This window comes from Juglans microcarpa x Juglans regia, chromosome 6S (assembly GCF_004785595.1).
Source record: "Juglans microcarpa x Juglans regia isolate MS1-56 chromosome 6S, Jm3101_v1.0, whole genome shotgun sequence".
Lineage (NCBI taxonomy): Eukaryota > Viridiplantae > Streptophyta > Magnoliopsida > Fagales > Juglandaceae > Juglans > Juglans microcarpa x Juglans regia.
This window is the reverse complement of record NC_054605.1, coordinates 19,853,838-19,925,734: the sequence shown is the minus strand read 5'-3', so window position 1 is coordinate 19,925,734 and position 71,897 is coordinate 19,853,838. Positions and strand designations below refer to the sequence as shown.

General features: G+C 34.9%; 5 protein-coding genes, 1 long non-coding RNA gene and 3 pseudogenes across 6 annotated transcripts in view; 5 read left to right on the top strand and 4 right to left on the bottom strand.

Moving 5' to 3' along the window:
- LOC121236779 (EP1-like glycoprotein 2) overlaps positions 1-565 on the top strand; it is a 1,645-nt gene extending 1,080 nt beyond the window's left edge. The window contains exon 1 of the mRNA XM_041133227.1: positions 1-565. This exon is cut by the window's left edge and continues 1,080 nt beyond it. Coding sequence (XP_040989161.1) covers positions 1-405 — 405 coding nt within the window. The 3' untranslated portion in view covers positions 406-565.
- Positions 566-13,464: 12,899 nt separating this feature from the next.
- On the top strand, positions 13,465-15,814 carry LOC121236778 (protein LIGHT-DEPENDENT SHORT HYPOCOTYLS 10-like). Its single transcript, XM_041133226.1, has 2 exons — positions 13,465-14,240; positions 15,540-15,814. Exon 1 carries the CDS (start codon positions 13,626-13,628, stop codon positions 14,208-14,210), a length of 585 nt encoding a protein of 194 aa, XP_040989160.1. The 5' UTR covers positions 13,465-13,625; the 3' UTR covers positions 14,211-14,240; positions 15,540-15,814.
- A 5,488-nt stretch (positions 15,815-21,302) lies between these two features.
- LOC121236776 lies at positions 21,303-29,675 on the bottom strand (annotated as a pseudogene).
- Positions 29,676-33,116: 3,441 nt separating this feature from the next.
- Positions 33,117-35,015, bottom strand: LOC121236775 (annotated as a pseudogene).
- A 1,148-nt stretch (positions 35,016-36,163) lies between these two features.
- LOC121236773 (tubby-like F-box protein 7) lies at positions 36,164-40,304 on the bottom strand. Its single transcript, XM_041133224.1, has 4 exons — positions 39,857-40,304; positions 38,816-38,903; positions 37,719-37,848; positions 36,164-36,995 (listed from the first exon to the last, which is right to left on the bottom strand). The coding sequence occupies exons 1-4, from the start codon at positions 40,178-40,180 to the stop codon at positions 36,413-36,415; spliced, it is 1,125 nt and encodes a 374-aa protein (XP_040989158.1). The 5' UTR covers positions 40,181-40,304; the 3' UTR covers positions 36,164-36,412.
- A 2,860-nt stretch (positions 40,305-43,164) lies between these two features.
- Positions 43,165-49,328, top strand: LOC121236774 (annotated as a pseudogene).
- On the top strand, positions 46,556-48,132 carry LOC121236777. Its single transcript, XR_005934804.1, has 2 exons — positions 46,556-46,933; positions 47,108-48,132. It is a non-coding gene; the product is annotated as an uncharacterized LOC121236777 (long non-coding RNA).
- A 6,702-nt stretch (positions 49,329-56,030) lies between the features above and the next one.
- On the top strand, positions 56,031-59,882 carry LOC121236772 (pathogen-related protein). Its single transcript, XM_041133223.1, has 4 exons — positions 56,031-56,448; positions 56,552-56,684; positions 59,047-59,345; positions 59,529-59,882. The coding sequence occupies exons 1-4, from the start codon at positions 56,296-56,298 to the stop codon at positions 59,673-59,675; spliced, it is 732 nt and encodes a 243-aa protein (XP_040989157.1). The 5' UTR covers positions 56,031-56,295; the 3' UTR covers positions 59,676-59,882.
- A 1,608-nt stretch (positions 59,883-61,490) lies between these two features.
- LOC121236771 (ras-related protein RABA1b-like) lies at positions 61,491-63,958 on the bottom strand. The gene is made up of 2 exons (XM_041133222.1): positions 63,550-63,958; positions 61,491-62,124 (listed from the first exon to the last, which is right to left on the bottom strand). The coding sequence occupies exons 1-2, from the start codon at positions 63,768-63,770 to the stop codon at positions 61,689-61,691; spliced, it is 657 nt and encodes a 218-aa protein (XP_040989156.1). The 5' UTR covers positions 63,771-63,958; the 3' UTR covers positions 61,491-61,688.
- Positions 63,959-71,897: the final 7,939 nt, after the last annotated feature.

Here is a 71,897-nt window from a genome sequence, read left to right as displayed (position 1 = left end):
GCATTCTTTTCGTCCTATTTTGTCAGAGAATGCGCGTTGCCGTCCAAGTGCGGCGCGTATGGATTATGTGACAAGAAGATGTGCGTAGCGTGCCCAAGCCCGAAAGGGCTTCTAGGTTGGAGTGAGAGTTGCGCACCGCCGAAGTTGGGGCCGTGTAAGAGCAGATCAGCAAAGGTAGATTACTATAAGATTTTGGGGGTGGAGCATTTCATGAACCCGTATTTGGACGATGGCGATGGCCCAATGAAGGTTGGGGAATGCAAGGAGAAGTGCGATAAGGACTGTAAGTGTCTAGGTTTCATTTACAAGGAAGATACTTCCAAGTGCTTGCTTGCACCATTACTTGGGACTCTTATCAAAGATGTAAATATTTCTTCTGTGGGATACATCAAATATTCAAAGTAGATCAGATGGCGTTAGTACTTATATGTTGTATTGAGTGCGCTTTGTTGCTGCTTTACTAAAATGGGCAAGGATTAGTTGTTCTCGTTGCCAATGAATGTCAAGTTTGATTAATTTCTATTGAGAATAAAATAATAAATGCAGAGCAAGTGTTTGTGAAAAATTTTCGTATTCTCAGAGTTTGCATATATTTCTGTACACCTTTACAATGACTCATAAGTCTTATTTACACATTATATCGCATGAAAAGCAGAAATGACATTTATAGAGAATTTCATTTGAAATTTACAAGCAACCTTGGGACCACTTGCACCCATTTTGTTAGTGTAGAGTACGCCCAGATTCTTCTAGACTATTCTCCTGCTGAGCTGTGAGCTGGTAGCACATCTGCCTTAACAATCTCGTACACTATTATGATTGTCTCTTCAAACTATAACATATATGCGATGTATCAACGTCTGAACTAATATTTCGCACTTAAAAAGACGTTTCTCATCATGGCTAATAATAAGGGTTTGAAAAACTTGTTAACTTCAAGTAAAAGAGAGAGAACATGAATTAATGGTTCATAGGCTCAAACACGATTATCCGAATAGTATCATAAGTGTTGATCAGTAAATGTTTTAAGACCCCCTCATACATATATATATTATATTATATATATATGGATGAGAAATCCCAGAAAATACCCCTAATTTTACAAGAAATAAACAGTAGTTAAGCTAACTGATACGCACACATTCGTATCACTAATATATCTGATTAGAGCACTCTCAATAGATTCTTTATCTTGTCCTTTAAAATACATCACCAAAACTCATTTTTTTTATTTATTTTACATACTTACTTTTACAATATGTCATCCATCAGCTTATCTATTTTTTCTCTATATAATTTAAATATTCTTTTTAAATATTTCATTTCTACCAATAAATTTACAATATCCATATATTTTTTTATATTTACAATTTATTTTTATACAATGTAAAATAATTCAGTCCTATACACGTAAAACAAAAATATATAAGTCAAATAAAAATTTAAAATAAAATCAAATATGAAAAAATTGGTTTAAAAATAATTCCAATATATTTTTTAGAAAAAAATGAAATATGTGTTTTAAATGATGAACAATAAAAAGAATTTACTTATATGATAAAAATCAAAGTAAATAAAAATGAGGGAATAAATGAAATATCAACAATAAAATTTTTTTTATAGGATGAATAGTACCCGCTACATGTAACGGGATACTATAGCTGAATGTATTTTATGGTTCATTTTACATAATCGGATTGAGCTTCTTTTTAGAACAATTCTCCAAATTATTTACATTTTTTATATAATACAAAAGCTATTAGGAGTGCTCTTAGTAATACTAATTAATACAATTTCTCATAAATCTTTTTGTATAAAAAGTGAGTCCCACTAAAAGGTAAATATTTTTTTATAGTGGAATCTACATTTTTACAAAAAAAAAAAAAAAAAAAGAACTTGCATAAAATTTATTTACTTGAGACTTTTGCATAAATCATTTATCGACATTTGTCAAGAGTTCAACACCTAATATGAAAATGAACAGAGCCCCAATCCGAAGTAGTTGTCGCAGCCCAGCATGGATTCCTGAAAGTGGAATTATTAATACAAACGGTCCTGGCCAGTTGTTTCTTAGCTTTGGGCTCGATCCAATCCATGCAGTTCCTCATCGGTCCGTCTGTATTCCTTTTGATAGATTAAGGATGTTATTATCGTCGTCATAACATTTTGTACAAGACCATCGATCAATGTACACTGACAGACCGTCTGTATTTCTCCTATTTTGGCTTTTTTCTTTTTCCATTTCAGAAAAAAATATTAATAAAAAAGAAAAGAAACACTGATTGTACCATGAGAATAATATACTAATCATATAAGATTAAAATAATATACATTGTATATGGCCTTTTGTGGATACTTTCAATAAACCAATTGAGATTACTCGGTTAGTCAGTTTGGTGCTCAGTGCCCTAAAATCAACACTTTCTATTAGGTGATCATGCTGACTCTAAACGAATTAATAAAGTGAATATTTTTTTTTTAAAAAAAAAGTGATTATGACCCGTGAACATAATTGTAGAAGTAATATTATATACAAATTTAAAGTGCGTAATTGTTGCGTAGGCTCTTTGTCAAAAAGCAAATCTTACTAAAAATAAATATATATATTTTTTAATAGTGTGATCTACTTTTTTTTACAGAAGAATTGTACCAAATTTATCTATTTAAAACTAGTAAATAGTTTCATTACCATGAATAGGAAAAAGTACATGAAGTATGAAAAAAACCCAACATTTGGAATTTTTTTTTTAAATAATGGAATACAAACAGATAATTAATTACAAATAACTCTAAGCGAATAATCCTACTGTAGCATGATATTTATGTGAAGATAAATTAAAAAAAACGTTTTGAAAGTTGGAAACCATGTTAGCTAGATTGTTCCTCATTAGCAATGACAATTGTCTCGACATGCGAATCCCAATACATCATTTGTTGCATAAGTGGCCTCTTCGATCCATCAATATATAATACATATCTATCCAATCTCAAATCTCTCCTGGATATATGGACGATAGATCAGTACTTGGATTACTACCTTTCTTCCCCTAGCTAGCTAGCTAGATCTACTGAATAAATATTAAAAAATTTCACTACTCAAAAAAGAGATTAATGTGATTTGAAACTTGAACTGAATTCAATCTAATTTTAAGCATTCAAGTACCTAACTTTCAAATCATTAAATTTATCTTAACTTAAAACTTCTTTACAGGTATGATTCATAACTTTTTTCAATTCAACATTTTTTTATACATGAGATTCACAATTTTTTCAACTTTTAATAAATAAATCTAAACTCGTCTTAATATCCAAACACATCTAAATTTATTTGAGGTGAGCCCTAAAAAATTCACTTCACAATCTCAACTCACTATTATTTATAAAAAAGTTAACCTATATCAATTCAACTCAACATTTAAACAATGCCTAAATTAACGTGTGGATCATGATGTTGATACTGTTTTAATTTCTCGAATAATAATAATAATAAAAAGAACTAGGGCATAGAACTTTGGAGAGTAGTTCTAGGCTGCCGCCGAGCATTGACCGCTGGGCGTGTTGCCTAGTATAATTTCATCTGCTTATTTTTTCTAGTTTTTTTATTTATATTTTTTTATTTTTAAATATTTTTAAAAAATATAAAAATATATCAATACACTAATAGTTACTTCCTTAATCATTAAGTAAAAAATAAAATAAAATATAGGAGGTATCAAAATGAGGTGTCAAATTTAGGTGTCAAAGTAGTATTTTTCATGTTCATAATATATATATATATATATATATATGTATATATATTAAAGGAAAATGCTTTCCCCATAGAAAGTTGTCACCGATGGTGGCTACTGATTTTTTTTTTAATTTAGTAATTAAGTAAGTATTTTTAAATGAATATGTGATTTTTTTTATATTTAAAAAATATCTAAATAGTTTGAAAAAATGGTGAAAGTAAAAGTTAAAAAAAAAATAAAAAAATTTGAAGTGTTCGGTAAATAATTTCGGTAGAAATTCTGTGTGACGTAGCACTATATTAAAATAGAATAGGGGGCTAATACCTCGTTAAATGTCATGATTTGCTCTCAATTATTGCAATAGGAAGTCGTCTCCTGATCATCACAAATTTCAAGAACCAAACAAGAAGGATATTGAGGAGATCAGATATAGCAGTACCGTGTCGAATTGATGGCCAAGTAGACTCGAATAAATAATTAACGTATTGATCAAACATAAAGGTAATGCGTCTGTCACACCCGGTGCATCCATTGCATGCGTATTCTTGTGGCCGCAGCTACTCCACTTCACGAAGATTTTGCGTGGCCCATTAATTAAGTAGGTGAAATAAGAAGTTTCCTACAATCCAATTACCTTTTCTCAAATAAGGGTAATAAGTTTAAGATTGCAAAAATCACTTTTTACTCTTGGGATGTTTTACAACATTTTTTTTTTTTTAAAATTAGGTGCAAGTTTGTGGCCATATGGATTTAAGAAGTAGAGATTAATTAACATTTGCTAAGTCCCATATTGGGAAGGTGAAGACTGAGGTTACGTTTGGATGTTAAACTGAGTTGAGTTGAGTTGAGATAATAAAATATTGTTAAAATATTATTTTTTAATAATATTATTATTTTAGAATTTGAAAAAGTTGAATTGTTTATTATATTTTATATTAAGATTTGAAAAATTTGTAATGATGAGTTGAGATGAGTTTGCTTTCCAAACGAAACCTGATAGTACTGTTGATGAATAAATAGAAATGGTTTAACTATAAAGAGATTTCATAAAAACAAACTAATAAACTAATGTATAACTTCACGATACAGTACGTTAAATTGTAAAACTACTTTTATTATAAAATATATCTAACGTATCATATTAAATTACGTTAGTTTGTGAGTTTAGAATGCCAGCATATGATTAAGATGCAAATTTGAGTGCCAAGTCACACATCAATTAATTCTTTAATAAAAATGGAAATGGAATTTTATAGTGAATTAATGAGAATGATAAATGTAATGTCGTTTGGATTCGAAGATGAGTTGAGATGAGTTGAGATGAGTTGTGAATAGTAATGAGATTTGTGAGTTAAAGTTGCTTAATAGTAGTGAATAGTAGTGAGATGAGTTTAGATTAATTGAGATGGGTTGTGAATACAAACGAAGCCTTTTTCTGGTTTGTTTGTTTTTTCTACAATACTAATATACTATTTACTTTTTTTTTTTTTTAGTCATATTAATTTGATACACCGATGGCGGGGAAGTACAGGAATCAAACATTATCCTATTATGATTATCACTGCAGAGAAGACAAATAGTTCGATGGAACTGTTAAGTATGCTGACAAATCTGATCATAGACTATAAAACACATGATATTCTAAGTGATCATGTCTATGTCTTAATTAATTAGATTCTTTTACTCCGTGTTGATCAAGATCTTGTATGCACCGCACTCGTGAAGCTCATAATTACTTGTAACGAATTCATCTTGTGACTGACCAACATGATCAGGAACATAACTACGTACGTACGTACTAAGCTTAGGAATTAACTAACATAGTAATGATATACGTAACAATTCTTTTAATAATCATTTATATAATTATATTTTAAATTTAGGCCGATATTTTTATGAAACGATGCTACTTACTTTTACAAGTTATTTTATAAAAATATCCCTTATCATTTAAAATAGATCAATTGTATAAAATGTTGTGAAAAATATTATACGCATATCATGAGTATCCTCGGCTTAGAGCTAGCTTTAAGTACTGATTAGCCTTCCTATACCTAGTTTTGAATTTTTGTTTCCACAGAATTAGACAGATCATTTTTTGAGGAAAATAAGTACTTATTGATGCTTGTTCTTCTAACGGCTTATATCCGGCCTGTGAGTACTGGTGGACTCATCAACATGAAAGTCAATTAAATGGGTTCTTAAGTACATAAGATTCTACATGTAATTTGTATATATGATCCATTCCTTTAGCTTTGGGAGCATAGCACAAAGACATATCATACAATATGCCTATACATATGTGCTTTTGGGCACCAACAAGCTGAATGCTGGCTATATATGTTATATAGTGTGAAAAAAATGCATATACATGGACCAAAATTATGTGACATCCACGTCAGTTAATGCTTCTTGGTTTCAACCAAACGGCTAAAAGATTAAAAAAGAAGAAGAAGAAGTTAATGGAGTTGTCTGAGAAGAGCTGTGGCTGGCATGATGAGCAAGCAGCACTAGGGTTAGGGCGGGCCGGATTTCTATTATATCCCTAGAAGGCTTAAAGAAGTAATTATCTATTCTCCAGAATTACATCGATCGCAGCTAGCTAGCTCTATTCGACCTAGTAATTTATACTATTCATTTTACCCTCTTGATATATCAAATGTATGTCAGATAATTATCAATTTCGTTTGTTTAGAGAGTCATATATGCGCCCTACTATGCTCTTAATTTTTAATGCAGACGTGTCATGTGTGTATATATTATATATATAATTACAAAAAAAAAAAAAAAATTGACTTTTTTCCTGCCAGCTGATCTTACTAACCTACTCAGCTGGCTAGGCTACATTTCAAATTTGGAGGGGGTAAAGAGAGCATTACAGTTCATGAATATTCTCTTATACATGGTCCTCCCACGTCATCGTATAAAATCAAGAATTTCGGTTGCCCAAAAGCTAAGGCAGCTGATTATATATATTATATATATGTTATTACCTATCATGATCATGATGATAAATATATATATATATATATATATATATATATATATATATATATTGCCTGCGCGCGGTCACCGCCAATTATTGGAACAAATCGGTGTTAATTAGCACATATTAATTTAATTAATTTAAACAATGGGCTTGGTAAACTCCTGGCTTCCCCATCCCAAGGGGTTCTCCTTGATAGGTAAATGCAAATATTATATGCTCCCTCACGCTTTTTTGTTGAGATCCTAATCCCCTAGCTGTTGAGTCGATTCCTAGATATGCATGCACATGAGTATCTACAATAACATTCATTATCAATTGATTGGGTACTCCATTTAAATAGTTATTCTATTGTCAAGTCGATCATGTGTAGAAGATATCATTCACATTATTTAAATAATAATATTTGAACATTTATAAAATTCAAATTTTAAACTATATTTTCAAATCAAATTATACTATGTAAACATTTTATTTATTTCATGTGCTCTACATACCAACTTGAAAATATAATTTTTTTGTATTTAAAAGATTGACATGGTTATTAAATCATGTATTTTTTTAAAAGGTAAAATATATTGAGAAGTTCCACACGGTTTAGGAACAAATTCATTCTGGTCTTTATAAGGAGTTACGTTACTTCTCCTATTAGGCATTTTATGGGGAGAAAAGAGTATTTCTATATGGTATCGGAGCAGGTTAACTTATGACCGATGATGGGCTCCTGCGACTTACCCACGATGATGGTACCGGAAATACCGGCCCACACGTGAGGGGGCGTGTTGAAAAGTTCCACACTGCTTAGGAACAAATTCATCCGGTCTTTATAAGGAGTTACCTCAATCCTCTTATTAGGCCTTTTATGGAAAGAAATTAGTGTCTCTATAAAATGCTCATCAAATTTCATCTATATTAGATAAATAAAATTTTAGAGATGATATATAAATGAAAAAAAAAAATATTTACTAGCCCGTTTATCATATAAAGCAGAAGTGTTGGATCTAAAAATAAAAATAAAGAAAAATTGAAAGCGACCAACTAAAAAAGAAAAGAAAAGAGTACTAGGTGTAACGTCCACGCAACTTAATTTCTCATTTCCTTTTCATCTTAATTCATTTGTTCATATTTTCTTGTAGTTCATCTAATTAGTAATTAAAACTAAGGTTCTTACAAAGCAATTTCGTTATTAATATAGTAAAGATATTCATGATATGGGTTTCCATGAATTGTTGGTGGTCTAATCAAAACCATTTAGATGATTGAAGCTTTTCAACAACAAAAATTGATGCTCATACGTACGTACCCACAACCATATAAAAGAATTAATAATATATAAGCGAGAACTACTTTCCACATGAAATTAATACGAAAGATCTAACAAGATCTATTTAAAGGCAGCTTTGAGCGTGCTTCAATCACAATCCAACAGCTGTGTATAATATAATATTGGAGGACAGTTTTTTCCTCCTTTTTTTTTCCCACCCCCACATTTTTTATTTTTATTTTTTGTATCTAGTGAGCATCCAGTACTAATATTTATAATATATATATATATGTGAGTAATTTTACATGTAACTATAAAGTGAGTAAATGTCTCATAATCACTTTGAAAAAAAATGTGGTTTACTATTAAAAAAATATATTTTTTTATGTGAGTTTCATATTTTATTCATTTTTTTCAAAATGATTACGTGACGGTCGCATAATTTACGGTTGTAAATATTTTTCTATATATATCAATTAACAGATAACTTGTAAATTTGTTGCTATTAATTAAAGAATAATTAATTGGCATGCACGAACAAGAATTGAACAGCTAGATCTATGATGATCAGTATTTAAATGCGTCCAATTTTGAAACACAAGGTGGCCACTTAATTTGTATCGTGTTTTTTTCCCATGATAAAAACAAAGCACGAGTCTTGCTGATCTGAAAGAACACGTACGTTTGAGATTAGCTAGCTAGCCCCGTGTAAAGCAACGATTTTGAAGTGCTTAAAGAGGATTGCTCATATCGAATATATATAACTGTACAAGATTATTGGCTTGATTATAAGTGCTGTACGTGGCCGTCGTGATCAAGAAGATGTCTTGGTTCTAAATTCTACAGTTTCATGAGGTAAATCAACAGATAAAAATGGTTAATTTTCACAACGTACGTAGTCATGTTTTCTTCACCCCATTTGAACTCTATCCCTCCAATCAGTTAGGTTTGGATACACAAAATCATTTCATCTTATCTCATTTCATTATTATAATTTTCTCAAACTTCTACACAAAATATAATAAATAATTCAACTTTTTCAAATCTCAAAATAAAAATAATATTAAAAAATTATATTCTAACAATATTTTATTTAACTTTCAACAAAATATCTCATCTCATCTCATCTAAACTACGTAATCAAATAATACAGTAAAATAAAGAAGGGTTTCTTCCCTGGACTCCAAGGACTCTGTAGTTTGGGTTTCCCTTATATATGAATGAAGCTTGTTGGAAAAAAAAAATAAAAAAATAAAAAAAAGATGAGACTTTGAAACTTCATATGGTATCATAGTAGAGATTTTGAATTTAAAGTTTTGAACTATGACTATACACTTCACCTATTTGATTAAATATTTCACTTATTAGATCAACTTATTAAAAAGATATTACAAATGTTACAATTTTTATTTTTTCATCATCTTAGACTTTTGAGATAATTGCCGATTTCCACAATTTCTTAACCCAAAAGAAGAAAAGACTTTTCCCGTAGGAAATTCGGTTAATTTCTTTTCCAGCAGAGAAATCCGTACGTAAAATTGATGTTATGACCCATTTTTTCTTATTTTTCTGGCCAGATGAAGACTTTTCCTACCAATGATCTTTACCTAACTAAGGAGACGGCCGGAATAGCTATGTGCATGGGAAAAATTGACACATATGTTTAATATGGGCAACTTAATTATGCATTAAAATAAACAGTCTGGCTGCTTTGCCGCTTAAAATAGTCTGCTTAACTTGATCGTAGGTAAAATATATATTTATATATTTTTTTTCATTTTTTTTTAATCTTTTTAATATATTTAAATATTTTTAAAAAATAAAAAAATACATCAATATATTTAAAATCACTTCTTTAATTATTAAATTAAAAAAAAAATACCAAAAATCAACTAGAGCGGTCAAACTTAAAGGGTAAAGAAGCTTTTCTTTAAAATAAAATACGAGGTACTAGAAGATCGATGACGATCGAGCTGCTCAAATAAAATTCCATTAAAGTGAAAGACGTGGTGAGATGGAGACATTTTCGGCCTCACGTCAAAGATTAACCATGCATACTAAACATATGTGGTGCAGTGAGTATGAGTACTTGTAAGTTGTAGGTAGCCGAAAATAATAAAATCAGAACTTTACCGACCTGAAGAAAAAAAAAATACATATTAAAAGATAACAAATAAATCTTATTATATCTTATTAAATACATATTATATTAAAAGATAATAAAAAATACATATTATATCTTACTAAAAAATATATATTAAATTTTTTAATAAATCTTATTAAAAATATTATTGGGTAATTAATACGTGCAACTTTGATCTATATATATATATATATATGTGGATGATGGCGCAAATGGAAATATCATATATATATATATATATATATATGAATAAGATCGATCACAAGGTCCTAGCCTAGCTGCAGAAAGCTGAACATATAATTACCTCGAAAAAAAGCAAAGAAATTAGGAATATTAAATTAAATATTATAATTTATGTAATAGATTAGCGGACGGGATAATTGGAAAAATTTTAATTTAATTAGTGATACCAAGAGTTAAGGAAAAAGGTCGTAGTACTAGTACTGTTGATCATGTGATTGTACGTAACATCGTAGAGCTGGTAAAGTACTTAATTTGTATATAATAAATATGCCTTAGATCACATACTAATATATATTCTTCAAAAAAAAAAAGATCACATACTAATAATCATGATCGCAACAGTACTAATTACGACGGTGGAAGAAGTGACAAGAACAGGTAAAGCAATTCACCACCCCCCCCCCCCCCCCCCCCCCCCCCCCCCCCCCCCCCCCCCCCCCCCCCCCCCCCCCCCCCCCCGGCCCATATATACAATCATCATTTACCACTCTACCAGGTTAATTAACCCAAATCTGTTCATTATCTGTCGTTTGATCGATGCACTTTATATATATGTTAATTATGGTTGAGCAATATCTTTGTTTGCTTCTCTAAAAACACGCCAACCGTACGTACCTTCACTTCTTCAATGCGCTTCAAAGTCTTCCTTAAAATTGCAAGCTAATTACTAGCTCATGAGGTCGCATCGTATAATTGAAATATAGACGTCGACATGAGTACTGATCATAAGGTACATATAGCTAGTTTTTGAATGATACGTTCGAAAGATAGTCCAAAACTACTAGTCCAAGTACTTTGGGAACAGATTCGAAGAATACGTATCTGAATTCATATGGAATGTATGCAATGTTTTGATAAAAACTCCAAAAGCTATAGGAAGGGTATAGGAAACTAGCAACAACAAAACGTTATACATCGATATAGTACCTGTGGTACTTTTCCATAGGAGGATTTAGTATTATCACTTAGCACTATTAGCAGTGAGATGGTGCTAGTCATGATGGTGCAATGTGGCTTTCATACATGCATTGAGAAAATTTTGTTATAGATAAGGGACAAGACGGACTATGACAGCCAGGGCCAATGGTAGTAATGTGCGCACACGACGGCAAGGAGTACTGCATAAGGGTGCTGGCCGGTTACCTGTACCCAGCCTACTAGGGTCTCGGTTCTCGATCACCGTCTCTTCTCTCTGACTCTATATTGTTCTCTCTTCTTCGTCCCCATCTCTTCATCTGTTAGTCGTTGTATTTTTCACTCTCTCCTTTGTGACTCTCTGTCTCACTCTCTTTTCTCTATCTCTATCTCAATTTCTCTTGTTCTCACCATCGCTGTCACTAATGGCCCATTAAGCCCCACGATTAGCCGGACAGCCATGGGCCAATCCGTCTGCTCGTCCGGCCAATCGAAGCCATGCACTCGGTTGCATATAGCAAGACTGGGTGGTGATCGAAGACCAAAGTAAGACCCCTGCTCAGGAGTCGATTGCCCGCCCGCATAGGACATGTAGCAGCCCTAGTGTTGCTGTGTATATGTGTCTAGCATTTGATCTAGCTAACTACCCACAGGAACTAAAAAATTGTTTGAAGTTTCTCAAGTACTATTATGGTATTGCTGTTATATATAATACAGCTAGGGAATTAGATCTCTAGAGTCAGAAATCAAATTGCTCAACATATATAATTAGAGTTTATGATTGAGTTTTGAATGATTGCAGTTTTGTATTATTATATTTATGAAAAAATTTTCTCAACGGTCACTAATTATTACCCTATACCTTACATCTTATGAAAAACATTCCATATCTTAAAAAAAAAATATAAATATGAGATGTAAAAATAAATATTAATGTTGCATAAAATTTCACAGTTTTGTATTGCAATAAGACTTTTTCATTTATATGTTACTACTTTCATTGGAGCTTATAATTAGTTGGGGCAAGCTATCCGCTTGAAATCAGGCGTTGCCTAAAACTAGTCCTAGTAATTAATTATAGAAGCATACTGCTCATCATCTGGATCTAGACGTTTTTAGAAATTAAATTCAATGCTTTGAAGTGATGGCTACTGAGGTAAAGGAAGATGTAGGTATATAGGGTCTTCTTTTTTAATTTGTTGGAGTTAATTAATTAATACTGAACTTTACACGATAATATTATTAATTAATGGACTTGTGTCTTGTGCCTATGCACACCGGCCGGACATAGATAAGCTATAGAGTAGTGATCGATATTGTAGGAAATTAATGACTAAAACAGCAATACTACTAATTATTAAACAAGAAAAAGTACTGTTTGATCACGTCTGTGCTTCTATTCATATGGAGCCTTCAATATTAGATGCATGTGACGATCGATCGATGACTGTGTGCATGAACCGTCTTATTTTTGCTATATTCATCATCATCAGATCATAGTATAATAGCAGACTCATGTTCATGTGAGTACATGATAATTAGCTGGATCGAAGAAGAAGATGAATAAACTCGATCCATCACACAGCTAGCTAGCTAGCTAGCTTGTGACTATTTCAAGTCATTCTTCATGATTTTCAAATATTTTCCCAACAAATGTAATTAAGGATCATATATATTTGCTAATTTTAAATTAAAGTGAAAACAGATTTCTTAAGCTAATTATTAGAACCTTTCAGGCCGCCCACCTACCTGCATATATCTTCCTCTCTGCAGTATATATAAGTTACAGTAGGTACGATGATTAGTAAGACTTTTATATAATATGTTATTGGAGGCTAATTATTGTTATTCTTTTTCCTAATTTCTGATCTATATATATAATTGTAGGTAGGAAAGGAATCTATACCGTCCATTTTTCTCTTCCCAAATTGGTAAATCCCTGATGATCAACAGCCAGGCCAGTACCCTAAACTCAGGTAAATTAATTAGACAGCTGGTTAGCAAGTCAGAACTCGCCAATATATGCTTTAAACCACAGTATTAATTACGCTAATGTACTCGATGATGATTGGTTGAAAATGGAAGCGTAATAATAAATATAAGAAAATAAAGAAGTATATACTTGAAACAAATTGTACGATTAATAAAGCAAGAAAATAATTTGAGGAGGAAGAAAAGAGGAGCCAAAGCACTTTAGGACCCATACCGTGTCTCCTCAGTAGCCCCATGATGTGATCTACAATTTTTTTCACCCACTAGTATTTGTTCTCTTCTTCCTTATATTTCTTCTCTTTCTTGCTATCAATTAGAGACTGTTTAGAAACTATTTTGCAGGCTAGCTTGATGTCAAGCAGCAAAGGAAAAGATGTAGCAGAAGGATCAAGATCTTCTGCTGGTGGTGGTAGTACTGGTACTGGTGGTGGTAGTGGTGGTGGTGGTGGTGGTGGTGGTGGTGGTGATCAACAGCATCAGCCTCCTCAACTGAGCCGCTATGAATCACAAAAGAGGCGGGACTGGAACACCTTTGGTCAGTACTTGAGGAACCAAAGGCCCCCAGTGGCACTTTCACAGTGCAACTCCAATCATGTGCTTGAGTTCCTGCAGTATCTGGATCAGTTTGGAAAGACTAAGGTTCATTTACAAGGTTGTGTCTTCTTTGGACAACCTGAGCCCCCTGGTCCTTGCATTTGCCCACTTAGACAAGCATGGGGCAGCCTAGATGCCCTCATCGGCCGGCTTAGAGCTGCTTATGAAGAAAACGGTGGCTTGCCTGAGACAAACCCTTTTGCAAGCGGTGCTATCCGGGTTTATTTGCGCGATGTGAGGGATTCTCAAGCCAAGGCTCGAGGTATCCCCTATAAGAAGAAAAAGAAGAAGAGAAATCCAATGAAGGCCAACGACGATAACTCCAACTTTCCTATGCAGTAATTTTGGTTTCCTTGCCTATCCTAAGAAGTGGTAATTAAATTTTTCCTCTTGCTTAAAATTATATATATGAAACTTTGATTCGAATCTAGATCTAAACATAGTACTACAAAACTCAACATGGAGATGCAGGACATAATCGAACAACAAAAGAGTTTACAGATAATAAGTCTTGAATTACTTGATTTAAGTTGTTCAATTTATTAAATTCTCCAGTTCGAGATCGCACGTAAAGAAGAATTGATCAAGAAACACGAAGGAGACAGCTCCTAATTGGCTAGAGTATATCACAGTATTGATCTTAAGATTTAGACCATCTCTTTCCTTTGTAATAAACCCTAGGCCAAGGGCTTTAAAACCTAATTTTCCGCGGTTCTTACTTTGGTCCAAATAGCAATATCATTTTACCAGCATCGTAACTTTACCTTAACATCGGTGACAATATGGGAAGCCGATCTCTCTCTCCCTCCCCGGCCCCCCCTCTCTCTCATGCCGAACTACAGTTTTCTTATCTTGGGTTTTCCAAATTTAATAATCGTCATTAACATGCTTTCTTTTACTGTCCTAGCTAGCTCCTTTAGGACTCTGCTTAGGATCTTATGCCTGCCATGAATGGACACATATAACATATATCTGATTGCCATATATATGTTAACGCATCAAAGCTGGCATAATCTCAACAAATTCTCATCTTTGAAGATCTCAGGATGGTATAGGATGAACCAAATACCTGTTCACTTTGTTGTCGGGCTCTTATGTATAGAATTCTCTTTTGTTTATTTTTATCTTTTCTAATTCTATGAATTTCCGTCTTTGGAACGCTATATATATGCAACTGACCTCTGTACATCAAGTTGCTTTGTCTCCATTGGATTTGTACTGATATTGACATCATAATATACATACATAGATATACATATATACATATATATGTCTGTGTGTGTAAAATACCTGATATTGTGTACGGTCTGCAGTTGACAGCTAGCGTTTTAAGGATAAGTATCTAGATCTATTCCTTAGCGAAAATAGTCATATGTAAGATCATGTCATGATCATCTTCATAGGAGTACCGTGTAGATGGGTGACCAGCTGATTTGTGGAATAACTTCTAGTATCAGTACCATAACTATAACATGCAGTACATGCAGTTCAGCACGTCCAAATTATTGATAAATATGATGCTTCTTCGGAATAGCTAGGTAGCTAGCAGTACTACATTTATATCAAATTTTCAGTGCATGGCATTGTATACTGATCTTATCTATAAAATATTTGTCCTTTTTAGTCATAAGTGTATAACCCATTCAATTTCTAAATTCTGACACATTTCAGGTTCCTAAAATAATTAACTTCGATTCCGGATGTTTTGAAGCTCTACTGTGCTGGATTGCGACATTCAACTCTTCCTTGGATCGAATCCTTTGATGTTTTTTTATAGCTCAAGCACTGTATTTAATGTTTGAATCATGAGTTAGCTTGAAGTTTATTGGAGTAAAACGTAATTATCTGCAGGTAAGTTCCTCTATTTCCACCATGTTTTTTTTTCCGTCGTTAAATCAGTACTACAATATAATATCTTCAAATGTTAGTATAATATGTACCGCAAATTATCTCCCACCCTTATTTTTAGTGATTGATGCATTGATAGCATTTTGCAAATCATTCAGAGTTTTGCAAGCTGATTGGTCGCATATAAAGCACTGCACTATTATATATATATATGTGTGTGTGTGTGTGTGTGTGTGTGTGTGTATGTACATACATACATACATACATATATGTATGTATGTATGCATTTGAAGCACTGCCTGTTTTTTTAGAATGGAAAGGATCGACCACTGACGAACATATATATGCAAGGATATGTCTCGAAAATTAAGGAGACATGTCACATATGATTTTATGTCCAAGGAATATTAATGATAATGGAAACCAGACTGGTCGAGACATTTTTATTTCTCCCCTGCAGATTCCAGCTGTTGGAATTGCCCACTAATAATTGTAATGTGGGACAATGTAGTAGTTTTGTTTACCTTGATATCATTGGATTCTTCTTTGACCTTCTCAATAATTCCACTATATCTCTTTGACTCAATTAGAGATTGTCCTCGATTTCCTAAAAAAAAACTGCCATTCTTTTCAAACGGGTGTAATTCCCACAAGCGAGATTAGTAATTCCCTCTCTGATTTAGTGAAATTGCATCATGTGAGCTGAGATCATGATATATAGTACATGAAAAGCAGCTATCATTCTCGAGTATAGAAACATCATATTCCTTTCAAATATTAGATTTTTGTATTGTCATGATGATCATGATCTGTGGGATATTTCAAGATGCAGCATGCTGAAGAATTCTCTTAAGATTTGAGGATGTTTTGTGCCAGGATAGTCGACTGGCCAATATTATAATGCATGCCCTCTAAAAAATTAGAGATATGCTCATTTGTCCATTATTGATCTAGAACCAATACCTCGATTATAGTTCTAGATAAGCTACTTATAAGGAATGGGTATGCCTGATCTCTTAATTCCCACCCTCTCCGCTCCATAATTTCCCCATAATTACCATGCACGCACCCCAAAAAAATACTTAGAAGACATAAACTAAACAAGAGCCCATAAAAGGGAGCTAGCTAGTACTATAGCTAGTTAACTATCGAATCACTGGCAAAACTAGATCGACCTAAGTCATGCATATATTCTACTTAGATACGTATGCATGATGATGTGACTAATTAAGGAGTACTAGTACTCAAATTATAGCTAGGATTTTGTAGAAACTTGTAGAACTTTAACCATGGTCGATCTATGGCTGAATACGAAGAGAGAAATGTGGAGTAATCATCATTGGCAAGGAAATGGAAGTCATGAGACTGGAGATCGTAGGAAACGAGGAACAGATTAAAGAGCTAAATAAGGGTGTGCAACTAAGGCTAGTGAGAACATAATTATATATATAATTAACAAATTAAAAAGGGCTACATCCTGTAAAATTTCGAGAACAATTTCCACATATATATATATATATATATATATATATATATTTACCCAGGAGATCGTAGTCATGATGGGCCATGGAACATCATGGCCATAACGCAACTTGCATAAAACTTATAATTAAAAATTGCAAGTACTTTCTATCAATAATGAGTAGTTCAGCTAGTTGTATTTGGTCAAAAGATAGTTAACAATCTCTTCAGTTACAAGACAATATATAACACTGGCCTCCTTCTGTTGATCTTTGAGTTCTCAATTATTCTTGATCTTCATTATATTGTTCAAGAGCCCCCACTTTATAACAATGGTGACTGATTGGTTTTTATATGCACTTGAGCTGTTGCATATAATTCTTTCCCCTAGTTGATCTCCTTGGTGACCTAATAAGTAATCCTACTTTAGGCTTTCTTCCCATCGAAATCGATTGAAACTATTCATATCTATATTCTAAAGTACTACTCTTGTTTGTTTTTACAACCCTCTCAACTCATCTCATCTCATTTAATTATTACAATTTTTTCAAATTCTAATACAATTTAAAATAAAAAATTCAATTTTTTCAAATTTCAAAACAAAAATAATATTAAAAATATATATTCTAATAATATTTTATTCAACTTTTAACTTTAATCTCATCTACGAAAACAAACGAGGCTAATATTGTTATTAATTATTGGCCAATTGACCGAACCCAAGTAATAAGCTGGAAAATAATTTAGCCACATGGGGATTATACAAAAATAAATCTACAAACTGATTTGGTTTGATGTGATACATTATATTGTAAATGTATTTTTGATGTAAAATAAATCTAACGGATCTAATGAAGTTACATCAGTTTGTGAGTTTATTTTTGTGTATTTATTTTTGTTTGTAGCAGTTCTTAAGTAATAAATAATCGGACTTAATCTGATTAGCTTCTAGTACTGCAGCTAGAACATGACTAGAGAAAATAGATGTGTTTAACTGGCGGAGCCTTAGGTCATATGCGTGAAGAGTTTGAAATTATGAGTAAATATCCAGGTTAGTCACAGAGGTTTTGAAGACAAATTATATGTAGTCTCAACCTGAATATAATATTTATGTACACATTTGGATTTATAGATTCATGATCCACATCTCATGATCGCATTTGGATTTATAGACCCATGATCCACATCTCTGACCTAATATTTATAATTAAGGATGTTGCGATCGAAGCTAGCTAGTAGGCTGAAAGGCTACTGAGAGATGAAACCCTGGCCTGGTCTTATTTTGAATTATGATCTTTTTATTAACGTGAGCTCAGTACTGCATTCTGTGTATTAATTGATCATCGTTATCTGGCTGGAATTAATATGCGATGGCTTGAATATTGTTTGGTCTTATGTGTATATATATATATATTGGTGATCAAGGCCCATTCCATTCTCTATCTGGAAATGATCACCAGGTAATTTGGGGAAAGGCTTAGCCGTTGAAAACAGGTGGAAATTAAATGGTCCTTAATTATGCTGTGCGGATGGTTGGAAATTAATTAATGGCGATCGACATGCTTCATGATTAATCCCTTATAAACCCTATTAATTTATTGCATTTACTTCAGAGTCTGTGTGTGTGTGTGTGTGTAGTTTGGGTGAAGAGATCAGATCAGTGTAAGAAAATATGGGTTTTCCATAGCCAGATCAGTCTGAGTACTTGGAAAGCTCAGTGTGCAAACACATGATCATCAGGACGACATGAGTATTTCAATACGCATATATGCATGTCTGTGTGCGAGCAAAATGATCTTGAGTATGGCTGCAACCAAATGAGTGATGAATATATTACAACAACCAAATGGAGTACTACCGAGCGCTCCATCGGGAATTAATTAAGTACGTACCCGTAAGTGTTAGGGCTCAAATATATAATATGGAAATTTTATGGTTAATTTTATCTTTAGAAAAAGATCAGTAGCTATATATATATACAAGAAGCAAGTTTAGACGGCCTGATCAATTTTTATTCGAACTCATTTGCTAACCGGAATGAAGACACGCACCCACCCACATCACACACAATAATATTACAGATTACTGCAAGCAGACGTTTGCATAATTGATTAATCAATTAATTTAAAAAATTAAGAGCCATTAATATTGTTAATTAATTTGAATGATCTGCAAATAGTACTGGAAGCTGTGGGAATTAAGCTGCCTGCCAAAGTAACTAGCTGCTAGCTTTGAACGGACTGAATCCATCGTACGTATAATTATCGGCTCCTACCTACCTATATATAGAGCTAGGTAGCTAGCTAGCTGGATGCAATTAATTCTTGACTGAGATCCAGGCCTCGTTTATTTTTAAGGATGAAATAAATTTAAAGTTAAAAAGTTGAATAAAATATTGTTAGAATATATTTTTTAATATTATTTTTATTTTGGTATTTGAAAAAGTTGAATTGTTTATTTTATTTTATATGAGAATTTGAGAAAGTTGTAATGATGAAGTAAGATAAGATGAGATGTTTCCTGAAAACAAACTAGACCTTGATCACGTAAGTACTCCAAATTCTTTGACATATGAAAAATATTAATTAATTAGGTAGCTAGCTAGCTTGGTCGTTTTGCAAATTAAAGATAGAGCAGGTTCCAAAGTGAGACAGTACTACTCAACATTAAAAATAGAAATTCCCGCCAGGCCATATCATATGCATCATCACCTTGATGTTAATTTCGACTCTTTTCTGAAATATTTGCATTGTTCAAAGACCATATATATAATATATATATATACACACACAATAGTCCCTCAATTAAGTTCAGATATCCGTAACCAAATATTAGCAGCAGGCCGATTAATTAATAAATTAAGCAAAGCCTCGATCAAATTAAAGTACGTACTATAAACTAAATTGTTTCACCCCGCGCGATCATGAACACGAGCACTACTGCAAGTACTACTTGATGATGAGACATTTTCCCATTGATCAAATTAGTGATGGTTAATTTGGTTAGTCAAGTATTTTCAGAATATTTCACTATTATTGATTATTTATTTATTAATTTTCACATATTTTTTACTACTATTTAATATTTTATCATTATTTTTTAATTATTTTTTCACTACCATTTATAGAATATTTGAGAATATCCCAAACATAAATCAAGTTGCTTCTTAATTATATATAATAGTACTGTACGTACGTACGTCGTTATAATTAATTTGGACTAACTTACTGCATGCAGGATGGTCGACCCTGAAACTGGTGACCAACTTATAATTAAAGTCGATCGAATTAAGGAAAAATACCCGTAATTTCATGAGGTAGTTATATTAATTAATTTTAGGTTTTCAAAAGCGTACGCACGCATATATATATGCAGTAGTACCCCGTGGTCTAGCCTATTGATTATCCAATTCCACGAATTACGTACTCGGATGCAACTACGTACGTACCGGCCTTTCTTTTCCTATTTATTTATTTATTTTTCTGTTTTTTAAAAGTGAAACATATATGATTCTAGTTAAAAGGTGCTGCTGCTTGGAGATCGAACATATTTGTTTGGAATCGATATCTTCCACACCATCAACGAGTTCACTTTTTGTCTTTTGGCTTAAAGAGATCTAAGAGCTAGCGGTGGCATTTAGGTCACCGATCAGACAAACTCGTGATGATCTACTTCGATTCTCAGACAGACAGGCTAAGTAGACACAAACTTTCAGCCGGATTCATAATCTTTATTTTCGCAGCACACTGTTCAAATCCAGTACTAGAATCATTGTTCAGACTTTCTAACCGCCACGATGGTTAAAAAATAGATGTTATACCTTAATATTGACGGCTGAATTTAATAAAAGATGGATACACAGTGCAACTTTTTAGTAGTTTGAGTGTGTAATATTATATTGCTTTTGGGTGGCATTAATTAGAGTTGAGTCATTCACTAGCTTTGCATGTATCAGATCATTTAGATTCAGATAAAAACTCAAAATTGAGATGTAAAATATAATTAACTCTTGAGATCCTTTATTGCATATATAGAAGAAACACGTACGTACGAAGTGAAGTGGGCTTTAACTATATATATATATATATTGGTTGCAGACTGCAGTAGCACAACAAAATATTGTGAATGACATGATCATAGATTTGGGTTAATCAAGCTAATGTCAATTAAACAGTACAAACTCGGGTGGGTTGTGCTTGCTTTACCCATCCACCCAACTCGGTCTTCGCCCGATGCCGGGCAAAAACCTTAAGCCTGATCTTCAGAGAGTTGGGCCACAAGCCCGCCCATCAATTGGTTGTGTTGTAGAACTAATTTATTGCATTATCATTTCAAAATGTTGTGACAAGGATGAAGATTTAGCCGATTTAAGTAACTGCATCTTCAATGTTTATCTTCAAACCTGGCTTGCGCTTGATGATTATTATCCTCGAACTGCCAATTTAGATACCTCCACCTCTTGATCGTGAGAAGGTGCATATCATAGTTCAAGCTTCTTGCAACTTCAAAAAAATGTGCAACAGCAGCTTCTTCAGGCGTTCTAGCAAGAACACCATCTCCTAAATTAAGAATGTGTCCCCTTTGAACCCCGCACACCTCACGACCCTGAGAAGAAACAATTCTATCAGTGCAGGATTAATCGGCAAACACAGGATTAGCATGCTGCATTAATGGATGCATACACTATACATGAACACTCATTTTTGTGATGTTACAAAGTTGGGCACGTCGTAACTATGTCTACAGATGAGATTCTTCATGTTGTCCTTGTTACACTAGTCATCTTATCTAAAAACAATCCATGCTTGGGCTCGGGTGTCATTCAAAAATTTTCGCTTAGGAATTTTTGTCAAGAAATTATTAAATCTTTATCTACCCTGAGAAATAAACAACTCTATTCCTCACGGGTTCCTGTGACAATGTATACATATCCGACTCCTATTTCTTGAATGAATAGAGGTAAACTCTGTATAATCCTAGTCTACACCACAACAGGAAAGCCAGTGGCAACCACATACTAAAGATCAAAGAAGGGTCAAGACCAAAAACAGTCAACAATGAGTAACAGGTGAAAGAAATTTGTTAATAAAACCATCTCCAAACCTTTTAATTTCTTCCGTCAGAGTAGGAAGAGGAGAAAATAAGCAAGTGGGGTCAACGTTGCCCCGTACGCTGATCTCCCAACCCAATTGTTTCCTTGCATCTTCCATGTCCACCGTACAATCAAGCCCAATCACATCGATGCCAGTCCCTTTCAAACGCTCAAGAAGGCGACCATTTCCATTAACGTAGAGAACAAGTGGTGTCCGAGGACGCTTATTCTTTACTGCACTGACAATCTGCAATTTAGATGACCAATGAATAGAAAGGACAAATCAATTATAAAAAGTATAAAGCATTATAAATCCTGCAATTTTGTCAACTATTGAACAGAACAAGGCATGGAGTATAACATGTATAGCACTATTTCCTTAAAATGAAAAGTACGCAGAGGAAAATGATGTTTCCAGTCAATGAATCACTTTTTACCTGCTACAAATTTGCTCTAAAATTTTCTTATACTGCAAACAACAATAATAATATAGATATGATGCACAATGTATGCAGAAAAATTGAGACTTGAAAACTCCACAAGTATGCATGTATCATGGCAAAATTAAGTGAAACAACAAAGTAAAAAAGAAGGGGGAATTGGGATAAAGCTTTGCTTCCAGTTAATTTGTGCATTGAATTTATTGCTTTCTCAACAAATCAAACATGATATGAAGTACAAAGTGTAAGAAAATCTTGCAGCTCTCAGATTATTATAATTAATTCTATCCATGACTACAGCACAAAAACCATAATCATTCCAACTCCCATCTTCAATATATGGCTATGACCAGCGTTCCCACAGATAAGGTGGTAGTTGTGCACCCCATGAGTCAAAAGGTTTGTATGCAATGAGCCCCAGAATCCACTTGGAAAATAATCTAGGCTGATATTGCCCGTGTCAAATTAGAAAGAAGAGTCCTCAATACATGTGGTGCTCTATGCCACATGGTCTTTATGGTTGTATATGTGCTCGTTGTACTCCTTCCACTATATACGTAGCTATCGTCCAAGGTGCTCCTACAAAACCTAAAACAGCAGCGTGTCCACCAACCTACCAAAAATGACAAATAAATAATTCAATAGCTTAGAAACAGTTACGATTTTAATAACCAATAAATCCAATACTGAACAGAAAAGTTGGAATTCTTTCTAGATGCTTTATGAACCTTTAGTTACCTCCCGCCACAATAACCTGAGGGATTCACCAACAAAATGAAGTTTCTCTAAATCTATGGGATGCAGAGTCTTCAGTCCCGCTTCAGAATGAATTGGTGTTTGGATTATACTTATAAAAAAAAATGAATTGGTGTTTGGATTATAGGACTCCTTATTTTTTCTATGTCAAATGGGAAACCAAATGCAGGCAGAGGGGTCAGGATGTCGGAGAAAATAATAACTCCATCAGGATGGAAAGCTTCCCAAGGCTGCAAAGAGATTTCAACAATGAGATCAGTTGTCTCTGACCTCTCCCTGAAGGAAGGATATCTCTCTGCAAGCTTTCTATAAACGGCCATATACCTTCCTGCCTGACGCATCATCCACACTGGAGGCCGACTTACAGGATCTCCTGTTGCAGCCTTAATTAAAAGCAGATCTGGAAATATAAGTAAGATGAGATAGTTTTCAAGAAACGAATATTCGAGTATAACAGAATTCTCAAGATTGAATGAAATGGTGTCACGTGTAGGGAAATTCTTCTAGACTATTCTGCATTGCTGTCATGTACTGGAGTGGCCTTTGGTAGAGCAGGAGCAGCTACATCTTTTGGTGGAGCAGAGGCTATGTCTGATGGTGCAGGTTCGTTACTTCTAATATGCCCTGCGAGCCAAGCAGAGCTGGAAGAACTGTGAGGCTCGAACGTAATGTGCAGAATCTGGAGGTTGACAAAGGCTTTGTAAAAATGTCAACTAGTTGGTCCTTACTTGAGAGAAAAGAGACTTGAAGGGCTTTAGCATGAATCCGATCTCGTACAAAATGATAATCAATGTCAACATGTTTGGTACGAGAGTGCATCACAGGATTAACGGACAGATATGTTGCACCCAAATATCACAATAAAGAATAGGAGGTTTGAACAAAAAAATTCCTAACTCAGATAAAAGACCCTGCAGCCACAATAATTCACAGGTAGCATGTGCCAAGGCTTTATATTCAGCTTCGGTGCTCGATCTTGCAATTGTAAACTGTTTCTTGGAGCTCCAACAAACCAGATTTTTGTCATAAAAGACACAATATCCTCCAGTAGATTTTCGATCATCCGAGCAGCCGGCCCAATCGGCATCAGAAAAAGCAGCCAAAACAGGAGTGGGAGATGATGTAATAGCCAAACCATAATCCATAGTATGCTTGAGATAGCGTAAAATATGCTTAACAGCTTGCCAGTGAAACAAGCAGGGTGCATGCATAAACTGGCACACCCGATTCACAGAGAAAGCCAAATCTGGTCTTGTAAACAGTAGGTATTGCAAACTTCCAACTATGCTTCTATAGAGAGACAGATCTTCCATAGAAATAGAATCAAAGGCTGACAGTTTTGTGGAGGGAGACATAGGGCTACTCATAGACTTACAATTGCTCATGTTAGTTTTCTTGAGCAAGTCAAGAATACATTTCCTCTATGATAAAACAAGTCCAGTGGGATTTCGATGACATTCAAGACCCAAAAAATAGTGCAGATCTCCCAAGTTCTTGAGAGGAAAATCAGATTGTAAAATCTCCACAAGTTGAGCCAACACACTCGGATCAGAGCCAGTGAGAATCACATCATCCACATAGACTAAGAAATAAATCGTCACTGATTGATGCCGATATATGAACAAAGAGGCATCTGATTTCGAGACACTAAATCCCAATTCCAAGAGCTGTGAACTAAGACGCGCATACCAAGCGCGGGGGGCCTGTTTTAGGCCGTATAGTGCTCTGTTAAGTTTGTAAACATAGTTCGGGAATTGTGGGTGAACAAATCCCGGTGGCTGTGACATGAATACTTGTTCATCTAAGGTACCGTGCAAAAAAGCATTTTGCACATCCAGTTGTTGAATCCGCCAACCAGAGGACACAGCAATTGGGAGCACTAACCTGATTGAAGTTGGCTTAATGACAGGGCTAAAAGTCTCCAAGTAGTCGAGCCCTTCAAGCTGACTGTAGCCCTTGGCTACAAGTCGGGCTTTCCGAGTTTCAATCGAGCCATTCGAGTGATGCTTGGTCTTGAAAATCCAACGACAACCTTCAAGATTTTGGTTAGATGTAGGTGGAACCAGAGACCAAGCATTGTTAGATAAAAGAGCATAAAACTCGGATTGCATAGCATTTCGCCATTCCTGATGCTTTGAAGCCTCTGTTACGGAAGTGGGCTCTTCGGGTATCTCAGCAGAGATGGTATGAGCTTGTGGTCGGGGCCATGCGATGGTGCCATCTTTGCGAATTTTTGGGAAGTGGAGTTTTGATTTGGCTCGAGTCTGCATATGGTGTAGAGAAGAAGAGGGCATCGGGGTAGAAGCTGAATGAATTGGGGAAGACGCAGGTGCCCTAGATACAGGTGTGAGCGGGCTAGGTGGATTCATGGGCTCTGATGGTGATGATAAGGGTTGGGAGGAAATGGGATTCTGGTTAGGTGAAATGAGAGAAAGGTTTGGGCTAGAGGCTACAGGTTGGGTTGTGGGGAGTGTGGATCGAGAAGAGTTAATGGGCCCATGTGAGTGGTTTGAGTTGCTGAAGGTGGGAGGTGTGTTTAAGATTGGAAGAGAATATGGATTGGGTTGAGGTCTCGGGGACGAACTAGTAGTGTGTGTAGAAAAATAAAAATGCATTTCATCAAATAACACATCTCGTGAAATATACATACGGGCAGTAGGTACATGGAAACATAAATACCCATGATGATCCGAACTATATCCAAGAAAAATGCATGGAAGTGACCGATATTCCAATTTGTGATGATTATATGGCCTAAGATTAGGCCAACAAATACATTCAAATGATTTCAAGAATGTGCGATCTGGCACTTTGTGAAATAAAATTTCAAATGGAGATTTATTATTTAAGACAGGAGAGGGAAGACGATTGATGAGAAACACTGCAATTGTAAAGGCATCAGACCAATACAAATGTGGAGTGGATGAGTGTGCAAGAAGAGCTAATCCAATTTCAGCAATGGTCGGTGTTTTCGTTCTACCGACCCATTTTGAGAATGAGCATAAGGACACGAGAGACGATGTGAAATACCAAAAGATTGTAACATTGTATTTAAAGATCTGTATTCACCACCCCAATCTGATTGAAATGCTCGTATTTTTGTATTGAAAAGAAGTTCTACATGACGCTTAAAAGATAAAAAAGTAGACGTTACATCAGATTTGCATTTCAAAGGGAATATCCACGTAAATCTGCTATAATCATCTACAAAGGACAGATAATAACGAAAACCACCACGGGATAGAATTGGTGCAGGACCCCAAACATTCGAAAATAGAGGTTGAAGAGGAGCAGTGGAACGAGAGGTGGACTGATTGTATGGAAGTTGATGAAGCTTTGCTTGACAGCAGGAGGAACATAACCCGGACGTGGATGATGAGTGCATTGGAAGAGAAACTTTAGAGATAATTTTATTGACTAGTTGCATAGAAGGATGTCCGAGCCTGACATGCCGTTGAAAAGGAGATGCTTGAGTGCCCATGTACGCTTGAGGAGATGGAAGATCAGACGGAAACACATACATTCCATCCTTAGTATTGCCTTGGAGTAGAATTTTGTTGGAGTGAGAGTCCTTCACACGGAAAAAAGTAGAATAAAATTCAAAGAAAACGTCATTATCTTCACAAAATTTTCTAACAGAAATTAAATTTTTAGAAATAGAAGGAACATGATAAAGTTTTGAGAGAAGAAGTTTGCCAAAAGTGGAGGGAATGGTGGAGCTGCCAACATGTTGTATTGGAAGAGATGTGCCATCACCTATACACACTTGCTCGTCACCCTTGTATTCTGTGGAACTAAGAGACAAATTAGAAAAGTCATGTGTAAAGTGATGTGTAGCAACTGAGTCGGGATAACAAAGATTATCAACTGAAGAGGCTGGAGTAGAGGGTGAAGTAGGAATGGTGGTGAAATGAGCTGAAATGGAAGAGGGTGGAGGTGATTGAAAGCTTTGGTTGAACCTGTTATAGCACGTGAGAGCGGTATGGCCTTGTTTAAGACAAACTTGGCATGTGGGACGGGATGGTGAGAAGTGGGAAGGTGAGAATCGACCAGCATGACGACCACGACCACGTCCTCAGTAACCTCCTCTGCCTCGATAGAACCCACGGCCCCTATTTTGATTCTCAGTGAGCGGTTTGTAAGTGACATTTGCAGAGAGTTCCGTGGTAGCTGTGAGGCTAGTGAGTTGATGAGAGAGCCTGGATTCATGAGTGAGCAAATGATTGTACACCTGCGGTGGACTTAGAGGATCCACACGGGTTGTTATAGAGGTGACTACAGAATCGAAATCGGAACCCAAACCAGCCAAGAGATATGTGATAAATTCAGAAGATGATAAGGGTTTACCAGCTGCTGCAAGTGTATCTCGGAGGAGTTTTGTCTTTTGGTAATAATCTGCTATAGAGTCCGAGCCTTTCTTCAATGTGGCAAGTTGATACTGCACCTGCATGAGACGTGCTTGAGATTTTGCAGCAAAGAGATTGGCTAGTGTGACCAAAATCTCACGAGAGGAAACAGAGTCTAAGACATGAGCAATTATATTTTCTGATAAGGAGGAGATGAGGACACTCATGATGGCTTGATCTTGTTGTTGCCAAGCCAAGTATTCAGGGTTGGGTTTTTCAGAACTTTTATCAAATGGGTGGGGAGATTTAGTGGTTCCATCGACAAAGCCAAATAGATTTTGACCCTTGAGATAAGGCATGAGCTGAGCCTTCCACAAGAGGTAATTATCATGACTGAGTTTGACAGTAACTAAATGGGACGAAGATGGAAGAGGAAGAGGTGGAGGTTGGGGTGGAGGGGTTTTGAGTTTTTCTGCCATGGCAGTGCCTTAGACGTGAGTCTTAGATGGCTCTTGATACCATGCTTGAATCAAGATAAAGACGCAAGGAATGAAAATATTCTGAGTGTTTTTCATTGATGTTTACTGTACATTGTGGTGGTATTTATACACCAAGAAACGAATATTCGAGTATAACAGAATTCTCAAGATTGAATGAAATCGTGACATGTGTAGGGAAATTCTTCTAGACAATTCTGCATTGCTGTCATGTGCTGGAGTGGCCTTTGGTAGAGCAGGAGCAGCTACATCTTTTGGTGGAGCAGAGGCTATGCCTGATGGTGCAGTTCGTTACTTCTAATACAACATGTAGGATAATCAACCCTCAACCAATGCATTATAAGAACTATATCCTTAAAACAATGACATTAGGGTGTTTACGGACGGGGTAAGTTGAATCATGGACATGGCAAGGCATTTGCTAAGGGCTCATTGATAGCATGACAGATATTGGCATCTGGATGTGGAGAGAAACCAAGGTTCCAAGTATAAACTAATTTCCAAGTACCATTCCTGCCATATGCTACGAAAATAAAACTTGAGAAAGTCACGGCTTCAATGCAAACAATATGTATTAACTACTCGCTAAGTTTCAGAGATTCAAAAACCAAAAACAGTTTGTCCCATTGTTAAATACCCAGATTGAACTTCAGGTACAAACTGGTCACTTGGTATTATTAGATAGGATTTCGGATAGAAGAAGCCCTTTCTAAAACGCGCTCACCTAGTTTTAATTTCTTATTAATTTTCAAAGATACAAAATGAATTCTGGTAACTCTTGCCTGCACTACTTAAGCAGTGCCATATGTCGAAGTGATATCAGAACTTAATCATACTTTTTCCTTTCCTTTTGGGGTTTTTTAATGTCTAAGCACAAGAGTCCTCGCATAATAAAAATCATAAATCGCGATTGTTTTTGGGCATTGCATTTCCAATTGAATTTCTATGCGTGGTAGAAAATCCATTTCAAACTATAAAACATGCACCAATTCAAGGAAAAAAAAAAATCAGAAAACAGTTATCACGGAGAGACCTGTGGTTTTAAGAAAATATGCGTATATATGAGAAAAGTAAAAAACGAACGTACCGAAGAAAATGACGAAGAGCATGCTACACGGAACTTTCTAGGTGGGCATTTTCTTTTGAGGGGATATAAAGTTCCACTGGGACAGCCTGAGTTTAACCCCAAGTGAACGAAAACGATGCAAGACTTCCATCCCGAAGAACAGCAAACCACACCGGCACTGCATATGTACACGAAATAGCAAAGTACGAATCCCAAATGAGAAAAGACAGAAAAGAACCGAGAGAGACAGACAGACATTACCTGGTAGGGAAATAAAAGCCCATTTCTTTCCGATAAATCATAGAGGAAAATGCCAAGCGTCCCGCTCCCAATTCCCGCCGGAGCTATCGCTTGTAATAGTACGTATTTTTTTATGTGTTTTTTTTTTTAATATTTTTTTATATAAATTTTTTTAATAATTTTAAATATTTAAAAAAATTTTATAATATTATTAAAAAATACTTTCTCAATCATTAAATAAAATATTAAAAAAATAATTTTTAATAATTTTTTTTACTTTATGATTAAGAAAATGTTTTTTAATAATATCCTAAATTTATTTTCATTTTTTTAAATATTTAAAAATATTAAAAAAATTCTATAAAAAATAATTGAAAAAAAATATATTAAAAAACACATACTAAAACCAGCAGTTGCTCTAACGGGAGGCACCAGCGGTGGCCTAGCAGTACTCAATCATAAAACCTTCACGGAGAGTAGCGACGGAGGTTAAAAATTAAAATGTAGTACTCAGAAAAGTGAGGATAAACATAGATTATTCCACTGGCAATAAATTTAGAAAATAATATAATTTGATATTATATATTAAATTATAAAATTATTTATTATAAAATAAATTTAAGGATTATATAAAATTACGATAATATATAAATTTATTTTTATATAATTTTTTGTATTTAAACACATCTCTGTTAGTAATACATGTATTAAATCCAGAGAAGTGTTTTCCTTTTTTAGAAAGAGAAACTTTCTCTTCTTTCTAGAAAGTTCTCATCATCTTCGATCAGTGTTTCTCAATGTTTTGAATACCGTACCGGATAGCGTACCGGTCAAGGCACTGGAACGAAATATTTCGGTACCGGTACCGTTTCGGGATAGCGTTTCGGGATAAAGTTTCGGGATAGTCGATCTATAAATAAATTATATATATAAATATATATAAAAATTATATTCTAAAATAATAGTCTATATATAAATAAATTATATACAAATACATATATATATAAATTATAAATAGTCTAGTCTGAATTGAGGGTTAAAAAATAAGTTTGTAGTTTGAAAAAACGAAAAAAACGAAAAAAAAAAAAAAAAAAAAACACAGGCCGAAATATCTGCCGGTACCGGCCGAAATATAGGCCGGTACAGGCCGAAATTGAGGCCGGTATGACCGGTACCGGCCGGTACGGCCGGTATTTTGGCCGGTACGGAACAGATATAGTACCTGTACCGGCCGGACGGCCGAAACGAAAAATTTCGGCCGTACCGGCCGGTACGGTACGAAATTTAAAACTTTGGTGTTTCCACTGAGAGTAGTGTGGAAGCCTCCTTGTCATTCTCCTTTCAGTTCCTGTTTGTATATAAATTTTCCAACTAATGGTTTTGGTCCCTCTTTTTCATTGGCTCGATTTTAATTAGATTTATCGCACTCCAGCAACCGCTGTTCTGCATGCGCCCCACAATGCAACTCTCCATTCGCCAATCTACTAGGACGAAGTGAAATCATAGTGAAAGTTCAATGGCTACACGTGTCGCATCAATAGATTCTACACCTCAAGATCTTCCAAATTTGACCCATCCCATCTCACAATCATTGGTGTGTGGGGATCACTACTGGCAAGTATGAAGAAACTCGATATGCCGCAGTCTAGCTCATTCGAAGTCGATCTCTTTACTATATTTCCGTTTTCCTTAACCGATGATCTTAATGAAGAGAATATGAAATTCTTCAGGAAACATTTCAGAACAACAAATTATAATGCACCTTCAGCATCCATTGGCTCCAGCAATGTCATCATAGTTTGCACAACTCTGCGAACTGTAAAAAGCCATCATTTAAGACAACGCCCTCTTTTACAAGGTATGGGTGGGGACAAGTTTTTTTTATCCCAAAACCCATTTTTTTTAACCTTAACACTGTGGTTGTTATAATAGAGTATTTGTTGAAAAACTCCACCCTCTCCTTATGTATCTCGCCTTTCATTTCTTAATGAAATATTTGTTTGCTTAGGGAAAAAATATATACATTAAATCAAACAACTGGTTTGAAAAAATAATAATAATTAGAAAATATTAAAATCCAAATTGGGGGTAGATTTCAATCTTATAAATAGTCTTAGTTATGACATAACCTAATAAAACTGGAGTTAAATTTTCGTATTTGAGTATATGTAAATTAGGCGTCTGAAGGTGTCGCATTCGTTCGAGACTTCGAGACTCGAGAGTCGAGTGACGTGATTTTATTGGTTTGGACATTTTCTTGGTTTTCTTTTTCATTTTTCTTTATGCCCGTGAAGTGGATCCGGATGGACGGTGATGTAAATATTTAAAGAACTTTACACTATATACCATATAATTTTGTAAAATTTAAAAATTAAAGTTTATTTTTTAAATTAAATTATATTACATGAATAATGTGTAGTGTAGAAAAAAAATCTCGTAGCTGAAAACGAGAAATGCTGGTCATGCACTCCTCTATAGGTGAAAAAAAGAAACTGGTGAACCGGATTGGTGGATTTCATCTAGTATTGAGTTTGATCCGGTACCAATTCTATTTTTCTCAAAACTAGTTTGATTTCGATTTTTATTTTTCTAACACCGAATCGGACCGAATTAGTTCATATATATATTTAAATTTTTTTATTATATATAATTTTTATATATAATATATATTATTAGTATATATAAAATAACAAAAATGCTAGAGAGCCTGATTTGGGCTCCCCCTTTTTTTTGTCCGTTTGCTTTTTTTTTTTTAGTTTTTTTACTTAATGATTAAGAAAATATTATTTAATAATATTATAAATTTTTTTCTTTTTTTAAAAATATTTAAAAATGTTAAAAAATGATGTGAAAAAAATGTTTAAAATCCTATATAAATAACTATATATTATTATTATGGTCTATTGTGTTAATAGTTAGACTATAATATATTAATCTACTATAATATATCACTATAATCTATAATACAATTATAATATATATTAGAACAAGGCTTGCTAGGTTTGGCGTACCAAACAGCGTACCAACATTCACAATTTTTTTTATTGTAAAAAAAAATTTGAGAGAAGAATAAGATATTTTATCTTAAGAAAATCATTTACGTATTCAATTCACATCATCTCATTAAACGGATGCCTTACATTTAATATTGGTGTGCGGTTTGATGCGCAAAATCGCTTGCAAGAAAACTTTTCCTATTAGAATATACTATAATATATTATCACTATATTATTATATACTATAATATATATAATATATAATATATCGACAAAGTCAGACCGAAATCGATAAAATTAAAAGTACCAATTTAGAGGTGTAATTTGTACGGTATCGATTCTTCAAATCTCAAAATTGATATATATTGATTCGGTTCTAAAATTTGTTCAAAATCGACTCGAAGTGGACCGGTTACTCATTCATTTTCCATGACCCAGTTTTCACCTAAAAATTAATCTTGTTATTTGAAGTGGGATCAGTACAGAAAATGTTCTCCACCTATTGGGAAACAAAACCAGGGTTACTTTTTAGTTTTTAACGCAAATAACTTGATAGCAATTTACAACAATATCCACAAAACAAGTCTGTCTCATAATGAGTATGGACTACATTGCACTTTTTATGAAGCAAGATGAATAGACTTGAACTGCTTCACTATTATCAACGAAACTGGGTGCGTGAAAAAGGCCACCATGTGCTTGATCAAAGATCGAAGTGAGGCTGCGTTCTTCCATTATATGTGTTTCCCACTTTATCGTACAGAATGGTATAGTTCGAGCTGCTTACATTCCTGAAGTAACAGGAATTGCTGTCATCATATCTGTACATTTTGTAGAGAGCTCTTTGATAATTCTAAAGCAGAAGCCTCGGACTTTTTCTCATTAAATCCTAACGTGAAATTTTCAAGAGAAAAAGAAGTTTCATTTCCTTGATCCAAGTAGTTGTAGTATAAATAAAGGGAGAATTCTTTGTGTGATTCCGCCGAGTAAACAGACGAGGATGGCATCTTTGCATGAACACTGTCATTGAAATGGATGGTCTGGTTCACAACCTGCAAAGTCCCATTGCTCCCCACCACCATTGAATTACTGTAACGGAGGTTTTGAATCCAATTGGTTGTGAGATTCCCATGAGAAGATCTCACCCATCCAGTCGAGGATATGGACCTGTTTGCACTATTAAAAAACGTTCCATTCAAACCCTTGAAATTAGATACCGCTGAAACAGCAAGAGGCAAACTATCGTGCTTTAAAAGCTCCGCTTCTGTTTTAGTGCTCTTGCTGTCCAACCAAAGATGCAAATTTGCATCTATGTACCAGACATTCAAGGCATTTGTCACACTAAATTCAAACGTATGGGCCTTTCCATCCAATATCTTCGCCAAAAATGGCGTGATTTCAATATTATAGGAAGGGAGATTGAATGATCCAATGCCAGTGATGGGTCTCCATAACAGAGGATTGACCCCTCCTGTATAAATCACTGTAAAAGGCCAAACTGCACCTATAACCTCGTCATCAAGACTAACCACAACCTCCCTAAAAGGCCCATTTCCGGGCGTATCAGTAAGATTATTTGCCTCGATGAACTCGTTCGGAGGATTCGAATACCAAGATTCATCACTCTCATGGAATGAAACATAGACCTCCAGCACAGCCCTATAAGCATTTAGAGGAATCTCGAATTCCTTCGACGCAAAATCGGTGGAGTTCTCAATTTCAAACCACAACCCATCATTCAACGGCAGGTCTCGCGAAAAAGGTAAGATCAAATCAGCCGGGAAATGATACTTGGCAACTGAGTTATCCGAGGTCGACCCATAATCATCGGATTTTTTCTCAACGGTATAAAAACGAAGGGTTATATTCACATGGAACACCCCAGTATACGTACTATCAATCAGATTACCAAGATAAACAGCAAGAGTTTGATTCTTCATAAGCAACGAATAATACCTCGTAATGTCCTTCTAGACGCTCCAAGCAATCCCGGTAGCCCTCGGCTCCGCCGTGCAGCTACGAAGAAGCTCAACCCCACCAAGCCAAATGCCAAAGATGCGGTCGAATTGCCTGCCTTTACAGGTTGAATTCCATTCAAGGACAATCTTGGAGAATTTTCGAGACGGGCATTCCGAGGGAGGGGTGTAGTTCGCAAGCACTGGGGACTTGCCATAAGTGTAGCCAAAGTCGTGTTGGAGGATGAGGTAAGAGCAAGGCTTGGTGTTGGGGAGTTGGATGGGCTTGGTTACTTCAAAGAAGAGAGTTGGTGGGGTGTCCTTGAGGGTTGTTCTCTGGGAGAGAGCGTCTGCTCCGATGAGGCTGCTTTTGTGGAGAATGGCTGTGGAGAAGAGAGCCCGGTGGAGTAGAAGGAGAAAGAGAGAGAAAAGTAGAGAGGGGGGAAACATTGGGTTTTACTTGCTGCTGTGCTGGTTTGGTTTGGTAGATTATTGCCAAGCCTTTTAGCCCTTATAAAGTGAACTCAATATTCGAGTGGGTCTTTTGGGATCCTCGTCATGGTAAAGCTAGCCATCTTTTTAAAAGGAGAAATGCTTTCAAAAACTGTCCCCATTTTTTTTTTTTCAATATTTAGTGATTAAAAAAATATTTTTTTAATGATGTTATAAATATTTTTTATTTTTTTAAAAATATTTATGATGATGAAAAAAATACATGAAAAATAAAAAGTAAAATAAAAAAATAAAGTGTGCTTTTCGGGAGACATGACATATTCTCGATAAGTGTAGTGCTGCTCTTTTAAAAATATTTCTTACAACTATAATAATCATCCAATCAAGAGAAAAAAATAAAAATCATCTTCAGCCTATTGTGTTTCACGAAATCGTAATCTGGGACATAAGGAGAGGTCATCGATGATCCAAATCTTCAGGAAGTTGTCAACATAGAAAATGTACGAATAAGTGATCTCAGAAGTTTCCAAGAACGCTACTGGATTGGTGCTGAAAAATGCTAAAAATGTCGTGTTTTTAGGATTGGTGATGATGTTTCCAATTTCCCAACCATCATCGACATGTGATCTTCAGCACGGCAATCATAGTTCATTTACCTGTTTTGTTAATCAAATGCCCGCCCAGAGAGTAAAATCAGCAAATAACTGCAAGAGGTCCCACCCACAACAACTCTAATTTCGTCGAACATTCAATCTTGATACAGTAACCTTCAGAGTCGGACAGTCAGAGGACGATGATGAGTGAACTGTTCGTTGGCGAGGGCGTGGGTGCGCAGAGGAAGTCTGAATGCTTAAATTCTTGGTGAATAATCATCCCGTCCGGTTGTTGCATCCTTGTACTAAATAGTGGAAGGCAAACCTGGAGGAGATGGAGTTGGGTTGTGAATCGCAATGCACCGGATGATGACGAAGAGGACCGTGGGTGGTGATGCTGGTGAGAATGAGATTATGGATTGGATTGCGATTATGGATTTAGGTCCGGCCATGAAAGAATCTGTACAACGTTGAGACATATACGAGAAAATGGTTGATAACAATTTTTTTGTATTACAACTGGGAGAGAGAAGACCAGAATAGCCGTCAATATGTAAATCCAAACTCGAATGATTATTGCATAATATACAATGTAGATTAGAAAACCAACATGCTCGCTGACACTAGGTTTGTTTGCTAATAATAATTTCAGCGGAAGCCATGTCATAATCATAAAATAGCAACATTTACATCACAAACTCCCCAGCCACTCAAACCTATAGATAGCGATGTAAAGCAGAAGACAATTCAAAGTCCACGGCACCACATGTTTAAATAAACATAAATACAGCAGAATATATTTTACTCGCACGCCAGTTTCGTACCAAAGCTAGTTAGGCAAATTGCAAATGCCTGGAAAGCTGACAAGGGCTGCCTGTAATCCATGGTGAAGGTATCGTCCCCTACCTTCCCAAACTGAAGGAGAACTGTTTCCTCATCTCCTTTTCCTCCTGGCTGACTCTGATCTGCTATTGCAACCAGTTGAAAATTCTTCACCGATGCTACTGTCACCCGGCCATGGAAATTCAAACACCAGCACTGCAAATGTTCGTGCCACCTTGGAGCTTTGTTCCTCAAAATTGTACATCCAGAACCAGCAGATTCAAGTTTCTTCATATTGCATTTGCCCAGACTCAGAGACCTGTCATAAGCAGTTTCTCCCTGCGATGAACACTTCAGCGAACAAACCATTCTCCTTGGTCCTCTAGGTTTCAAAATGTTGAACTTATAAGAGACCTGCCCAACCTCAAAATTCCCAGCTGGAACTTGGGGACTAATTTGTTTGCTTGCAAAACGACGGCTGCCTCTGCTAATTGAGGGTTTTGCGCCACTGTGTGGTGGTTGGCTGTCATAAATTGCAAAATTCGTGCCAAGAAAGTCCGAACTGCAACACATTTCAAATTAAACAGGAATGCAAAGATTGTTTTCTTTTTACTTGACAGATCCTTCAAACAATTCTTAACAGAATCCAGACATCACACCATATTCTGTCATTCTACCATACAAATTAGACAACAGATTACCAATTTCAGGGGGAAAAAAAAAAAAAATCAGCCAACAGAAATTTCCAAGGCAGGCAGACAGCATAAATTAAAGGCGCATAAGTAACCATTTTGCAAACCAGACAATCCAATAGGATGATAGAGTGCTAATCTGAGTTTTAAAGTTGTTTGCAACAATCAAATTTAGCTGATACCAGCTCAATCTCTGAAAATTTAAAAGCAAAATAGACTGCATAGAACTGTTTATAAAGTTGGTTCTGTATTTCCTTAGACAACCTAGCTTGTTTTTGCTTATATTAAAAAAAAAAAAAGATAACCTAGCTTGTTTTTGCTCTACTTTATAACACAAATCTACCAAATGGCCTATATACCAGAACAAGTTTCGCCTTGAAGATGCACACCTGTAGTAAAAGATCTCAAAATCCCAAAATTTATCCACTGAGAAAGTAAAGACACGTTCTATAGAACTTAAAACAAAAATAAATAAATAAATAGACTTAACAGATAACTAGAGGTGTAGTCCAGCAATTACGTGTGAGCGCACGCACTCACATGCAAAATCAGAAAATTCCTCGTCTAAACGATTTTAAACAAGAATGTTTTACCTTAACTTTCCAACATAAGCATTACTTCCTTGAGATAGGTCATCAGCATCAAGTGAAATAATATACTCAGTGTGAGCACCATTCCTATACTTTCGTGCTGCCAAGAGAAACTTTCCCTTATCCGTGAATGCTGCCAAAAGAAGAAACAAGAAAAACTCAATTGAGCCATAACTTCAAGTATTTCCACGGTGCAGTCATGAAGGTCCAACAATAAGGTTAAAAGAAAACAGATTAATCTACTCTTTAGCTTTGGCAAATCCAAAAATCACAATCATATGTGGTCTAAGTTTGGATTTCTCAAAATGAAAATCCTTGATTATGTTCCTATTATCATCATAACTTTACAATCTCATCATTGATAGAACTTCACCAATGCCACCTACTTGGCCCACGACCGTAGGACCATTTGACTAATAAATTGTTTGCTTAAAAAAAAGAGAAATGATAGTTGCAGTCGTGAGTACTCAAGTGCCGTGCAATCACTTTGAAAAAAATGACTAAATACGGGACCCACATGAAAAAATAATAATTTTTTAATAGTCCACTCTTTTTCAAAGCGACTGCATGGCGCTTGCGCACTCCACAACTATATGTAGCCTTACTTTAAAAAAAAAAAAAATTCAACAGTACTTCAACCCACGACCTTAGGGTCATTTGACTGAGATCCCATTGAGCAATTTCTTTGAAGTGAAAAAGGTTCCATCATATGAAAGACTAATGAATGGAAGAAATCAACTCTATAACTAACATGGAATGGGTCAGACTCAGGATTCAAGTAAATTGTTGGGAGGATATGCATAATGCAAATGTGCCCACAGATGTACCTACTAAGCTGGAAGTCAATTTAATAGGTTTGACATCTAGCCAAAAAAAATCTACTAGTTAGACAAATTGCAATGTAGCCATTTGATTTTGGTTTTGGTGACATAAATGCCAAGACTCTCTAGTCAAAAAATAAACTGTTCCTCCAGAGGGAGGGAATAGAAGGCAGCTTTGACCACAAACTCGATTTCATATTTTTGTACATCTTATAGAAAGCCATTCCACAAATATATACTTAGGCGGTGTTTTTTTTTTAAAAGTCAATATACACTTACACGGTGTAAGGGAGAGATAGAGGTAAAATGTTGATGTCTTCTTATTCCGTTTTATAAGACATTGATGTGGAAGCTCACGTGGTCCCGGCTGCATTTAACACAAAATAATAAGACCACCGATCCCAATTAGAATTATAATCTCATCAACTAATAGACATCATGAAACCCAAAATATAAATCAGGAAGCTAAACCAAACCAAAAGCAACTTGATCTGCAAAACCACATCCCATCAAAATAATGACTGAAACAAGCACCACGTGTAGGGTGGCAAGAACAAAAGTTATACCTAATATTTTCTTATACACATTGAAGAAAAAAACATGCGGATACATCAATAAACTAGCTTGAAGACTATGTTCTGAAAGCACGATATTAATTCTTGAACAAAACATGATTTCTATAAAACAATCACCAACAACACATTAGATTCCTTGTGCCCAAACACGACGCCCAATTGAAAAATAAAATTCGCAAATCAAACAAAAAGATACGATAACAAACACCCGGACAAGATACAATTCAATGCATATCACCAAAAAGATCCACTTTCTGAATATATATGTCTGTATGATCTCAACTACGGTAATATTTTTTTATAAATATGGTAATATTTCTACAAAATTCCGTAACAATTGCATGATTAACATTGTAATCTCTCCCTTATTGGGAAATAGTGTGTAATGAAGTGCATGATACTGCAATGTCTTCATTATTAGGCAATATTCTCATAATTAGTTTCCTAAATAAGCTGCAAGCTCTCGTATAAAAGGGTGTAGATGCCATATGACAAATCACGAAGGAAAACACAATTGCCAAAAGACGTAAACAGGAGGCCCGGATCCCCCTCGAAGTGATAAACCCTCTCTCTTCTCTCTTAGTTCGTTTTTTTTTTTCGGATTTCCAATCGAAACGACCATAGGTTGCTATTTTTCAAGACTTTCAATCAAACACTAATCCCAAAATTGCAAATGGATTTTAAAAAATACAAAAAAAAAAAAGAGAGAGAGGAAAACAGTGATATCCCCAAGGAGAAGAAGAACCTTTTTGAGGCAAGAAGGGAAAGTGATTATGCCGGTGAGGGAAGGGGAAGGAACGATCTCTTTGGTGATCTGTCTCCACCTCTTGCAGACGCAGGCGCAAGCGACGATGTTTTGGCGGAGGTCGCCATCACTCCTCTCCACACGCTGTATGATCTCTGCCAGTAGCTCAGGGAGCATTCCGGCCCATGAGCGGTCGGGCTGGCCCGCCCCTCCTCCCCTGCCTGACCCAACGGCCTCGTCCGAGTCGCGAACGCGCCCGCTTTTCTCGTTCAGTTCCTTGAAAGACCTGGAGAATCTACGAGAGAAGGAACTCCTCAGGCACATCGCGTTGCAAACTTGCAGAGAGAGAGACTAGAGAGAGAGAGAGAGAGAGAGAGAGAGAGTAGTGGAGATTGGGAAACATTAATGGCAGTGGAAATGGACAAATGATAAAATTACGCGTTCTTGTAGTATACGGTGTCTTACCGTTGCCGTCTGTACTGTAGTGTATAAGTTTCTTGTGAAATTACGTATATATCATTGGCTGTGATGATCCGACTTTATGCTTTGATATTTGGGTTCTTTTTGCCTTTTTTTTTTTTTTTTTTTTTCTCTCTCTCTCGTTAATTATGCTTAAAGATAAGATTTAGGTATTTGTTTAGACAACTGATACGATGTTTGTATTGCCAAAAGGAGTTGGTGTTAGTGATCACAATGGGACAAGCCTAGAGTGGTGTTTGGCACCAGTCTTGATTATGATGGACAGCTTCAAACAGATTTTAATCTTATCATTAAACTTTTACCTCGACGGAGTTTTATTTATATTAGTTCAATTTTTTTATTTAAAAAATAATATTTATAGCCTTAAAATATGTAAATCTGTATGCTTAACAAATGAAAAAAATATATTCATTATTTATTTTTTCATCATCTCATGATGTGATAGTGAATTATATATTTATAAATGAAATATAATAAATAATTTTTAATCATCTAATATCAGATTATAAGATAATAAAAAATAAATAAAGAATAGCATTACTCTTAACAAATTCGTATATCATAATTTTGCACAAACATCTTACTTGGTATGACTAAAAAAAATGATGCCACCGGAGAGGTACAATGATTCCACGAGATCAAATCATGAACAGAGTGATCTGCCCATTAACATGATTCTAGTGGGAATGGTTTGATGCTTTTAGCTGTCTTGGGCCTCGTCTATGTGGTGTGTGAAGCAGAATGGAGGAGAGAGATATCCCCAGATAGCTGGTCGCATCCCAAAAATAAAATTAAGAATTAAAAATAGAAAGCTTTACTGCTAAGGTTTCTATTGCATTATGGCTAATTATAATGGTCACAGGTCTCTTTCAAAAGAAATGATGAGGGAGGAGAAGAGTCGATGAGATTTGATAGTTCCATCTTATTTAAATGGACGGTGGTGAAAATAAGTACTACTTTTAGCAAAAAGTTTAATGGCTTTATAATCACACATACATTCTTCCAAATTGACTTGATAACATATAGTTTTTTTTTTTTTTTCCCCATCCATTTACAAGCCAAGTTATTTCGACTTTATTTAAATTCTTGTATAATTACTTCAACCAATAAATAATATTAACAATGTACCTTTTAATTTTAAATACGAAGTTAGGATATTTTCTAGTTGACAAATAATATAAATTAATGTAACATGATATAGTACATTAAATTGTAAAACTATTTTTATTATAAATTAAATATAACGTATCATATGAAATCACGTCAGTTTGTTAGTTTATTTTTATAGGATATTTTTGTGTTTGCAGTACTTTTATTTTTTCTTAAAAAAAAAAGAAATAAATTCTCAAAACGCGTCGTCAAAAGAGCATAGAATTAGCAATCATGGGGGAAAAAATGAAAGTAATTCAAGGGAAGACTTTGGGGGTTGAAGAGAGATCGCATACTTTTTCTTTTCCTCCATTACTCTACATTTATTAACTTGAGCTTTTCTGTCGACCAACCCAAGTCAACAAAATGGACGATAAACCATGTAACAGAAATAATTGCAAGGCACCCAATAAAGTCAGTAGGTGCATAAGGGTGGTATCAAAATCTATAAAACAAAAAATTATTAAATATTTTTAAAATATAAATACAAATGATACATTCTTTTATCCTATTTTAAAAATTATGATATAAAAATTATTTATATAATATTAATTATTAATGATATCTCATACAATATTTAGACTCGAATATATATGTTCGTAACTTCGTATTTTGAGAATGAGTAATAATTATTTCAAAAAAATATTATTTTAAGTAAAGAGCCAAACCAAACTGGACCAAAGAGGGCCCGTTATTGTATAAAACTTATAATCATTTTCGAAAGGTAGACTATTCCATAAGGGCCCAGAGTCAATTCAAAACCCGGCCCGTTCCGGGGATATTGAAACATATACAATGCAAATTTAATCACCCATTAGTCAGAAGCGAAAATGGGGAACGTAGTGGACTGTACATGCTTTTCTTCATCTCTTTTGGCTCTTCTCCTTGGCGACCCATGTCCCTGCACCTTTGAGAAACCCACGTGTCGTGTTCTTCTTGTTTTATTTTTATTTTTTTCATTTATTTTAATTTGCTGGGTCGACCAAGATCATCCAGCCTATTGTCCATGGCGATGCGTCCTCTTTAAAAAAACCCAGCTATCGCCATGGATCAGGCTAATAGTGTAAGCAAAATGCCATTTCGAACATTATAGGATGGAAGCGAAATAAATGTATAGAATATAACATCTGTCTTTTATTTTCTATTCCCATTATTTCAAAGTTTTTTTTTTTTTTTTTTCATTTTAATCTGAATGATTTCACAAACCAAAATTTGAATGACGCCAAACTCGACTTAGAGTTGATGGTGTGAAAAACAGAGAGAATGGAGATCGAAGATTATGGAAAATATATTATACTCTTCCAATATCGATGGTCGACCGTGGGGTAGCAAAAGGAGCCTAATTTAGTGCAAGAGGCAAAGAAGACGGTATTAGTGTTAATTGATAGAAAGAGAGGAGAAATTCGATGCGTTAGGCTGGGAGAAATGGTGATGGTGGCTAACAGATTCTCGGCGGAAGGAGCTACATTACGGTCAAGGTAAAATCGAGATGTGGCATAGAAATGATAAATCTACTGTGAAGGGTATAAAAATATATATAAATTCTTAAAATTGAAGAATAAAAATTTAATTTTATTAATGATGTAATAGTGACGACGTAATGATCTGCGCGTGGAACGGGCGTAGATTAAAACCCTAAGCTAGATTAATCTAGATTAAAACCATAAGCTGACGTTTACGCCAACCTTGTTCTGCATTAGCCATTAGCCGAGCAGTGAGCAGCGATCTCAATACCCGAGCAGAATGGAGAAGAAGGTGGAGAGCTCCAAACTGAACATCGCCATCATCTGAAATCTGTTTTTGGAAAATCTGACTGATTGGTGTGATTGATGCATAAATCTGAAATGCTTGATAGAGCTGGTAGTTGTAGAATGAGAGAGCAGGTGGTGGCGGCATTGAAGATTGTCTTGGTTGCTTTATACATTCCTTTGCTTTTATTTGAAAGCGTCGCATTATGTGCTCCAGTATTGATTACCGATCAAAAAAAAAAAAATGTGCTGCAGTATTGATTAGAAATTTCGCGTTCTCCAACAAATAGAAATCTTGTGCTTGGCATTTGCTATTCAAACAACATCAACCCTGGCAACTGCGGTCTTCCAAATTTTGAAAGAAATATAAACTGAAATTCAAACCCTTTCAGATGTACAATCAGATGGACTGAACACTGTTGCATTCTGCGCCCTACTTGTATTCGTCATGGTCTTCTTACTTTATTGAAGGCAAGTTTTAATTTTGGTGTATTCCATGATTTGTGAATTTGTTGCAATCATGCTCTCCACCCTTGATGATCGTCTGTCCTGTTTCAGTTCTTCTTGCAACTACCTTTTAACATTTAATTTGTCACGTGGGTACATTCCCGTGATCTATAGGTGGAGCTGAAAGATTAGTTGTTGATGCTGCCGTTGAACTTGCGTCCCATGAGCACAATGTTCATATTTCCACTGCACATCACGATAGAAGCCGATGTTTTGAGGAAACTCTTGCTGGTGAGTTACCTTTTTCTGTAATTGCCTTTTGGACAGATGAGTTACCTTTTCTATAATTATTTGGGTTGAATTTTTTTTTGGGGGTTATTCTGTGTAGGTGGGAACCATTTGAACTACTAGAACCTTTTTTTTTTAAAGATTTTTTCCTCTGTTTTTTTATTCGTTTATTGGTTTGTGGTGCATGTGGATTATATGTGTAGGAAGAATAAAAGGATTTAGATATTTTTCATTGTGACTTGATTAATAATTTATGACCATTTCTTTCATTTAATGTGGTAGCCAAAGATTGATATATACTAGTTAACTTGCCAATTAATTAAATTGGAAAGGAAATAACCACCAGAATGTTTTCAGCATTTATGTTTGTTGTTTTAGTTTGTGATTATATGCTACACCTTATTATTATTATTATTATTTTTTTTTTATAAGGTATATTCTACAGCTGAATATCCATGCACGTATATGTTGCGGTAAGCTAGGTTGAAGGGCAACTTTTTTTTTTTTTTTTTGAAGCTGAATTTGGCTGTATATGTGATAATACAGTGTGCAGAAAGAAAATTAGATGGCAGTTTCTTCTGAGTGAAAAGCTTAATGAAATGGGAAGGATGTATCCATGTTTATTTTTAAGTATGTAATCCACACTTGGCACATCATGTATAAGCTATTGGATGGAATTGGATTTGATATATTTTATCCTATGCTTAGAAAAAAAAATCCAAGTTGGATACAACACTTAGTATAGTCCACGGACCACAATACTTTTTTTGGAAACAACATTGGGTGTTTTACAATGTCGATGGATGGGAATTGGTGGTCTGCATGTTAAGATGGTAATCTCCATCTACTGTTCCGATATGCACTATCAAATGTCAATTGGTTTTCAGGTACCTTTCTAGTTACTGTTTATGGTGCTTTCCTGCCACGTCATATTTTCTACCATTTTCGTACCGTATGTGCATATCTCCGGTGCATTTTTGTTGCTCTTTGTTCGCTGTTTTTGTGGCCATCCTTTGATGTTGTAGTAGCAGATCAGGTCTCCATTGTCATCCCAATACTGAAGCTTAAAAAGTAAATGAAGGTAGTTATATTTTTCTGATATAAACTGTTACCTGGGTATCCCCGCATCATAGTTGTTACATGCTCTACATTCTTTGGTCCAGATTGTATTCTATTGTCATTTTCCTGATCTGCTGCTGGCTCAACACTCTACTTTTCTCAGGAAGATATATAGGAAACCAATTGACTTAGTAGAAGAAATAACCACTGGTTTGATTCTTTATCTTGACTTTTGCTGCTATTGTAAGTTATTCTAGGTCAAATTTATGCTTGTGCCATGTAATTCTACCATTTCTTATTGATTTGCTTTGGGGGAGTCCAGGAATGGCAGATATGATACTTGTTAATAGCAGATTTACTGCATCTACCTTTGCAAATACATTCAAGCATCTTCATGCTCAAGGAATTCAGCCAGCTGTTCTCTATCCAGCCATTAATGTCGATCAGTTTGATGAACCCCATTCAAATAAGTAACCACATGTTTGTATATCACTCGGAATCTTCTAGTTTCAAGCATTAAATGCTGCGTAGATATTTCTCTAACAATGTTTTCTTTGCTCGGCATAATTTTTTAGTCTGGTTTGTATTTGCATAATATGTTTGCCTAGGTAGAATTTTCTCTCCATCAACCGATTTGAGAGAAAAAAGAATATAGACCTAGCAATTTCAGCCTTTGCTATGCTTCACACACTTGAAGGAGATGGCTTCTGAAATTATAACCTAGATGAGGCTTCCTTGATCATTGCAGGCAAGTCTCAAATTTTTGTGACTTCCACACTATTTTTGACAGATATGAGATACTGAGATATCTTGTACCTAGTTTGTTTTTTGGTAAATGATTGCAGAATCATGTGTCTTTGGAGTTTTTTTTTCCATCACCACCTTAATTATGCTGAAAAAGCGTTGTGTGCTTCAATCAAGGCTAATTTTGTAGTGGTGACCAATTACGTGATACCTTGTCTTGCAATGAAGTCTGGGCACTGGGTTTCTTTATATCCTCTGTTTTACAGCTAGACTCTTTCTTTAACTTAAGAGATGGTGGTCTTCACTTTTCTTTCTGTAACTAAATCTGTAATTAAAGCTTGGTTGGCTGTAATACAACACCTGCGTGGTAAGAAACAATTCAGTTGGCGAAATAAGTCGGTCATCTGACATAAAAAGAAATTGTTCACAATATAATGCTACTCTCTAGCTAGAATTCTAAAATCTGGGGAACTTGCACTTTTTGTTTGTGGACCCCCTTGTTTTTTACATGCTACCAGTTAGGCCTGTGCTGAAAACTGCAAAACCCGATTGGCCCGATCCGACCTGCCCAATAAAATCGGGTTAAAACTAGATGCGGGTTGGATAAGCTGTTTAGCAGGCGAAACCGTAACCCGCATCCATTCCCGATTGTCCAACTTCCTTCTTCATAAAAAAAACCCTAGCCTCTCTCTCTCTCACAGATGGCGGCATTTCTTGTCATGGTGCTGGCGATGGCAAGGGAAAACCTAGATCTAAAAGGTGAAGATGAACTGAAGTGGACTTACGGAAGTGAAGTGCTGAAGTGTGAGCATTGAATTGTTGAAGTGTTTTGGTTCGTAGTGGGCTGTTGTTGAAGAGACGGCGTCTTGTGGGTTAAAGAGATATGTTGCCATTTGAAGCTGAGAGGAATAAATATACTGGGTGTTTATTTTAGTTGAAGCTGTGCATTTTGGTTTGGCTTGTCATTTTAGTACTGTTGCTTTTCATTGTTATGTTATTGTTATTTCTCTTTTCTGTTATGGAAGATGCTGTCAGTATTGTACTGGGTATAAAGGAGAGTAGAGAGGACATTGAGAGGAATCATCTGGAATATTTGTAGCTTGAAGTATTTTCTTGTATGGAGGTTGGTCCTCCCTCGAAGAAGGAACTCTATCAATGAATGGTGTGGCTCTACTGCATTTTATCAAACAGCTTGTGCTCATCCATTTACTCTCACACGCAACCTGCATATTTGTCATCCTGCATACAACCAACCCACAAGGAAGAAGATATTTAGCAAGGTCTTAACATTTCTTTATCCTCTCTCTCTTTCTCTCTCTCTCTCTCTCTCTCACAGATGGTGGCTTGCTTTGCTCTTCTTCATCATTAGCAGAACATGGCTTTCGATGTAAACAACGGTGAAGATTACTTGATCAACCAACATGTAGGCCCCAGTTTCAGGCATATGATCTAGTGGACATGGATATCTACACGACGACGACAACCCATCTCACTGCCCGCAAGATCTCCGTTTTCTTCCCCTGCGACGACTTCGTCGTCTACGACCCACATGGTGAGCTTCTGCTACGGCCCGGATTCCAGACCCGAAGATCAGACCCAAACCCATAAACCAAAACTCAAAATTATCAACGGTAACTATTTAGTCTATATCTATGTACTTCTACGAAGGCTTCTTCACATTTTCACTTTGGTTGACTCTTTTTATCTTTCGTACTGGGATAAAGACCTGCACAAGATTTGTATTACTTGGAGATATTGGCAGGCATGAAGAGAGAGAGAGAGAGTGGTATAAATATATATATATACACGTATTAAATATCAAAGTGTGAGTTACCTTGTAATATATTCTATTTAATTCTCCACTTGGACTAGAGAATTTGATGGCTTTCTCGCTGCAAAAAGCAGCCTTGTCTGTGGAGATGAAGAGGAGGCCTGCTATAGGGCCAGCTGTGGTTGACAAGTAGCATCGGGTCCCATATCATCATCTGATGACGATGAAGAGGAGAAGTTGATTCGGTGGCGTTCATGAAAAGTTTGATGTTTAACGTGATTATACCAAATATAAATTTGTGGGTTACTGTGATTTTGGTGCAGTATTGCTTTTCAGGATTTGGCAGTCGGACTTTGGGTCCATTTCTTCTTCCACATAAGAAGTGTTGTTATGCTTTTGAGTATTGGACTTAGATTTTATAGAGTAGTTTTTTTGTTAGAAACCTTCCCTTTTAATGTACTACAATCTGTTTGTAATGTAAATGGCGAAGAAGAAAGTAAACGAAATACTGGAAGCCACAAGAACATGGATGCACAGTTGGTGTTTGATAAAAGTCCTCAAATGATAAAAAAGGGCAGTGATAAAAATAAAAATAAAAACCGATAGTCTTTATCTGACCCGACCATTCGGGTTGGGTCATTTTTCTCTTTACATGATTGCGGGCCAAGTCGGATCTGGCCAGAACAGTGGTTGGGCGGGCCAATGTGCAGGACTAGTAGTACTAGTAATTGAGCAGTTTATTACTACCAAGTACTGTCCTTGGTAGTAATAAACTTGATTGGCTTTTGCATTTACAGGGGCATAAATCATCTATATCTATTGTTTCAGGTGGGTATGGTAAACGCCTGAAAGAGAATGTTGACTACTTGGAAGAGCTTAAAAGAATAGCAGAAAAGGAAGGAGTATCTAATCAGGTTAAGTTCATTACATCATGCTCAACAGCCGAAAGAAATGCACTTCTCTCCCATTCTCTGTGCGTAATTTATATACCAAAGGTGCGATGACATTTGGTATTGTAAGATGTATGCTTCCCTCGTTGGCGTTTATATGCCAAATTGATTGGTTTTGGAAAAGGAAAGGAGGGTTAATAGCTGAATGTTTGATTATTGTAGGATGGCAGCTCATAAACCGGTAATTGCATGCGACAGTGGGGGCCCTGTAGAGACAATTAAGGATGGGGAGACAGGATTTCTTTGTGATCCTACTCCACGGCAGTTCTCTTTGGCTATGGCTAAACTTATGCAGGACCCCCAGATGGCTGAAAGAATGGGCAAAGAGGCCAGGATACATGTTACCGACTCATTCTCCACGAAGATGTTTGGTCAGCGTTTGAATCAATATCTCTTTCATGTTGCTAGGCCTAAGAGAGAGTAAAAACGGTGAACATAACATTAAAAGAATGACAAGATGTTGGAATTTCCTACGATCCAGCAGAGTTGCTTGGAGGCCTCTGAAGGGAACGCCTCTGTCTGATTCCGACCTCAGCATCTTCTTATTGCTGTCCGTTTTCAAATAGCAGAAACTATTTCTTTTCGGCTCACTAGTGTGTTTCTACACTCTGTACCAGCAGTTGGAAAGTAGATGAACCTGATTGATTATATTTTGTTTTGTTTTTTGTTTGCAACTTTGCGTATTGAGTGACACACTTGGTGGAAAGCATGCATGTGAATTGTGAGGGACTTGCATATTTGGTAGAACATAATTTTCTGATCTTTGAAAGTCTTTTTAAGGTCCTTTTGGAAATAGCAACAACATTACATTCGATCTCAAAAGAAATTAGGGACTACGTGGCCTGCCACGCCAGTAATAATAAAACAATTTTGAAAAGCAAATACGTTTCATCATGTTTAAATTTTTTTTAATTCATTTCTTTTTGGGCTAAAACCAACGCATGACGCAATCACTCAGGCAATCGCTTGCAAGTCACGGCATTGACGCATCATCCAATCGTTGTAAGTTCGTTTGTTCAGACTTCGTTTGAAACTTAGAATATTTCAATTCAAATTAATTTTAAGTTGAGTTTGATATTCAAATAATAAATACTCAATTCTTAAATTAATAAATTTATCTCAACTTAATATTTTTTTACATGTTAGAATTATAACATTTTTCAACTTCACATAAATACATTTAAATTCATCTTAATATTTAAACACATTTAAACTTATCTTAAGTAGTTTTTACAAAACTTACTTCATCATTTCAACTCACTATTATTTATAAACAATTCAAATCATCTAATCTCAACTCAACATCTAAACGGGACGTTTGTCAACGTAGTTTGAGTTATGATATATTTACAATTTTTTAAAAGTGATTTTACAATTCATTGTTAATCTATTAATACAATTATATCATTTCAATATATATAAATTTTAATATTATAAAATTACTCTAAAGTTGAAATATTTATAAGAGTTAATCTTATAACTGGTCGGGCTGACCTCCACCTAAAAACGGCCCTCCAATAATTTCAAGACACGTATGCTTCTCATTTACACTGCAATGGAACCGCACCGCACGGAAAGAAACACCTCTCACCCTCGGATCCCCCATCTCAGATTTCTTCTTCGTCTAGCTCCTCGGTCTCCCTCTCACATTCGCAGCCCCGCAGCCCATCCCAGCCCAACTCCCACCTCTCGGAAGTTCGGAACCTTCGTCGGTGAGCTCCCTCTCAACCTTCACTGGTATTTAAGCATTTGATAAGGTAATCTTTCTAGCTTCTTACTTTGCTTCACCGTCATAAAATGGGAAAAACCTTTTGCAAAGCCGCGTAATGCACATTGTGATCATTCATTGTTGCTTGTGGTTCTTACTGGCTCAAAATGTGCAGTCATTCGGTGACATTACTTTGATGAATAAGGAAGGTTATTAACGTATTGGTAAATAAATAAGAACAGAATCCGACAATTTGTAATTCTGAATGTTAAGAAATCACAAATTATATAGAATTTTATACATGAAGAGGTCTCAGTTTGGATAATTTTAGTACGCATCTCGTGTTTCAATACTTGGGAAATAATATTGATGTTATGATTATTAATTATAAAGTTTAGATATAAAATATGATTGATTTTGTTTTCTAAGAAAGGCAAATGCAGAATGATTTGTTCAGTTCTTGAATATGACTGGCATTGAGTTCTTCCATGGAAGAAAAATATTTTATAGAGAATTTCTTGGGTGTGGCTCATCCAAGTCCTTACAAAGTCGTCAGTTTGGAAATAGTACCAAGAAGGGTGACAAGATCAAGCGAATGAAGATTAACGCATACAGTTTTTTTATTTACCATTTTTTTCTCAAAATGCATGTTGTTACAAAACCCTACCTAAAGCCACCTATGGTTTACCTGTTACATGGGATACTAGTATTATTGGAAGGGGGTAAAAATTGTTGTAATTGAAAGTTTGTGTATTGACTTAGCTGTTACATATCTTGATTTTTGTTTTACCTTTTATGTCTCCTATCTCCATTCTTTAACTTCGATTTTAACTATTTTTCACTTGGATTTCTGATTTAGCTATCTAAGGATTTACCTATTGCTAGATATATATATATATATATATATATATATCTTTGTAGATGGTAGCTGACATGTTTGCAACGATATAGTTTCTGTTTATGTATGCAATGAATACATTTGTATGAAGGACATTAATTTTATTGGTCTGGATGGCTTGCAGAATATATTTCTTGCGTCTCTTGTTGGCAGCCTATACAGAACATATAAAGAAGTTGGTGTCTGAACTCGACACATCAGAATATACACTGTTCTTAGATTAAAATTCTTGAAATTATGTGTTTTTGCCTTGTCTACTGTAATTGAATGTGTTTGTTATATTTCTACAGTGTTATATATTTGCTTTATCACCTTCCTGGTTGGATTACTTCTTGCTTTATCACCTTCTTGGTTGTAATTCTTGAAATTATGTGTTTGCTAATAGTTTTGGGAGAAGGTTTCCGCAAGAGAGTACTTCATAAACGTGTAGCAATCGAGCAAGCTAAATTTAAAGCAATAGAGAAAAAGTACAAGGAAATCCTGAAATTGTTGTTGTTGTCATGGTTTATCTTTATGCTTACGAACATGTGGTGGTGAATGTAATGAATGTAATGGACATGTAGATTATGATGTGGGAATGTAATGGACATGTGGTGAATGTTGTAATCTGTTTTTGCGAATGCTGAATGTTGTTCTTTTTTCCAACTGAATGAACATATTGTTTTTAGACCTCTGTTTTGTACATATTTCTGGACATGTTATAAAAATGTAAGTTATAGATGATTTGAACACAATCTGGATAGCAAAGCTTGAAACCATAAAAAATATTAGATTTTTCATAATCATATAGAAAGAGAGCTTCAAAATATTTGGAATTATATAGAATAATAAAAACTCTTGATCGTTTGAGTACATTCAGATTTACATAACAAAACCAAGGCATCCTCTCTTTTAAGACTATGAAAGACTATGAAATAAAAGCAGTCTTCAAAGCTTCAAAGCTCCACTCTTCAAAGCTTCACTCCACTCTTCAAAGTTTCACTCCACTCTTCAAAGCACACAATCTACTGCATTCTTCACTGTCATATCAAAATAAAGAGTGGTTAAATTAACTTTGTGATAAAAAGAGGTTTAAATAACTATCCATAACTTAACAAAAGATTGCAAAAAATTTTTATACTGCACTAAAACAACTTCACTAAGAATCCGAATCTTGCGATATGTGTCAGTTCTTGGCCCAAGATCCCAACATAAATCACAACAAAACACAATAAATATTAACTTCTTCGATTAAAGACCAAAAAATAAAATACAAATATTTATAAGTTATTATACTTCACTGAAGGACAATTGTTCTTATCGATATGCTTGAGTGTCTTTCACATTGTCAAATACCATACCAATGAATGGATCTAAAGATCACTACTTGAAGAGAAAATCACATTGACTCCCTCATCCATAGTGCTTCATCTTCGACATCAACTACCGCTTAAGTGAGCATATAATGGTAGTAGGCAATGCCTACGAAAGCTACAGCACAGACTAGGCATTTCTAATGTGAATATGATAAGAAAGAAAAAGACATTTGCTATAGCTTGATTTTGGTCTGCCAATGAACTCAAATCTCTTTCTCAGATTCTGCATGGGATTACTTGCAAAAAAAAAATTTGCTTGTGACAACTAATTAGCACTAATTACTATTTTTCTTTTTTAACAATAATTTAACCTACTGTACGTTCCATACAACTTTGATGGTTTATGCCATTTTGTTTGCAACATTATATATATTGGGTACCTTTCTTTTCTAATATTGGAAGAAGGTGGCTAATTGTCTAGATTGTTATAGGTTTTGGAAGAAAACTACAAAGCCAAGCAATCCACAAAATGAACATGCACGGCTACTGGCGCTAGTTGCTGCTATCATCATGCAGAATTATATGGTAAAAACTTATAAAAGAATCAGACAGAAGGGAAAAAATTCAGGTTATCTCTGAATTTAATTTCTCAACCTTCACTCGGACAATGTTGTGAGCAAAATCTCTTGTTGATGAGGTGTGGCTGAGGGGAATGAGGAGTTTAAGATCGGGTATGAAAGTGGCTCAATCAGCCCGACACACCATCTATAGAAGATAAATCTAAATCTATAGGAAAAAACCTAAATTCGAAGCTTACCATGTAAGTGGCTAAGGATGACGGTGAGGTCGACGGTGCTGAAGTGAACTCCTGCGGCGATGTTAAAGGCTTGAACAATTAAGGGCTGCTGAAACTTGATTTCGATCAGGTGAGAAAATGGTCTCCAATTCATGAAAGATCTGGTGTGATGAGGTTCATTGTGCTTTAAGTAGAATTGTTGATGTGGCAAATTATCATTGAAGGTTGTTTAAGCCAAAGGATCAGCCTGACCGCTCCAAAGCGATTCTGTTTACTTTATTATTACTTTTCACTTATTATTTCTATTATTCATTACTTTTTATCTATTTTTTTTTATTATTTAATATTTTTTTATTATTGTTTTACTATTATTTATAAGTATTCTCTTTCTCAAATATTCCCACTATTTAAACGTAACCTATTGTCATAGGCAAATAAATTGATCAAATAATTATTATTTCCCTTTGGGCTACGACACCATATTTATTATTGTTGAAAATGGTCAAGTGTCTCTATCTTTTAAATGAAATCACGGAAAGATGAAGCAATGAACCATTCAAACAACCACAATTTCAACGTATTATGAATGAAATAGTGTTGTGCAATAAATAAAGCCTGTCAGTGTGGTTCAGTTCTTTGTTTGGATATTCAATTGGGTTATCCTGTCCAAAAGATACTTCCATTAAAAAACATAATCTTGAATGGGAAAGCGAAAGTCCAACCACTTAGATCTAGATCCATATATTTATATCTTTTAATTTCTATACTATATAGTTAAATAGGTACATGATCTCCTTAAGATGCCACGCATCCACACTTGTTGTCCAACAAAATAAATGCACGTGAAATATGATTAACTACTGTTAAAGGCTTAAATACCGACGTGTACTATAAATATATCTATGCATTCTTATTTCCTGTAGCTGACATGCATCTTACTTTTTTTTTTATTTTTTTAGGGAAATGAAATTATGTTATTTATGTGGAGTCACAAATTAATTATTTAAAAATAATTTTATAAATTAACATGATTTTATATTATCTATCGGATCTATTTTATTATAAAAATAATTTTATAATTTGATAAATTATATTTATAAAATTACGTAATCGGGTAAAGTGTTTCTCATTATAAAAGGATAAAAATTTCTTCTGCGTCACCCACTACGTCAAGCCTTGCACTGTTCCCCCATCCATGCGGTGTCTAGTTGACTTCCTAACTTCGGACATTTGGTGACGAGTCTTGCTGCAGAATGGCCGAGTGAAATAGCCCGCGGCGCAACTGTTCCTTTTCTTTTTTTTTTTTTTTTTTTATCTATTTTTTCCTCAGACACAACGCACCCAATAAGTTAACGTTTTTCTTTTTCTTTTTAAATAAAAAAATAAAATGATTGTAAAATAAAACTAACCCACTATAGAAAGATCTTCGTGCATATATTCGTTCTTTTTCTTTTGTAAGAGATTAAATGGAAAATATATGCAAAATGATAAACACATTATTTTTCATAATATTTATTTGATATCATTTTAAGGATATTTTTGTAAAGAGCAGTGCTGCACGGGAGCAATCTCGAGAAGATTTTTTTTTTCATTATTTTTTATATTCTTAAATTTTTTTTTTAAAAAAAATTTACAACATCACTAAAAAACACATTCTTAATCACTAAATAAAAAAGAAAAATTATCGGGACCCAAATGTCAGTGACTAGCATTTTTTTTTTCTTTTGTAAAATATCTTATAAAAATAACATCAATTTACAAAAATATCTTTATTTTACAAAGTAATGTTAGGTACAAATCTGAGTAGACAAACCATGTACTTGCTATTTGTTAAAAAATGAATCTCACTAACAAGAAATAATTTTTTTACATTTTTTTAAGGTGAGATCTATATTTTTACAAAGACTTGTAGAGACTTATCTATTTAGAAATTATACAAATCATTCTTCCATTTTATAACATATATTATAAAATGTATTGTGCGAATATCATTACTCTTTAAGGATACTTTTTATTAGAGAATTTTGTACATAAGCTCTCTCATATTCTCTTTTAATATAATTTTCTAAACTTTTAAAAATGAGTTGAGATGGTTTTAGATGAGTTAAATAAAATATTATTATAATATTATTTTTTAATATTATTATAATTTTAAAATTTGAAAAAATTAAATTATTTATTATATTTTATATAAAAATTTAAAAAAATAATAATGATAAAAAAAATGAATCGACGTGAGTTATAAATACAAACCGGTGCTTACTCTTTCTTACGAAAATACCTCTGAGTTAATTTAAAAAATGACTTGAAAGTTGAAACCTGACACCACGCCCGGGCTTACCGGGCCGTTAATTTTTCTTTGGTGATTGTCTTCACGAAATGACAAAACACCAGCCTATCTACAACTACTACACAACCACTTCAAATTTTCAACATAAACGAAACACATGCATGAAAAAGAACAGACAGCATTAATGAAAGAAAAGGGCATGGTTTCGGTATATAGATAAATTGTTCCTTTAAACCCAAGAAAATACGACAGAAAATTAAGCAAATTGAAACAGTACTTCTTGTAACGAGCATGCGCAGTGTCAACCACACAAATTAAACCACACACTGTTCAACGAATCAACATCCGAAATTACTACCGCCGAGTAACTAATTGGTCGCGGTGGTTCTCAGGAATTATTCTGATAGGACCGATGAATTTTTAGGTTTATTATACTTTATTTTTCTAGAATTTTTAAGCACTTTTTTTTAACTCTTAGTCAAGATTCTTATTTAATTTAAAAATAAGAATCCAGTTGTAGAGATTTACACGAAAGATTATCCTTAAAAAGAAATTATATGTCAGCTAGCGTTGAACAAAAATTATTGAGATCATATGATGCAGTCCACAAGTACTTCTGGCAATAATAAAAACTTCCAGGCCGGCCAACCAGCTAGGTTGTGCTATAAATCTTCTCTCCATCTTCCTTCAGCTTGTTCCAAGTGAAAATCTATCAGTCTCTGTACACTTGCACATTACCTTCTAGCATCAGCTTTAAATCCTCTTCATTCTTCAACTACCGCTTGGTTTCTTTCTTTTCCCGGAGATAAATCTAGCATGGCTACCGAAGAGGCTCATGCAGTACCTAAGATTGTAGGAGATAAGTATAGGTCTTTCTTACATGATGATGCAGAGAAAATCGAATGGAGGCATGGTGGCGCTCCCACATATGATGATGTTAACAAGCTCTTCGAAGAAGGCAGGACAAAGGTTGGCGGATTGCTGGATTAATTATCCTCTTTTCTTCTCTGTTTTTTCCCCGTCTCTCTCAATAATAGCTTTTTGCTGTTATTATTATTATTTTTTTCTGCAGGAATGGCCAAAAGGATCACTAGAAGAAATAGTACAAAATGCTGTCAAGTCATGGGAGATGGAGCTCTCACACAAAACTCGCTTGAAGGACTTCAAGACCATAAACCCCGAGAAGTTCAAGCTCTTCGTTAATGGTAATTAGATTTTTTATTTATTTTTTTAAAGTCAATATATCCGCATAGTAATTTAGGGGTGCTACATGCCCATACGTGTGAGTAGCTGCACCCTCCCCGCTCCTCGCACTCGTATGTGCGGGGTGGTTATTTTCTACCTTGTCCTGAGCTACTATCTATCCACTCTTGTTTAACGATGGATTGGCAGAATTTTTAATCCACCGCTTGTAGCAAAACATTCAAATGGACAAATCCATATATTTAATTATCCCCAAATCTTCATATTTAAATTCAAAAATGTAAATTAGACTTTAAATACATAGATCCAACCATAAATTAGATAAAAAAAAAAAAAAAAAATGAGTAACAACTTATCCATGGCCAAATCTTGGCTGTGGGTCTCAAAACGGCGAAACCATGGTCGTGAGTCATGAAAACTCATGATCACAACTTGGCAATGGGTCTTGGTGCAAACCCACGACCAAGTTATAGTTGTTGGTTGCAAAAACTCATGGTCACGGCTTGGCTGTGGGTCTTTGAGCATATTCACAACCTAGCCTTGGTTATGGATCTGCAACCAAAAAACTAAAATGAATAGGAGAATGAGAAGGAGAATAACGGAAGTGGTGGAGGAGGAGGAGAAAACAAACACATCTCAACTCATCATTACAATTTTTTCAAATCTCAATTACAAAATATAATAAACAATTCAACTTTTTCAATTCTAAAATAATAATAATAATAAATAATATTTTAACAATATTTTATCATCTCAACTCAACTCAACTCAACTTAACATCCAAACACACTCAACTCAATAAGGGAGGGAGAATAGAAAGTATGGAAAAAGCATAAGACGAAGGTTGAGCGGTGAGAGAGTCTGAGAGTAGCGTATAAAAGAAAAATCGAAAAATTGATTGAACTGAATCTGACCAAACCAAAGAGTTGATTTTGATTCTATTTATAAGAGGTCTGTTGTTGCGGAATCGATTCTTACGAATCAAAACCGGTGCAGCATTCATGGTTTTCATATTTTGAAAATTGATTTAAACTGAATCGGACCGGTATATATATTTATATTTTTTATATTACATTATATATATTATATTTTAAATTGTTAATTAATATAATATGAAATTATAATCTTATTATTTAAGTCTATTAATTTTATAACATAAAATTAATCTTATAATTTTTAATATAATATTTGATATAACATATAATAATATAAATTTTAATCTTATAATATAAAATTAATGTAACATAAAATTGTAATCTTAAACAAAAACATGAATATTACGTTATTAATATAAACTTACTTTTGATATATATATATATATATATATATATCAATGATAAGTACATTTTTTACATAATAAATTGTAATATATATTCTTTTTGTAAATATATTTTTACACATTTAATCATATGTACTCGTATAAAAAGTCTAGAACTTTATATAGATTATAGTTAAATTCAATACTCTACTAGTATGTGTTAATTATTATAAAATAATGTATTTATACTATAATATAAATAGATTAAAAGTTTAGTAGATGTAAACACCATATTATTACTAATATAGATAATTTGTAAAACCGAAAAAAGGGAACAAGACCAAACCAAAAATAGAAAAATTAGAAGTTTCAGATTTGATAGTGAATTGGTCTAATATCAATTTTTAAATTTTTAAAACTAGTGTATACAATATACATGTTCGGTTCTAAAAAAAAATTGTAAAACTAAATCGAACTAAACCCCTCAACCGAGAGTATGGGAGAGAATTAAAAAGTGTCAGTTTTTTCAATTTTATATAGCATGAGGCAGGCCGTTTGATATATATATATTTTTTTAAAGGATTTTGCCTACCCACAAGGGTAATGGGTGGATTGGGCGGGTGGGCCGGATTCCGGAGGCTCGACCCTACCGTGTACACTGTTTTGTGATTCTTCTATACTTTTTGGTCAAATAACATAGTAGAAAAGTCGAAGGACTTGTAATTTTCCATGATGTCTGCAAAGGACTGGATGCAACTTTCCGTGCAGCTATTTCACACTCTGACAATATACCATTTTCTTTCGCATGAACTTCCATGCTTACTCTCACGAGTGGAGTTGTTATGATCCGGAACGGGGGTAGGTTAAGGTAAATCTGGAATCGAACAAACGACTTTGCACGAGATGAAAGATTGGGTCCGAGGAATTTCCCCTGAAGATGTGCTTATTGATTTCTACAAAAAGTGCACTTACATGGGACTGGTTAAAAGTCTGCATATACTATGTTAACCTGGTTCTTACAGTTCAAACTTCGCCATGCAGCTTCTTTACTTTTCTTTATTTGCACCACCGTTACATAAATCAGCAGATGATCAATTTGGTTGCAGGGAGAGAGGGGCTATCTGGGGAAGAGACTCTTAAGCTTGGGAGCTACAATGCCTTGTTGAAGAATTCTCTGCCAAATGAGTTTCAATACTATAAAGCAGATGAAGAGACCTTTGAATCGTCTCATGATGTCTTTAGATCGGCTTTCCCTCGTGGGTTTGCGTGGGAAGTGCTCAATGTTTATTCCGGACCGCCTGAAATTGCTTTCAAATACCGGCACTGGGGTTTCTTCGAGGGACCCTATAAAGGGCATGCTCCCACTGGAGAGAGAGTTCAGTTTGTTGGATTGGCTACTCTCAAGGTAATTTTCACATACTTCCCAACAAGTAGATTAAAAAAAAAAAAAAAAAAAAAAAACTGCATAAAAGCATACATATATTTGCAAGGTTTCCTGTCACAACAGGAGGGCAAAGTTCTAGTGTACATCTATGTTCTTATGTATAACTCAAAGCATGTGCCGATGACTATCTGATTTCCTTGATAGGTTGATGAATCTCTCAGAGTAGAAGAGGTGGAGGTATACTACGACCCAGCAGAGCTGTTTGGAGGTCTTCTCAAGGGACCACCTATCTCAGAGTCCAAGCACCATGGTGCTGGAACAGCTGCTCATGGCTGCCCGCTCTCCAAATGATTAAACCATATCTGCTTTTGCTTTAAATAGGTAATTCCAGCCATCCATCGTCTCTCCTCCATTCTCTTCTCTTCCAGGGGTCCATGTACTCAATTGGATTTAAACTTTTATCTTTTTGTACCCTTAATGATGCTCAGCACTCTGTATTTCTGTAGCATGCTAGTCATAAATATCACAATGCTTCAGTAATAAAACATTTGGTCTTCGAAAAATTAATCGCGTCTTTGTCGGATTCTAAGAAATTCTGAGTACATGCTTTGAGCAGAGGTAAATAAATATTCAGCACGAGACAGAGTAGGTTCCAGATTACTCGAACAAAATGGGCTTTGCTAAGCTTTGTTCAGCGACATGTCGCAGACCTCGATTGATAAAGTGTACCAGTTCCAAACAATATATAGTATTGCTCAATACATATTATCTGATTTTACCAACTTCCAAACAAAATTGCAAAGAATGATAAATATAGCTTCAAACCAAAACTTCATTTCTTCAAAATTTTATTTTCGGATCAACACCATATATCCGCATCTACCTAAAGAAAAATAATATTTACAATTATAGAATATACAAGCATCATGCATACTCTTTTTAAAAAATTAAGTAAATATGAGATTTACATAAAAAAATTAATTTTTAAATAGTGACATCACTCTTTTTCAAAAAGAATACGCAATGCTTCTATAATCTATGACACAAATTAACAAAGTTTCTATAAATAGGCACAAATTAATTCTCGTAAATGCACGGAGTCATGAATCGATATATATGCAATTTTACTCGAGGCAAGATTTTTTAGAATTTTAAGCATTTTTTATGTATAACTTTTTTAATCCTAATCACTATTTTCAAATTGAATGATTATGATTTATTTCATCGGCACTTTGAAATCTTGATTATTTAATTTGAATTTACACGTTGCAATGATTGATCCTTCAAAATATCAAAAACTAATGCTTTAAAACCAAGAATTATTATATCAAGTTAAAAAAAGGTGTAATATTTAATTAGAATAATGATAGCCTTATCACTCTTCTACTATCATTCTACTACCCTTTTTTATTTTTTATTTTCTTTTAAAATTTTCTTTTACTTAATGGTTAAGAAAGTGATTATTAGTGAAATTGTATATTTTTTTAAATTTTTTATAATTAGGGATGTTTAAAAAATACTTAAAAGAAATATATATATATATATATATTAAGAGTAGTAAAGAGGTGGTAAAAGAATAATAAGTATATCATTACCCATTTAATTAATCTCAAACTTTAACTCAATTCAATAATTCTTGTTTCAGAAAAATGACTCTTGGAGAGACCCAATAATCTCTGCAAGGCAATCTTCAGATCCCAAAAACTTATTTTCCATGCAAAAACGCACCTCTGTGACAAAGTTCCAATTTTTCTGTTGGTTAAATGGAAGTGGAAAAAAGTTGGGATTGTTACCGTAGTATTCCTAATAAATTTGGGACAGAACCACTCACAGACAAGTGACTTTCGTCTATTTAAAAAAAAAAAAAAAAAAAAAAAAAAAAAAAAAAAAAAAAAAAAAAATTTCCTGTCTTCAGCCCCAATTCCGTGACAATGAGAAGAGAGATTTTTTAGCAACTGCTCGACTGACACTCGGATAACATTTTATTTTTGGTTGCCAGGAAATTGCTTTCCTCAGACCAATAGCACCTACAAGATATGCAGGAAACGTTTTCTTCTGTTTTTTTTTTTTTTATCTTTTGAATACCATATGTTGCTTACATATACCACAGAATGGTAGTAAAATAGAGGTTAACAATGCACGGCCTTGATTATAATAAGAACTTCTAAAAAAAAGAGATCACTATAATAGGAACTGGAAAACCATGCCGTTTTCGCGACTATTCTGGTCCTGCGTCTCATGCATCGTGGTTTAACAAACTAAGTTTAACACCCCCAAGAAAATTACTCTCTTCGGGTCCCGCTTAAAATAATACTCTCGGTACAAAGAAGTTGAATCCAGCCGATAAAATTATGTTTCTCAAATCTAACTTGAGCAGCAACCAAGTTTTTTCAAACCAAACTTATCATCATTGAGGTTTATTTTCTCTCCTTTCGTTGGAACAGATGAAGCATCTCCATTTTCTCCTCCTTCCATTTGCTTCTTGCTTACAGAGTGGTAGATTTGAGTCAGTACTTCAGCAAAGGCATTTTCTACATTTACTGCCTCCAGTGCTGAAGTTTCCATGAAATAAAGTGATTCCCTTTCAGCATAGGATTTACCTTCTTCAGTTGAAACAGCTACTAGGTGGCGAAGATCAGATTTGTTCCCAGCAAGCATCACAATGATGTTTGAATCTGTGTGGCCTCTCAATTCTTTCAGCCATCTGTCGGCATTCTCAAATGTTGCATGACGAGTGATGTCATAAACAAGAAGTGCACCTACTGCTCCACGATAGTATGCACTGGTGATGGCACGGTACCTATAAAGTGAAGAAGGAAAACAGAAACATAACATATCATCCAATAATCAGAGTTTCGCAGGCTGAATAAAATAGTTCCTAACCAAATTAAATGGTGCTAGTGTTTCAACAAGGCATGATGGTTCATTAGATGCAGCTACGTAAAGTAAGGCTCAAACAACTTCATGCATCTTCAGGCCTTTTTTTTTTTTCGAGTTTTCCCATAGGTAGGCCAGAAGCAGAAAACTAAAATGAGTGTTCATGGATTATTCTTCGTAAAATAATTAATGCAAAAGTTAGTTGGAGATCAATGTGACAAGTCCGTGGGGGAACCAGTGCAGACCATTTCCTGATCCCTCTCTTGCCTTGCAAGAGCTATTCAATTATGGTGATTTTGCCAAAACCATAATGTCCTTTAGCAAAAGTTTATCATTAAATTACAACTTCCCAATTCTCAAACCAATTCCATTCAGTCATTCTAGAGTATCAGCAACAAACATCCTTGCAAAGACTCTCCCCCTTCGTGTAATTGAGACAAATTCAACCAACCTCCTCTACCCCTCCCCGACCTTCTTCCTTCAAGTTGATCAATCCATTGCAAAGGGTGATGATCACATGATTGGAGTCGTTAAGTGCATTTCATTTATCCATATTTGATCACATACATCAAATTGGTTTCTTCTTTTCTCTATTGAGTTATTGATCTTAATAGTGTCTCTTTTTACAGCTTTTGTGACTAAATAAATCGCTGAAACTATTTATTATACGGATTTTTTACTTTGTTTTGCCTGATTTGAATTAGAGTGTTGCAGATTTTTTTTTTTTTTTTCCATCCTCACAATACAATGAGTTAAATCGTCTCATTTGTCTGAACTTTACTCCCTCTGTCTCAGACTCTTGAGAAAATTCAATATCCTTCTGTCAATGTGACTATTAAAGAAAACTAACACTTACACTTTACCTAGTCATGATTAGCACTATCCACAATCGTTTATATAGCCAATTGACGTATATGCACTAAATGGAGGACTCAGGAAAAGCTCGCTAAATGCCTTCATAATCCAAATCCACGCAATTCATACACGATCTCCGACGAACAAGTAAAAGGATATATACATGTACACAATCCCAAGGAAGGACCCAAACCTTCAGATGTATGAAAACTCAAACTATAATTATTTGAAAATGGAAAATTATATTTCATTTTGTGTAAGTAAAAAAAGGAATCCAGTTTTTCCCTTAGATCTCCACAAAGGAGTAACCTATTGAAACAAATCCATGAGAGAGACTAAAGATTTAAATCTGTGTAGAATTTTTTAAAAAATAAAACACCCGTAAATCCAATGAGCGCACCCCAAGCTTGATAAATCTCATACCCAACAATCAAGAAGCTAAAAGAGGAGAAACCCAGATGAGAAAATAGAAAGCTAAAGAAGAAGCAAGAACCTTTCTTGGCCAGCAGTATCCCAAATCTGGGCCTTGATGACCTTGCCATCAACGTTCAAGGTCCGAGTGGCGAACTCGACGCCAATGGTAGACTTGGACTCAAGGTTGAACTCGTTCTTGGTGAACCTGGAGAGCAGGTTCGACTTGCCCACGCCCGAGTCTCCGATCAAGACCACTTTGAACAGGTAGTCGTAGTCGTCGTCAGCCCTGAACCCCGCCATTGTTGGCTAGCTAACCAGCTTTATTCCAAGAATTTTTTGGAACGCGGGGGGGAGGAAGGATTGAGAGATTTGCAAGCAAACGAAGCTGTTAGGTGGAATGGTGTAGTGGGGAGCGTGAAAGTGTTTTAAAAAGCGCCAGAAATGATGCGAGAGAGTGAGAAAAAGATGTAAAATGCGGGAACCTCCATCTGCTTACAATGTTCCTTACCGACTAAATAAGTTAGCTCATGCCTCGTGGCCGGGCTTGTCATGGAATTCTCTTCTAATTTTTTTTTTTTTTTTTTTAAATCTTGATTGGTTATTTTTGAGGTTTTATATTTTAATCATAAATTCTGAAAAAGTAGCATTTTTTATTCCAATTCTGACAAACTTGCTTTCACTTCACATTTGAGTAAAAATGTGATGCAATATTGTCAATGGAAAGTACAGTCAAAATCACAATCACAATCACATGAATTACAAATTGAATAAACAATCAAAAGGGAAGATTATGCTTAATAATTTGTCCAAAACTAATCATAAAACAGTCTATGGATTGGTTTGGACAGTAAGATGAAGTAATATAAAATAATTTTAAATGAGTTAAATAAAATATTATTATTATTTTAATATTTAAAAAATTTAATTATTTATTATATTTTATATAAGAATTTAAAAAATTATAATAATAAGATGGATTGAAACTGAAAGCACTATTTCTTATCTAAACGGGCATAAGAGGCTTTAACTCCTCGCGGCCGCCGATGCTTTTCTTCTTCCCATGACACATGATTCTCTCCTTTTATTTTTCAAGCTCAACCCTTAATATTCTGATTTGAGCTTGCATTAAGTTGTCGTCATCAATTATTTTATGTAAGAATTTAAAAAAATTATAATAATAAGATGGATTGAAACTGAAAGCACTATTTCTTATCTAAACGGGCATAAGAGGCTTTAACTCCTCGCGGCCGCCGATGCTTTTCTTCTTCCCATGACACATGATTCTCTCCTTTTATTTTTCAAGCTCAACCCTTAATATTCTGATCTGAGCTTGAATTAAGTTGTCGTCATCAATGCCGCCGGTGCCATTATTTTTTCCTGTTCTCATTCAACTTCATGTGTTTTTGTTAATTTATAATTGAGTGGGTGTTTAAATAATGGAAAAAGCTTCTTTGCTTACTTGATTTATCCACTTGTTTTTATCGTTGGTCATTTATTATTATTATTTTTTAATTAGTGATTAAGAAATTAATTTCAAGTGTATTGATATATTTTTTTTATTTTTTTTAAATAAAAATATATTAAAAAAATGTAAAAAAAAAAAATCAGATTGGGCGGCACGCTCAACAATAAATACTGGACGGCAGAATAGCATTGACCTTAAATAATATTCCATGAGTCATATATATGGTCCCTGCAGGTTGGCCTGTCGAGTACTGTATCATGTGCTACCTATTGGGTTTTAATTTCACTTTTCAGTCTGCACATATACAACTCGAGTGACCCGTATTAATGTATAAGACTACATATATATACATATATATATATATATATAGCATGGTAACGAGCCCTTCAGGAATGACAGGAATAACGTTGTACACATAAGGGGTTTTCCGACTTGTACTCTAAGATGAAGCAGCATAAAGTTTTAATGATAATGTCTTTTCTGCATTGTTTGTGTGATTTTCGATAAACGAATCACATCAATCCTTTTTGAAACGCTGAGGATGTAGGGCTCCATGGAAACCGGACCACGACTTCTTGTCCAGTACTTATCAATTCAAAATTCAAATTTTAGTGGATTTGTTTTCCTTCTCGCTGTAAAACGTTCTTCAAATTCCTTTCGTTCAAGTTTCCTCAAATCAAAAGTAGAATTCCTATGTCATTTATATATAGCAGTAACAGTCTCTGCTTCTGGGAAAAAGAAGAAAAACATTGCATGAGCTATGGTCCCAAAATTAATGTATATATGTAATATATACGACGGTACCCTCGTCCTTACCAACCACAATTCCATGTTCCCCATCCTATCTTAAACTTTCTCAGAAACTTCTGAACTTTTGTGTCCTCTCTCTCTCTCTCTCTCTCTCTCCATTGGGTTTCTTGAGGCATTTCAATGTCCATTTCTGAAGGCTCTTCTCCAGCTTCAACATCCCAGAGGAAAAACTCCACAGCCAGTCCGAGTATTCAAATGGTTTCGAAATCAGTATCTGAGAGGCTGCTAGGGAAGTTCTTTGATGCATCCCAATATGACTTTGATTATGAGCAGAGTGGTTTGTGGTCTCCTCCAATACAGCGTAGGGTGTTTTTGGACACTCCAGGGAGCATACGTTCCGAAGATGTGATATTCACAAAACTAAAGAATGCAAACAAGGCATGGAGGAGACGCATATTTTGTTTCAATTTTGTAAGTACTTGCGCGCATTTCCTCTTTCATTATATGCGTTATGTTTAATTTCTCTCATTTTTCTTCGTTTCCATCTCATCATGCATGTTGTATATTTGGTTAATTGTTCTTCCCCTCGGCCTCTCTCTCGCTCTCTGTTTTTTTCCTTTCAATTACAGATATTGTTTCGCATATTTTTAAACTCAATTACAAGGTAGATGATGTTAGTCTATACGATGCTTTTCTTTCTTTCGAAGGGCTTTTGTTGCTCTTGAAGACAATTATCTTGGTGCCACCCTCGCAATGATTACTTCGACAAAGCCATGTTTTGTCTCTATGTGTAGCGTAAAGGGCAAGAGAGACGCGTCCAGCATCTACAAGTCGATCTTGTCCCCACAGGGGAAAAAAAAAAAAAAAAAAAAAAGAGAAAGTCTATCACCATCCCACTTTGACAGTTCTATTTGGTTATTGGTTAAATTTTTTTTTATTTAATAATTAAAAAAATAATTTTAAATATATTGATATATTTTTTTATTTTTTAAAAATATTTAAATATATTAAAAAAATAATTATTAGTACGCCCAACAGTAAGAGTGGGCGGCATAATAGCCCCACTTAAAAAAAAGAAAAAAAAAACCAGTCAAAATAAAAGTTTCAAATCAAAATAGATCACCTCTGAATGTGTGTGATATCTGCGCGCACATGCATGCATGTGTTATCTGCGCGCACATGCATACATAGACACATGCATGCATGTGTTATTATTTATTTTTTGGTGGCTTTTATGTACTCAAAGATGTGTTGTGCTCTCGTTACGATATATTAATCTACTTACTTACTTGAATCTTGTGTTATGATTTTAGTTTTGAGATTTTAAAATATCCGGTAGAACTCTGTGACATGAGACATCATGCTAGCGGTGCAAAGCGAATTTCAGTCTCGCTTTGCTGCTAAGAATCTGCTTTTTTAAATCACTGCAGCCTCTGCAAGCTGCAACGGTTCTATCTTCTTCATCTTTTGTCTGACCTGAACTTGAATTAGATTCTCTCCCCACCTTTATGGTAATTCAAAGTTTGGTTTTATACCCACTTTAGTAGTTGCTATTGCATGTACAAGTGGTTCGGGCTCTTTTTCTTCTTCTATTGCATAAAATATTCTGGATTTGCAATATATAGCTAGTCATCTGTCAAATGGAACAAGGTCGCCATTTATTAATATTATGGACATATATATATATATATAAGATAGCGGAATCAAGGAAAGCCGAAGCTGACTGAAGAAGAAGAGAAGGAAGGGAATGGAAGAACAGAGATATATTGCACAATAATAAATTATGCAAGCACAAATAAACAGACGGTTAAACCGGCCATATGCATGTATGCAAGTACAAATTAATTGTAATAAACATATAAGCTTTATTAAAATCAACAAGCTTAAGATAATTACAGGTGCAAGGTAGTGCAGATTTGCACTTACAGAAATCATGGTAAATAAGGAGACTCAAGAACAGGGTAGAGAGGATCAGAAGTTTTCTCTCGAGTGAGTTCTGGTTTTAAGTTCTGCCTTAGCTCAGAACAAGGTTCTCCTTTTATAACATAAGGAGTTCCTGTTTACAATTATTAAAGTAAAACAGTAATCAACCCGTGGGTGAACAGTAGGGACTGTTTAGGCACGGGGCTCATGGTATCATCATTGTGTCTCTCCAGCTGTCCTTGTGGGTGGCTGCTTTAGGCGCAAGATGACAAATTAACATTCGGTCGACTCTGTGTCTTCCAGCTGTCTCTGTGGGCGGCTGTTTTAGGCACAAAGTGACAATTATCTCAAAGAGAACTATGGTTGGTCTTCTTTGAACTCAAGTAGTAGTCAATCATCTTTCAGCTTCGGAATGCCTTCTGAATCATGACCAAATATGTTATTGTACGAAGCCTCTGAGGATGCTTCTGAATTCTTATCGTCTTCAGAATTATCACTGGTAGACTTAGACAGTTGTTGTTCCAACAATTTTATTAAATCTTTTTTACCAAGTCTGTTGAGGATGTTATCTTTAGCAGACTTAGACGATTTCTTTGAGGATGAGCTGGTGGCTTTTCCTCTTGATGAAGCAGTTGGTGAATTAGGGGCCCCTAATTATCAGGGGATATTCCGGGACTGGTGAACCAGATTTGATTGCTGGGAATTCCTTCTTGTCTTGCAAATCAGGGGCAACTTGAGGGAAATCTTTAATCATCTGGTTAATTACTTTTTCCGTATATCCAAACCTATCCCACCATTTTGTGAAATAAGCTCGGTCAATAATATCAGCATTTTTCTCATAAGTCCATTTGAAGATCCACGGTAGTTTGTAGTTCTTGCAAAAATGGAGCTCATAGGGAAACATCTGTGAATGCCGGTTCAGTTTTGTACCAGCAACTTGTTGATAAAATGTAAAAGCTCTGACGAGCTGCTCAGGAAGATTCTGCTAGATTAATCCAAATTGGTCCCACCATTGGAGAAACCAGTAAGGAAAAGTTCCTTTGAATCTGGTATCAAAATTGATGAACTATGAATGGCTCATATCTGGTACCTGGAAAAACATAAAACGTCTCCAGGCGGTTATGTAATCAAAATAATTATAACTCAGTGCAGAGTCTGAGAGTCTTTTGGGAGTCCATGGGTTTGTTCCCCATTCAGCTTCGGTCATGACTCGGAGTATATAAGCACTGTGATAAATCAGTTTAGTGGAATCATTCTTATCATAAATGAGTTTTATGACAATAGAGTTGGTGAGAATCAGGATACTGGAATAATACTGGAGATTTTTGGAAGAATCTTCAGGTATCCAGTGGAAATTAGGGGGAAAATATGAAGAGGCTATTTTGAACGGATTTGTTGAGCTAGAACGGTTAGGTTCTATGTGGAATAGATAGGTAATAAATGGCTTCTTCAAATATTCAGATTTTCCTTTTGGGAGGAAAAACTAAGGAGTAATCAAAGTAGGTCCTTTCGATGCAATTGCTTTTGCATATGGATCGAAAGGTGTAGAAACCGTAGACGCGAAGGTCGCCGGTTGCACAATTTTACCAAGAGGTGTGAACCTATTGGCAATATCCAGTGCTGTTGAAGGGGCACTGAGCACAATGGAGGATCCAGACTCATTCTTGATGAGTTTTATACTGGGTATTGGAGGTGGGGGGTTCACTCTCTGTTTCTCTTTTCCTTTCTTCTTGCTTACGCTCATGGTTGAGTGTCTGCAAGAACTCTCTGGTAAGAAAATCAGGGATAGAATTATCAATGCCTTTGATGTATTCAATATCAAAATTAAAAACACTTAAAATACCTTGTCATCGTGCAAAAATATGTTTTGATGCAATGTTTTGAACATCTTGTTCTAAAACAAATTTAGCACTCATGCAATCAATGCGTAGTAAAAACTTCTTGTTTAACAAATCAGATTGAAATTTAGAAATACATAGTACTATAGATAAAATCTCTTGTTTAATAGTACTATATTTTTCTTGTGCAGGATTCCAGGTTCCAGAATGGAAGCGAACAATTTATTCAGAAGAACCTGGTGAAACAGATTGTTTCAGAATGCCATCATAACCAATGTTTGAGGCATCTGTTTCAACAATTTTAAATGAATCAGAAGTGGGGATACCAAGGCACGGAAGAGTCTTAACATGTGATTTGATTTTCCTCACTATTTTAGTATGTATTTCTGTCCAAGGAGGAGGATTGGAAAGAAGTCGTTTGAACAAGGGACGACATTACTTCCTCATATCCTTGTAGAAATCGGCAACATAATTAAGAGATCCTAAAAATCTCTGTAATTGATTTTTGTCAAGAATGACATCAGGGAATTTGTCGGCAAAATCAATGGCTCTTTGGATAGGCCTAATTTTCCCTTCAGAAATATCATAACCAAGGAATCTGATCTTGGTTTGGAATAGTTTAATCTTCTTCGCAGAGATGATAAGACCATTGAGTCTAATGATGTCTAGAAACGAATTCAAATGTTTCCAGTGTTCATCAATAGATTTAGAAAAAACAAGAACATCATCTATATAGACGATGGTAAAAGCAGAGAACGAATTGAAAATGTCGTTCATGATGTGTTGGAACTCACTAGGGGCATTTTTAAGCCCGAATGACATCACATTCCATTCATAATGACCGAAGGGAGTTACAAAAGCTGTCTTATACCGGTCTGGCTCGGCTATCTGGATTTGCCAAAACCCAGATTTGAGGTCAAATTTGGAAAAGACAACAGCATCACTCAACCTATGAATTAAGTCATTTTTATTGGGAATAGGGTACCTAATCCACTGTAAGACTTTGTTCAAAGGTTTGTAATTAATAACTAGGCGAGGGGTACCTCTCTCTAGTTCAGCTTTTTTCCGGACATAAAAGGCTGGACAAGACCAAGGAGACTTGCTCTTCCTAATTATGCCTTTATCTTCTAGATCTGCAATTTCCTTTTTGCAGAATTCTAAAATCTGACTATTCATCTGAATTGGTCTGGCTTTAGTAGAGATTGTGTTTTCATCAAAATTTTTTATATAGGGAAGAGAAACGATGTGTTTCTTCCTATACCAAAAAGCATTTGGTAAATCAGAACAAATATCGAAAACAAGACGTTTGTTAAAATCATCAATTTTTGAAAGTAAAATTGGCGAAGATAATTGTTCAGAAATCTTTTTATATCTGATTTCCTGTTTGAGGAAATTTAGATGCTTTTGTTTTGCAAAAAGTAAAGATTTCAAACCTTTATCTTGATCAATCTCTTGTCGAGATGCAAATTTGAATTTGACCTTTTGACCAAAGGGGTCGGTGGTAATCCCGTCCTTTTCAGTCAAAAAAGGATATAAAGTAGAAATAAACAGAATGCCTAAAATCACTTTGTCAGACATGTTTTTGACTAAAACAGAAGGGATTTTAAAGCAAACATTGTTTTGACAAACATAAGCGTTGTTAAGCTCATAAGTAATTTTCATTTGAGATCCATTTGCAGAAAATAATCTCTCAGATGATTTTTCAAAATATTTACTAGGAATGAGTCCTTCCTGAATACAATTCAGAACTGATCCGGAATCAATCATAGCAACAACAGAAAAGTGAAAATCATGAGCGACCACAATGGTAACCCTTGAAAACCATTTTGGAGGAATGGTATGATGGATTAAACAAATCTGGTTGTCGGCAACTAGCTCATGTTGACTAGAACCAGAATCATTCGTTTGCTCATTATCAGAAGGGATATCCTGATCAAGTTGTTTATCGATCTTAAATACTAAAAATTATTGTTTTAAAATCTCATTTTCAGACTTAAGGTTGTTAACCTCAGATCTGAGTTCAACGATTTCTTTTTTAACAAAATTTATTTCGTGTTGTAAATCATTTGTAGAAATTTCCTTGGGTTTTTTCTTTTGAAATCTTTCCAAGGTTTCTTGAAAACTAATCCTTTGCTTAGGGGGTTCTGGTTCTTGACGGACCATAACCTTTCTTAACTTAAGAAGATATTCTTATTTAAACTCAGGATTTGTTATTTGAGAAATCAAGGTTAGCAATAGATTTTCTTGTTCTTCAGATTTGCTCAGGGCATTAATTGTCTTTCCCTTATTCTGGCAACAAGTGTCATTACAATTGCAACCTAGCTTAGGACCAGTAGAATCTGGAGATTCAGTTTCTGAGTGATATTCTGAATCACTAGAACTGAACTCAAGGATATCAGATGATGAAGACAAAGCTATTTCTAGGAGTCGAAATAGTTCTTCTTTATCATT

Bases quoted from the DNA above. Each gene is read 5' to 3' on its own strand.
- LOC121236778 (XM_041133226.1), top strand. From the start codon at position 13,626: ATGTCAAGCAGCAAAGGAAAAGATGTAGCAGAAGGATCAAGATCTTCT.
- LOC121236773 (XM_041133224.1), bottom strand. From the start codon at position 40,180: ATGTGCCTGAGGAGTTCCTTCTCTCGTAGATTCTCCAGGTCTTTCAAG. The intron at 38,904-39,856 runs GTTCTTCTTCTC...TGTTAAATGCAG, and splicing joins TCCCTTCTTGCCTCAAAAAG to CCGGGACCACGTGAGCTTCC. The intron at 36,996-37,718 runs GTAAAACATTCT...AATGTGTTGCAG, and splicing joins GCTTATGTTGGAAAGTTAAG to TTCGGACTTTCTTGGCACGA.
- LOC121236772 (XM_041133223.1), top strand. From the start codon at position 56,296: ATGGCTACCGAAGAGGCTCATGCAGTACCTAAGATTGTAGGAGATAAG. The intron at 56,685-59,046 runs GTAATTAGATTT...ATTTGGTTGCAG, and splicing joins GTTCAAGCTCTTCGTTAATG to GGAGAGAGGGGCTATCTGGG. The intron at 59,346-59,528 runs GTAATTTTCACA...TTTCCTTGATAG, and splicing joins TTGGATTGGCTACTCTCAAG to GTTGATGAATCTCTCAGAGT.
- LOC121236771 (XM_041133222.1), bottom strand. From the start codon at position 63,770: ATGGCGGGGTTCAGGGCTGACGACGACTACGACTACCTGTTCAAAGTG. The intron at 62,125-63,549 runs GTTCTTGCTTCT...TTCACTTTATAG, and splicing joins GATACTGCTGGCCAAGAAAG to GTACCGTGCCATCACCAGTG.